The sequence below is a fragment of the Prunus dulcis genome, chromosome 1 (assembly GCF_902201215.1).
Source record: "Prunus dulcis chromosome 1, ALMONDv2, whole genome shotgun sequence".
Classification (NCBI taxonomy): Eukaryota; Viridiplantae; Streptophyta; class Magnoliopsida; order Rosales; family Rosaceae; genus Prunus; species Prunus dulcis.
In genome coordinates this window covers 32,940,207-32,999,273 of record NC_047650.1, presented here as the reverse complement: position 1 = coordinate 32,999,273, position 59,067 = coordinate 32,940,207, and the positions used below count along the sequence as shown (strand labels likewise).

Below are 59,067 nucleotides of genomic sequence, written 5' to 3'. Positions count from 1 at the left end.
ATTTTTTAATCTGTGCAGCACATGAAGCCTACTTTGGATTTCTGGCACACTGAAAGGGAGGCAAGACAAGCCTCATCGGTTGGCATTAATTCATATAAATATGCAGGTTAAGGCTTCAAACGCAGAAGAGAACGTGTGCATGTTAGCCTCCACTTATAATTTGCTCTGTATTTACTGATGAAAGCCAAACCCCATCGAAAACGGCCAACTAAGAAAACGTCCAAGAATGCTAACTAAGAAAACTGCCCTGAAATATTCCTCTCACAAAATCTATTTGCGTCTGAATATTTTATCCAAAACGCCATGTTCTAGGAACAAAAGAATCATGTGACAACTAAAGTATAATACAAAAGCGTACTGATGATTCTCACAATAGAATAAGTTGGGATTATACATACACTTCCTTTCTTTTATTAAACAACTATCGTCCATAAAATTTAAATTCGAAATCTCGTCCCATAAAGTATATATACACTGTGTAAACTTAACACGTACTGATATACATTACACTGTAAATTTAACATTTCTTAAATTGACGATTTAATAACATAACACGTAGGAATGTTTATAATTTAATTAACCCACCACCACCTTTGTCGCCTGCGTATTCCATACGACATCGGCGCAACCTGTCGGCTAAGCTTTCAGTTTCAGATAATTAGCTGTTTGTTTATTCATTTTTGTTTGATTCTTCGTGGTTAAGCTAAAGCTGATCTTGTATGTTGGAGCCCACCATCTCTCTCAGTCTCAGCAAAGCAGTCCAAACTTCACACCCCACCACACTCCATTCCACCACCTTTACACAAAAGTTGTGCTCGTAATGGCACTACACCAACCCAAAAATATTATTCTTAAAACAACAAATAATTAAATAAAAGTTAATCAATTAAAGACGCTGTTTTTTGTTAATTTATATTTTTCATGGACAATAATGCCCTCGCTAATCCAAAAACTTTTGCTTGTGGTGGATCCCACGTGTCCCTCCCCTACAACGATAAATACTCAGCCCCTCCACTTCGTTCCTTCCCTTTTCTCCTCCTTTCCTCCCTACGCTACACTCAAATGATCATGAGTTCCTCAGCCATGCTCTTCAACCACGAACCGGTCCACTTTAACCGGTTTGAGTGCCCGGTTCAAGAAACCGGACTCACAACATCCGAAATCCAGGAACTGCTGTCCCTGCTCCAAGAGGGAAACTCGGCCTCTCCAAACTCCGGTTCAGAGGATTCGAACCGAGCAGTTTACTCGGTGGACGAGAAAAAGCTTAGGCGCAAGAAGTCGAACCGTGAGTCAGCCCGGCGGTCCAGATGGAGAAAGAAGAGGCAAGTAGAGGACCTGAGCAACGATGTGAACCGGTTGAAAGTAGAGAACCGGGAGCTGAAGAACAGGTTGGCCGTGGTTTCCCAAAAGTGTCACGTAACATGGAGAGAAAATGACCGGTTGACGTCCGAGCTCCTAGCCCTAAGGGCCAGACTTTCGGATTTACACTGGAATTTTGTTGCCATGCAGATGCAGTCACAATAATATATAAAATCCCAAGAGTAATTAACAAAATGATCATCATCATCATTTATATTAATAAGCTCTAATTAACTGGTGATTAATTAGAGCAAGATTAAAGAGTAGAGTAGGTAGCATATGGTTGGTCTGGTCGGGGTACATTTGGCTGCCTGAAAATGATGGGTTTTTTTTCTTCTTCTTATTTGCTAGTTCAGGTCGAAAATGTGGTGGGGATTTGGGCTAGGCATTTAGCTGGCTAGATATCGCCATGCATGCATATGTAAATATTTTGGAGGATTATAATGAAAGTGGAGGCTCTTGTTTACCTTTTTCCATTATCTGCGCTGCGCTCACGAAAAGGAATGTTTGTTTCACGTTGTTGGTCTATACTCTTATGTAAAGATTCGAGAGTCAGTTTGTAGCTTTTTGGTTTTGCATGTTTCTTTTTTTCTCCAAAATAATATAATTTTCTGTATGTTGCATGAAAATTGATGCTTGCTAGCTACAATTCCGTAACATATATATATATATATATATATATATATATAATATGCGCAAATTTGAAAAACACCAACACCTAAGAATACGTTGGACCCACAAATGACCAACACCTAAAAAATTCATGCTAATACATATGGCTATAGCCTTTACCTAAACGATTCGTGTGTTTCTACTTTGTGTGATATATACAAATATAAACTAACGTAATTAACATGGGCGTTTCCGTTTTATGTTTACATTTTGGGTGTAAAACGAACCAAATCGGACCGTGTTTATCCCTAATTTCACGCAACTGTTAAGGGTGTGTAAGGGTATACACCTATGAGTTTGTTGCATAAGGTAATATCACAAATTTTGTTGAAGAATATTGAAGTTCCATATCGAAAACTTAAAAGAAATTAAATACCTCATATAATGAATAGTTCCACTACTAATAACATCGAGACTTTGTATATAAAATTTCACACTTGCTAAATAGATAATTAAATTAGAGACAATATCAATATTGCTAGTAATAGGCCATAAATTCACCTCTCTAAAATTTAACAAATCTTAATACACAATATACATCGATGTTCACGATTATTGAAACTTGTTCCTAAACCAAAGTATTTGCATATGCATATTCAAATATTGAATCTGTCATATGCTTCAGTGCAAACACTGAAAAAGCTGATACCATTGTATCTTATTTCTTGAATTTAGTTTAGATATATTTAACATGAAAGGGGTTAGTACTTAAGTGTGATTAGATATGAATTTAGATTAATTATCATGCGATTTATACCTACCCATAACTTTTTTAATTGGTATTTTGCATCACATGTGCGCAGCATTACCTTCCTTCCACTAACCAGACAAAGCCATCTTATGTTTACCTAAAAACTGTACGAGAGAGACGAAACAACAAAAGTTGGCATCTAGATTAGGCAACATGCGACACATGGACTTACCAGATAGAGTGATAGAAAAAAAAAAAGGAAAGAAATTAAAGCAACAAATCAAGACCAGATAATTAAATTTGTATTGTCATCATCAATCAAGCACATATTAAATTTGTATTGTCATCATCATCAATCAAGCACATAAACAAAAATTATTTATGCTTCTTTTTTATTGGATTAGGGGAAAATATTAAGGATATAATTAAGAGACTGGAATTAAAGGCTATATATATGAAAATTAATTTTTGATCTTCTCCTTTACAGCTAGCTGGAGCTTTTTCAGAAGTAATGCTTAGTTCATATTCAACCATTACAATTGGTATTAGAACCAACCACCAAATCTAATTAAGATTATTTGTGTATGGTAGCATGCATATGTTTCGGTTTAATAGGCTTCAACTTTTGACGAGTCCATTCAGAGAAAAAGCAACCCAACATTTTATAATGGAAGATTCTCAATTCATCCTTAGCACAAGCTAACGTACATATCCATCCATTGACGCTATTTTTCATTGGTTGGGTTGAATTAATTTGGAGAACGATGATCAAGTAAACAACCAAAAGTAGTAACTAATAATTATCAACCTCTTTTTTATTTTTTTATTTTTTAGCGATTATGGAAGGGGGTTTAACTAATATTTATTTTGAGAGTGATTCTCTCCAGATTGTTACGGCACTTGGATGCTCATCTTTGGATAGATCCTTTATTGGCCTTATCTTAAAGGACTCCAAGTTTTTGTTGTTACAGATCATTGGAGAAGGCTTTGCCCATGTCCGCCAGACTGCAAATGAGGCTGCTCACCGCATTGCTTGCTTTGCTTTACACCTTGGAACACCCGTCTCTTGGTTCGAGGAATCTCCAGACTTTCTAGTTGATGCTTTATTTGAGGATTGTAATAAGTAGTTTTTACAGGTATGATCCTAGGGGGACTGGGGGGGTACTCTACATGTGGTTAGGTTCTTGCTCCTGCTTGCAGTTGAGCCAGTAAGGCTATTTAGTTAGACAGACGACCGAGCCCATATGTGTAGAGAAACTTGCCTAATTTCTGACGACATTGCCCGGTTTTTGTACTAGTTATGTTTTGCTATCAATAAAATCCTATCGCTATTCTCTATAATATATATATATATATATATTCATTGAGTGCATGAGAATTTCGAACCTTTATCCACATGAGTGGAGGTGGAAGAGCTCCACTGACTAAAGCTATACTCGACTGGGCTTTCAACCTCTTAATTATGTAGCCTTAATTGTATTTATATGTTTAATGTATTTTGAAGAGTTATTCTTGGCCGTGCTTAATGGATATTGGACAAAGAAAGGGTGCATTGACTATATAACTTATACTTCCACCTTGCAATACAATTAGACAATTAATCTTGTCGTGGAATGGATTATGGATGGGGCATTTTCAATCCAGATGCAAGGAATGGATTTGATTCTTGGATTTGTAGCCCCCATCAAATCGCCAAAGCGATATATAATTAAAAGGATCAAAATAGTAAAGCAAAAGAAAAAAGACTTACAGGCCAAGACCCATTTCAATATTAATTCAACCTCTAATAACTAATATAGAAAAGAAAAAGGAGAAAACTATCATTCATTCATGCATTAATTTACTCCATTAAACACAACTTCCGTTCCGTGACCTAATCCTCCAAACTCTTGACCATGCTAGAAGAAACTGTTTCTATGAAAAAAGGAGCAAACTTTCATTCATTCATCCATTAGGCCTCTTTCTCGACAGTTTCTTCATTTGCAAGTTCATCACAACTAACCCACGCGTCAAAGAAAGGCACACTTTTTAGATCAAATATGTTACCACGTGCTTAAATTGTTGGTAATAATTTAAACAAAAGTACTGATAAAGTAAAAAAAAGTTGGTAAAAGTAAATTTCTTTTTGACTTCTTCGTCTTCCTATGTTCATGCATGGCTTGGATTTTGGATTTTGCATTTGTGGGTCAAGTGATCATCAAGAGAATCATCACCCGAAAAAAAAAAGGGTAACAAAGTTAGGGCAGGTATATGTCATGTCATTAGTTTTTTGCAATCTCAGTCACTTTCCTTCTCCCTTCTTTCTTCCTATCTTTCGCAGTCAATCTTACACTTTCTTATTTCTAGTGGCTTTCAAAATCACGTTACTGCAGCTTGCTCGAGATTATCTCTAATTAAAACTGGAGTGTTCACTGTTTGTACCATCACTTACCATTCGTTCGACCGTTCTGAGCACGACCCAAATATAGAGGGTCTCGCTCTTTTGTGAGAGTGGTCAAACGAGCGACATAGTCCAACCGTTTGACTTCAGACTTTCTTCTTTAATAAAAATGGACATGAATTCTATACCGATATTGGATCAAATTGGTTAGTTTGATTCAACGGTTAAGAGATAAAATCTCATCTAAATTCCTCACCATAAAATTACTCTAGAGATGGACTCCACAAATTTGGGCCGTACTGCACTAGTTCAAAATGTGGGAGATAGGCCCATTGGGGAACAAAGAGATCACTATTTGGGCTTCCACAGATTGAGCCCATTTGTTTACGTGTCTCCTGGATTTGGCACCCAAATTTTCAGGGCCGACGCGCTAAAATTCAAATTTAAAATTTTTGGGCCGTTACCCTGAACCGTTCGAATCTGGACTGAAAATATCATAACAAACAAAGAGAAGGGCATTTCCGTAAAGCGAACAAATTCAAATCAGAACTTGTTCGAAGTGTTAGCCCGCCTGCGGTTTGAATGGGTGAGAAAGTTTAAGCAGCCGTAGTAAACCAGAGACTCAGTAAAGGATTCAATGGAGAAGATCTGCGTGGCGGTTCGAGTGAGACCTCCTGTATCTCAAGATGTCTCCAATGGAGGAACTTTCTGGAAGGTCGACGACAACCGCATCTCTCTTCACAAGCCTCATGGCACCCCCATATCCGGAGTCTCTTACGCTTTTGGTAAGGACCTATACATTCACACTTGTACATTTATTTCAGTATTCGTATTTGTTTTTGTTTCCGAGAGATTTACTTGTAAGAAATGTGATTTTGTTGTTATAGATCATGTGTTCGATGAAGGCTGTACGAATTCTAGGGTTTACGAGCTTCTTACCAAGGACATTATTCATGCTGCAGTCGAAGGATTCAATGGTATTTGAGAAAATTTTCAAAGTTTCAGTTCCGTTTTAAATTAATTGATTTGATGGAATTTGTATTTAATTTGATATTTTGATGTGTAAAATTTTCAGGAACTGCATTCGCGTATGGGCAGACCAGCAGTGGCAAGACTTTCACCATGAATGGTTCTGAAAAAGACCCAGGAATCATTCATCGAGCAGTTAGAGATGTATTTGACAGAATCCAGATGGTAATGAGCTTTATAATTTTTGTTTTGAATTTTGATGCCTACTGTATTGATTCTGATGCTACTTTGCATTCTCAGATTTCGCACCGCGAGTTTCTGATTCGAGTTTCCTATATGGAAATCTATAACGAGGAAATTAACGACCTTTTTGCAGTAGAGAACCAGAAATTGCAGATTCATGAGAGTTTGGAGGTTGGTTACTGACCCTTTTGACAATTTTAGATAGCTTCTTTAAGTGAATTGGAATGACTGATTTTCTCGTGTTCAGCGTGGTATATTTGTTGCTGGCCTCAGGGAGGAAATTGTCAGTAATGCTGAACAGGTTTTAAAGCTCATTGAGTCTGGAGAAGGTTCGCACTTTGTAACCAAAACTTGAGTAACAGGGTTTTATGTTTTTGTATGCGCTCTTACTTGAATATTCGTTCTTAATATGTGTGTGGTGAAATGTTTCTTGCAGTTAATAGGCACTTTGGAGAAACAAATATGAATGCTCGGAGTAGTAGATCTCACACTATATTCAGAATGGTATGTCCATATTATATTTTGTTATATGATAACCACAAACCATTCTGTGATAAAAGAAGTATCCCTCAGTGCACTTTCAGCTGCTTTCTTTAGGTCTGTCCAATTATGTATTGGATTTACTCCTAATTAGTGGTATATGTCTTGTGAGTTTAGGTAATTGAAAGCAACGCAAAGGACACTAGTTCAAGTATTGATGCAATTCGTGTGTCTGTCTTGGTGCGTATTCTTTTGCCATTCTGTGTCTATGTTGACAAACTGTTCCAGATATTTGTTCTCTCATGTTTTAATATATCTGAATTATTTACTTTCTGATTCTGTGATTATTAGTCTTTAAATTTTAATTCGTGCATGCAGAATTTGGTAGATTTAGCCGGGTCTGAACGGATTGCTAAAACTGGAGCTGGCGGAGTACGTCTTAAAGAAGGAAAGTACATAAACAAGAGCTTGATGATTCTTGGTAATGTAATTAACAAACTTAGTGATGGTGCAAAAAACAGGTATTTGTTTCTCTTTTAGTAAATCAATTCTAGCTGAATGTAAAATATTTTTTTTTCTTTCTAATGATAACTTTTATGCAGGGGTCATATTCCTTATCGCGATAGTAAGCTTACCCGTATACTTCAACCTGCCCTTGGTGGCAATGCCAAAACTTCAATTATATGTACTATAGCACCAGAAGAGGTAGCATATCATTTGCTCCTATGGTATTATATTTATTTATTTTAGCATCATACGCCAACTGTATGGTTTATAATTATAATAAAAATTATGGATGCATTTAGGTACACATTGAGGAAACAAAGGGAACCCTTCAATTTGCTAGCAGAGCTAAGCGCATCACTAATTGTGCTCAAGTGAATGAGGTTTGTATCTTCTTGTGTATTATATTTGACACTATGCTGTGCTAGCTTGGGATTATAACATCTTCAGAAACTTCTAATTAGGATGTTGATGACTTTGTTACTGCTACACATTCGTCTTTTCTTTTGTTTTTTGGTTCATTGCAGTAGGAAAGTTCGAGTATCATATAAATTTTTGGGTATGAAGAGAGTGGTGTTTCATGGGAATGAATTCTTAAAAGTTCAAAAGTTATTGGAACATGGTTTCAATCCATAACTTGCCTCAACCACTTTTTGAACTTGTAAACCATCCTTTTTCTGTTTCATTAGTTTTTTGTTTTTATAAAGCTTCTGTATCTTTTCAGTCTGTTTATCTATTCCTCTCCGTTTAACTTAACAGTGGAGTTTAATAACGGTTGAATCTTTCACAGATTTTGACAGACGCCGCCTTACTGAAGCGGCAAAAACAAGAGATAGAAGAGCTTCGTAAGAAACTTCAGGTAGGAATCATCACATGTCATTTTACACAAAAATTAAGGCACAAGCTAACATAACTTTCTTTGGTTGAAAATCAGGGATCCCATGCCGGGGTGCTGGAGCAAGAGGTATTAAAATTGCGAAACGACTTGCTTCAGGTATGTTGTTTTTGCCCCCAATTTGCGGAATATAGAGTATCATCTTCATCATCAAGTATAACTTGTGTACATTCTTCGTTTTATGCACTTAGCTGCTAACTTTCCATTGTTCAGTATGAACTAGAGCGGGAGAAGCTGGAAATGGAACTGGAAGAGCAGAGGAAATCACATAAACAACGCGAACAATGCATCAGGGATCAGCAGATCCAAATTGACAATCTCGGTAGTCTTTCTACTACTTCAGACCTCGACAGAAGTTCTAGTCAGGTATAACCTATATGCCTTGTTATGTGTACAAATTTTGAGTCATATCTATTCAAAATTTCATGTTTTATGTTGTTTTAGGGTCTTCAGGTTATTTCTTTGATGTTCTGATATTGTTAAATCTGTTTATAGGCACAAGATTCTGGTAGACAAAGCCTTAAGGAAGACGGTGATGACAGCTATAGTAAATCTCAAGGAGATCTCTTTAGGACCCCTTCTTTGAAGGCAGTTCCCCATTCCTTTGTTGTCAAGCGATCAAATTATTCACCAGTGCCCGATTTTAGCCCTCTTCCAGATTCTTTTAGCAACGTGGTTGATGAAGACATGTGGTTTAAAATGAACAAAGGTTTTGTAGCTGACCTTGATTCCCTTCAAATGACTCCTTCAAGAACAGTTCAATCCTTTCCGCCAAGTGATGAAACTGCTGTGAGTCTAATTTTAATCCACTTTTTCTTCACTCTCCTGAAATTTTCATTATTTTTCTGTTTGTTACATCGAAGGAAAGGGAGAAGCAATGATCCTCATCCTATTTTATCGTGTTGCATTTTGCTTGTTCGCTTGATGTATTTTCACTGTGTTTAAATTGTGATTAAGTTTGTCATGGTTGTGTAAGTTAAGTTAGAGATTGGTATTTTCTTTTGCAACTTGCCAGTATCTTTTAAGTGTTGTTGGAACTGCATTTGCAGCTTATATCTCATTTACAGCACATCTTAAAATTTAGATGCAACTAACTTTCCTGTGATATATGATATGACTAATGGACTACTGCAGTAACACTCACCATTTTGTAAGATTTCCAAAAAAATTGGGACATGATTTTTAAGAGTTGTTTTCATTTGTCTCATCAAATTTTTTCAGGGTTCAAAGGAGAATTACAAGCAGGAGGTCCAGAATTTGAAGAGACAACTAGAACTTGCCATTGAAGAGAGAGATGATCTTATGGTTAGTATATCTCATAAATTTTACTTGTTCTTCTTTGATACAGTAGAATCTAAAAATGAATTATACTCCTGCCCACATTCATGGATTTCCGTATTGATGCTTATATGTGTAGAGGAAACATGCCGAACAAGTTGTATTGAATGATCGATTAGTTTCAGAGATATCTGAACTGCAAAATGAAGCACAGCTAATTCGAGAAATCCCTCGAAGGCTTTCTGAATGTGCGGCAACTTGCAAAGATATTTATGTCGATGTTTTATCAAAGACTCAGGTAATAGTGCTTTTTCATGTTGGGCTCTCCCAACCTTTATTTGGTGCTATACAATGTACTAACACTAGGGTTATCTGGACAGAGCTTTTTATCCGATGAGAAAACTTCTGCGGCAAAATTGGTCTCAAGCATAAGTGAAATTGGCACAAGCCTTTTTACGACTATAGAAACCCATTTCTCAGTGGCATTTGGTGAAGGCCAAAGATCATTTTCCGAGACTAGTTCTCTGATCCAAGAACAGCGAGAAGTGCTCTCTGAGAGGTTGAACAGCACAATTAAATTATTGGTATCATCAGAAAGACCAAGGATTGAAAATGAACAAGTAAGGACTTCACTATGCAGCTGTGAACACAAGGTAGCTGCCTGGTCACAATTATCAAGATATTATCCATTAGTTATGATTTTATTCTCTTCCCTGTTGTTAAGGATATCCTATATGTTTTTAAATAATTTTGATACATAAGTATCAGTTACACTCAACAACAGTTCTTTAAATAAAAATAAAAATTCTACTCAAATTTTGCAAACCCTTGGGGCTAGGTCAAGCTGGGAGGAGGTGAGAAAATATGTTAGGATTAGGATAGGTCGAGGGTTTCATTTCTTCCAGTGTAACTAAAAGAAGAGTCAAAATGTTGTCATGCACATAGTAAACATACAATAGGAATGATTGAAGCTGTTATCATTACTTATTATGTTCCATAAATATGTTATTTCCAGAGTCTTCTTCCTTGCAATTTACTTGTACTTTCAGCAGATTAAATTTCTTGTTTGTCCTGTGCTTTTCGTATATCTGCAGAAGCATGTAAATCAATTTTTTTCTAATGATGTGCAAATGATTCCATTTATCTTGGTATTTCTGGTCCGGCCTTTTAAGTTAGCTGATCCTGCGGACATTATGAAACAACCAAATTTAGTTGGGAGATTGGGTGGGGAAAAGAGAGTAATTTAGGCTGGTTTTGTTTTGTCTTTAAGATTTAGTTTTTGTGATAAAGGGATGTGCAACCGGAGGAGAAAATGCATGTTGGAAGGAAAAACTAAGCAATGAACTCATCACTATCAAGGAAAGATACCATGGCCTGGAGGAAGAATTAGATTCCAACAACCAGCTTCTGGAGAAATCAAAACAAAGATATGATGCCTTGGAAGCTGAGTTTCAGCTTTTGAAAGAAGAAAGAGATTCTTTGCACAAAATCGTCTCTGAATCATCTCAAACACTTGCTCTGGCTACTGACCAAAAGGAAAATGTTCTCAAGGATCTGAATAATGAGGTACTCAGAAGGAAAGATCTTGAAGAGAAAATTAAAGAGTTTAGTGTCGCTTTTGGCTGTAGGAAGACATTGCTCATGTCTTTCCACAGTGAATTTAAGTCTAAAATTGAGAGTTTGAGAGCCAAAAATCCAGCTTCAGTGCCCAAATCTGTTGGATGTTAAAGATATCAAACAAGTGTAGGCTGTAATGTTTGTTATCTTGTATGTTCAGAATGACTCTTTTGAATGCTTCTTATTATGTATTTATGAAATGAAAAACTCTCGATTGGTAGATTTTTTTCGATCAGTTGACATATTTTTCCAATTTTCCTTCTGGCCCTTATTGTTGTAGCATTTTTGAACGGGACTTGTAACTAAAGTGATAAAGAGTACTAAAGTGATAGATATAAGGCAAACCAATAATGTTATGGGGTTCCAAGAATTTCATCTTACTTTTCCCTCTTCCCTGATCGAAAAGCAAAACAAAAATGCCCAAGGGCTATTCAAAATTACATCACATAACATGGTGGCCTGAAACACGCGAAAGGTGTTACCCTCAGAAAGAAAGTGAAGGAAATTAATGCTTTTCTTCTCTTGAGTTGATTAGCGATTTTTATTGTAAGATCAGATTTTGGTGGAAATTGAGGCCCACAAACCATCGCATCACGATGGAGAAATCCGCACTCTAAAGCCCCACAAGAAACAAAATAAATATAAAAGAATCCATCATCTATATTTTCCTGGAAAGGAAATCTGTCACAACATTTAATATTTGAGGATGTCCCGTTACTGTTAGGTGCAACAAATTCCCAATCCGTGATTTTAGCGTAAATCATGGAACCAGAAGACTAATCAGATTAGGGTTACGTTATTATATCATGTGTAATTTTGGGGACATTTTTGGTCCCATTGACATTACATACGTGACACGTGTTGCATGATTCTAATCAAACCTAATGATTTTAATAACAGAATTTCTCTCATCTAATCCAATAATTGTCGTTTATGAGAATTAAATTCATAATGTCCTTAAATCTAATGATACCATGTCCTTAATAGCTGATTTTTGTTTCGTTTTTCTAATCCAACAGTTTTCATATATTTTTCTATAGAGAAAATCAAGAATTGTATTCATAAATCCACAAGAACAAATACAAATACCCGCAAGAACAAATACATATATTCACAAAGAGATAATACAAATATAAAAATATAATAACCACACAAAATCAATTCATATGCAAGTCATATAAAGCCAAAAAAAAAATTAACATAAAAGCTGCATGCCTGAAATTGTATTCATTTACGTATATCTTGGTTTTATACAAAAATATGAGAGAATTTTTACTTTTTGGATGGAGAGAGAGAGAGTGGGAGAAGGTTGGTCAACTATCTCTGGGCCACAATCTGTAATTAGATTTTGAACTTTCCTTTTTTTGGCCAGTACATCACTGGAAATACTTTTACTTGCGATCCCCAACATTTCCATGTCGATGACATCTCTGTTTTTCTCGTTACATCATTAGTAATACTTTTGTTTTGTTTTCCTTTTTTCTGAAACTGCAGAACTGGTAATACTTTTCCTCGTGATCCCTAAACTTTCCTTGTCGATGATAATGTCTGTATTCGCTTGCATGATCGGTAAGCAAACTATTTTTCTACTTTTCTGGTTGGAACAAAAACTAATCGAGGAAAGATGGACATGGCCAAGTAAAAGGGACAAAACATAGAAATTAGAATATTTCACATGACGCATTCATAACATATGTTCACACACACACAAGTCAGCATGTGTGAGCTTAAGACAGCATTTCAAATATGGACATCTTATGACGCATACAAATACAATACATAAACAAATGTTAGGATATTTCTCTTTCTAAATGGCATCAAGTATTCGTGTTCACAATCGGACAACGTAACATTTTAGATTATGGAAGATCTTTGGACTTTCATTTTAGATTATTGGTAAGGAAATACAAGTATGGGAGTTGAGTTCTGAGGCTGAAGTCCATGCAGAACTCTATTCAATTTGCCTCTGTTCCATCAAAAGCAGGTTATGGTCATTGGTCACCACCACCGAGCACAAGTAAGACAGAAAAATTCTGGGACCATTTATCAATTCTATATATTGCATAGAGATAAAATTCAGGAAGAAGAAGTGAGGGCTCAATCAAAGACAGCTAATGAATCAACAGAAATTTATTTACCAAAACTACATTGAAATAAGAGACTGGATTAAAAACACACCTATAAGACCTAACTGGCAAGTTGCAACCAACCAACCAACCCTGGTGCTCATAGGTCATAAAGGTACTTTAAACAGTTAAATAGATACAACCTAGAAATTGCTTGCAGCTCTCTCTCTGACATTAATAAATACCCAATATTTCTTCTCTGTTCTGCTTCTGTTCAGCCCCAAGCTGATAGATATGATTTTTCTGTCTAAATTAACTCACCAGAACCCCTTCATCACCATCATCTCTCCTTTGCCAGCTTTTCTAGTTTGCACCCCAACTCTTCCATCTCAGCCTCTCCAACACAGAATTTTCTAATGGCTTCCACAATACAGAAGCCAGTAAAACAACTCGCAGAGCTCCTCCAGGAGCAACAAGAACCCTTTGTCCTAGAGGTTTACCTATTTGAAAGAGGGTATCTGAGAAAGAGCTTGAGTTCAAATAGAGAGGGTGGCTCTAGTTTCTGCAAGACTTTTAACAGATCATGCAGTTGGGGCCTAAGCAAGAGCAAGGGTGCTCTCCGCTGTTCCAAAGTACTGAGATCTGTGTATAACAAGCTTTTTTCAAGAAACAGTGGGCCAAGCAATAAGAGTTCTGAAAACAAAGAAGCAGAACTCAATGCCGACACCGAAATGCGCAGAAAGAACAAAGAAATTGTGGATTCAGGTAGATTTTCCTCTGCTAGCAGTGGGACACAGTATGATTCATGCTCGGAGGGTGAGAAGGATGAAGCCTCAGTTTCTTTGCAAAATGATCATAAGGCCTCCCTTGCAGCCGACACTTCTCAAGTTTCAAAACCCTGCAATATGATCAAAGAGAGAAAGGTAGAAACACCACTTTCCGAATAACCCTCCTAATCTTTTCATGTAAAAACACGATAACTACCGGTTGAAAACAAAAAGACTTTCGATCTCTGGAATATATATATATATATATATATATATATATAGTATGATTTGGTTGCTAACAAAGCCAACAGGTTGCTACAGATAGAACAGTTCAATGGAGGTTCATTGAAGAGTCACCGTAAGCAACAAAACCCCGTTTCAGCACTAAAAGATACACCACCTTCCCATGCAGATGCAGGTTCATCTCTTCATACTCTCATATTACAATAAATTATTTAAGCTTTTTTTATGTAGTTTTCTTTTGTCTTTTATTTAGATTATTTATTCTTGGTCAATTTTCTATTTTGGCGAAACAGTGCAAGAACTCCCGGCCATGTCAAGAAAAAAGGAAAGTCCATGTCCATCTACTTGTAATTTCAAGATAGCCGACGACTCAATAGTATCAGCTTCTCTGTGGGAGCTGCTTTTCCAGCCAGCATTAGAGAAGCCAAGAGGGTCTGGAGTTTCAGAAAAGCTAGAGCCAGTCAGGTCTAATATTAATCCTTCGCCTCACTTCGCGAAATCCAAGAGGGTGTTGCAGCAAACAAGGCAGCTTCTGTTTGATTGCGTGAGAGAGATGACAGAAACTCATGCAAAGAAAGAGAGAGAAAAGCAGCGAAACTGCAAAGGGTTCCTGGGAGCCGAAGAGATTGGAAACCTGCTTTATGAGAAATTAGGGACATGGGGCAATCAGGCTGGACATGAAGCCAACATAAATTTTGTTTTGGAGTTGGACTTGTTGGGTTCAGCTGAAGAATGGAGTAACAATTACCAAGAAAGAAGGGAAATCGGGAACGAAATCGGCGACACCATTTTAGAAGAGATCATCGAAGAAATTGTTGCTGAAAAGTGATAAAATAATTGTCTGATACCAAAGTTAGTTGAGCTAATTGAATTCTAATGATAGCAAACTCATGTCAACTTTGCTGTTTTCTCCCCATCATCACCATTAAGTTCCGGTACTTAATTAACCAAAAAAAAAAAAGAAAAAAAAAAGAAAAGCTTATTTACTAAAGAGAACACAAAATGTAAAACAAAGAGATCATACTCTTTATTTTTTAGGCAGACATATTCATTATTCTTAAGCGACAGGAGAATAAAAACCTCGGCATTACTGCATGAAGCAAAAAGCATTTTACCAGGCCATGATAAATTGGTTGATGTAGATATTTGAACAACCGGCATAGAAAGATTAGATTAGAGTGCCAAAATATCCCTCTCTGCATTTAATGTGAAAGTCAGTCTCACTCCAAAGGGGCCATATGCAGCCATCATATGGTCCCAATCAGCTTCCAAGATAACATGAGAGATAATATCATCCTGTGATGCAGTTGGCCAACTATCTTGCAATCAACCAGAAATTTATATGGCACAAGAAAACTCGAAATTAGGGTAGGATCTAATGCACATTTCAAAAGAAAGCAACTTGTCAATCCCGTGGTCCATAGACATTAATCTTATCCCCGTCCCATAAATTCTACTGCTCTGTACATTTTACTGGTTAGCTATAGTTCATTTACATGTAATACTAGTACTACTGCCTTCCAGCCACCGTTGGATCGTGCACCGCATTCGATTAAAATTTACTGCGATGAAAGTATTCGATCCTCATAACTTTTACACACAGCACATCCCTTTGGCATAGAAATCAAATATACTTTGCATACATAATGCCTTAAAGAAGAAACTCTTAACGCATTAATTATTCCTTCATAATTAACAGAAGCATCATGTGATCTATCAAATTTCCAGTGTATAACCATAAGAACTCCTAAAAAGAATTGGTTATATTTGGAATGTTTAAACCATAATATGCTTACATCTCGCAGAGCCACAAAATTCACAGCACTGTAAAACTAGAACAGCAAGGCTACTGAATTTCCCCATCTTCACCAACCTCCCCATCTTCAAGTTCCCCATATCCACCATTTCGACGTGAACCATCCTGATGCTCTCTCTTGTGTCTTCTATGCCGACTTTCACTGTCAGATTCAGGTGTATGCTACCATAAAACACCAGGAAAATATCATACATTTTCCATTCATAAATAGCTTAAAAGTTTCGACCAAAGATATTAGAAAACAAGTTCACATACTTTTCTTGATCTTTTGCGGTCACTACTATGTCTGCGTTTCTTAGACTCTTCTTTCTCCTCCTTATCAGAACCTACATCATCCATGGAACTTTGATGCCGCTTCCGGTGCTTTCTATCTTTGTCTTTCTCCCTTTTCTTATCTTCTTTATGACCATGACTATCAGTTACGTCTACATTTTCACTATCTGTTTCATCCTTCTTAGACCGTTCTTTTCCCTTTTCTTTTTCACGTTCTCTCTCCTTCTCCTTCCTCTCTTTATCCTTACGCTTCTCTTTCTCCTCTCTCTCTCTCTCTTTTTTAGCCTGCAAAGAAATAAATCAGTACAAAAATTCCAAATTCAAGCATGAAAACATGTACCAAAACTAAATTAACCAAGTTATGATTCACGGAATCAATTTTGAGGCAGCACAGATAAAATAACGAGTCGTCCAGAAAATTGTACAAATAATTGAATATCCAAACCAGAAATGCTTTTACTCAATATTTTAATGCACAAATTTTCAAATGGCATGTAATATGAGATCTATCTTGGTCTTTTAGGAATAAAAGACAAACCAACTTATACATAGCAATAAAATCCATACCTTTTCCTCCTCTCGCTTGCGTTCTTTCTCTTTAGCCTTCTCCTGTAAGTTTGTAATATATTCCTCAAAAACTTCCCTACTAAAGTTCTCTTCCCCAATTGATCTGAAAATAAGCAAGAAAACATTTACAAACAGCAATATCAAACATTCAGAGGGAAAAAAACATGTTAAAATGTTTTCAATAGTAAGTTATCATTAGAAAAACCTGTATTCTTGGGTTTCTTCGAAAAGGTGTTTGCAATCTTCCCAATTAGAAGAAGCGGTTATTTCCTACAAGGCACAGAACATGGAAGGTCAATGCAATCTCTAACGTAACACTTAATTTAATCCACAAGAGTGACCCCACACCTTGAATGTGTGCAATAGCTTATTGAAGTCGTCACCTAGTCGTTGACGCTTCTTTGCTTCTTTCTCCTCCTTCTCCTTCGCTCTCTCTAATAATTCCTCATATACAAGCTTCAAAATAAGTAAAAGTATTAGCAGACTCTCAAATACACACACCATGTACATGTAAATATGAATACGCTTAACAGTCATATCAATGGTTTGAAGAGAAACCAAATCAAAGTTGTTGCTGATTTAGAAACCAAAACAAAGTTGATCCTTGCATCAGTGAACTGAGTGTTACAGATGACGGCATTACAGTGTATTCATTGTGCCAAATCAGATGGAGATTGTGGTGACACTTCAATAAATTACTGGCTGTCATTTTGAAACCCTTCAGCTTTAATAAGTGAAGAAGCACTCACTTATGTAAGAAAACCAAGAAGAGTATCGCTTTTTTATTTCGTCTTTTTTGACAAATGTGCATGTATTTGTTAGAAGAATATACAAGAAACATGAAATTGCTACAAACATGTGAGCCCTATAAGTCTAAATTTGAAGGGTACCATTTGTAGTGAACTAGACAATACAAATAGCCACTTCAATATTTCCAGGCACAAACAAATTTTATTTGGTTAATCAGGGGGAAAAATGCCAGCAACCAATGAAATAACACAATTAACTCGAATTCTACGGACCTTTATATTCCAAGTATGCAAATGAACAATTTTCAGTTGTAGGAAAGGGACGGCAAATATCAAAAAGAAAGGACAAAGAAGTGAAAGGGGTTACCTTAAAGTTAATGTCTGATATTGATGGGAAACCAATATCTTCCAAAATAGCAACCTTAAATTCTTCAAATGTCAGTGTAGAAGCCAGGGTAACCTAAGGGAAACATTGATTAATATTTGACAAGTTTTCAAAAACTTCACGCAAGTTTATAAAATCATACCTTCCCCAACTTCATTGCATCCTTTATCCGAGCTTTATCTTCATGATACTGTCCATAAGCAAAAGAACAATGTCAGACATACAGAGTCATCTGCATTGCAGGTTACATTGTGTTGAGCAATCAAACTCCATTACTAAAATTGTATTGTTAATGTATACATGCATACAACCCATTATAAATTGGCAATGGGCAAGGAGGCCCACGATAATATATACTTTTATGCATGGCAATTAATTCCAGATGTCAGATTCTATACTCAACAACTCAGCCCTCACGTATGGCATGACTGAGCCAAACACGTGGATGAATTATATTGGGTGCGAGGAGCACATGACTGTTATCCTGACATGTGAATTGTCCGCTCTGATACTTACGTAGAAGCTAAAGCATCTAATCCAAAACCAGTGGGCTGGTGGAGAGGTCTAAGATTTATATATTGTTATGCAAGGCCAATAATTCTCGATGTCGGATTCTATTCTCAACATTAGCTAAAATACAGATAATTAATGGATCAAGACATGATGGTATAAGATGCTAGGTAACACACCTGTTTCTCTAATTCTTCAGCAACATCCTCAAACAATTCTTTTGGTGTTGAACCAGAGGTATTAGATGCAACAGCTTCGTACGAAAACAGGTCCTTAACCTACAATCCAAAGACAACACTTATCAAAAGAGCTTCAGATGCAGAAGCAATCAAACATTTGTCTTTTAATTTACTATGCAGCTCTTCTTCATATATTATCTCCACAACAATTAGAGTTGAGCACCTTCATGCAGTAATCGCGCCAGTAAGTTTTAGCTGTAAGAGTACCGTCGGCAACATGTTCTTCCATCAGCTTTCGAAACTCATCGCGGTTTTTCCTCTCAACCCGCCTCAATTGTTCCTTAAATTTAGCAAAACACAACGATAAGAACACTGAACTAGAAGAAAGATAAATTATCATTTATATGGATTATACCTTCTGTATCTTCTTTTGCTCCTCTTCTTCCTTCTCAAGGTCGCGAATATAGTCCTGCAACAACAACAAAAAACATCATATAGTTCTGGTACATGAACACAACCAATCTTCTCACACATGATTGAACATAGATTATGTGATCTACCTGGAAAATGAGCAACCTGTCAAGTTTTTCAAGACGCAAGCATCTCTCATCATCTTCTAAGCGATCTTGAACTTTCCGCCACTGGCTGTTCACCTGCAAATGAATGATGATCATGAAAAAAGGTAATAGATAAAATCAGTCACAATAAAATACACGTACACATTCCTTTTACAAGGCTTACCTTGATAAAATCACAAGATTCCAGGAATTTTCTATACTCTGCAATATTCTGCTTATGATCTTCAGCCGCCTTTTCTTTTTCCTGCATATAAGAATCGAAACCTAGGCAGTAAGAATAGGCATCTTCTGTGACATATGAGACCACTAATTTTAATCTGCCCACTCCAAACGAGAATGACAATGGAATACTAATACATGGCAATCAATTCACTCTAAAAGATAAATGTATCTCAGTAGTTTTTTATTGCTTTTGTTTGAGAAAAGAAATCAAAATTGTATTCTTTTCTGTCAGTTTATATTCCCTACAATCTAGGAAGTGTCAACATCTATATGTAAGTAACATGAGCACCCCATGGAGTTTTGTACACCTAAAGGGCAATGAAAATGAGGATACCATTTAAGGCGGTTTTACCAAAGCAAATTCAACAGTTGGAAAATGCAAATTTAATCAAATCCACAAAGTGAAGGGAGTTAGAACAAGTGGAGAACTGGACAATAAGTGGGACAACAAGCCAATTTGTGATTCAACATAATTCATGCTTAAAGCATGTAGAGCCAATTCTCAATCCTATCTACTCGATACCAAAAATCTTTTAGACTAACATCAGGAGTCAAATATAAGGCCCTAATTTACAATATGATATCTACAAATGGTGCATAGCATAAGTCAGAAAATGAAAAATGAAAGGCAAATTGTTACCTTCCTCTCCAATTCTACAATGTAGCTCTCATAAAGATCTTCCCGGTCCCTCGCTCGTTCTACAGCCTTGAATCGTTCATCATTTTCAAACATACTGACAGCTTTGCTGATCAGGCCAATACATCAGTCAGAACATCTAAAACATTTTGCATGCTTCCCAGTCATAAAATACATATGAAAAGACTAAACTCAAAATCACACTATTCATATAACAGAGAGGAGTAAACCTCCATCTGGTTGCTGACGTAAGTTCCTTGGACTCCTTCAGAAAAATATCAAAATACAAACATTTTTGTTAAGATCAAGGCATGATGTATTATAAAATTATTAAAGAAAAAAGCAGTCACCAATTATGACTAGAAAGCAACATACTTCCAACATTTTTGAAAATTCTTCCCGAGCTTTTTTCTGCCTCATGCGCCTCTCTTCATTCTCGAGTTTTTTCCTTTGACCCAAGTACTAAATTAATAAATCTCATTAGTTTTAGGTCAGAAAATGATGCGAAATATTCTTGATAAAAATCATGAATATTAATCAAGGGGACAGTCATTGAGCAGTGCACAATTCTAATGAAATAAAAGTAGTCTTGAATATGTGCAAATAAACAAAAGAACGACAAACACTCTAAAGCAGTTAAGAAATCATTACTAAGATTACCTCATTAAATGCTTGCTTCCTCTCGCCTAGAGTTTTTAAAGCACCATATCTTTTGTCATTAATGATCTCTCTCATTGTCTGGTATAACATTTCAAAAACTGTTAGAAGACTCTTCAACAACAAAAGATGGTGATAATAAGAAAGGAATAGCCAAGCTACCTGCTCCCAAGTCCAATCGGAGTGTACATTTGCAGATTCCAGAAGTGCTTTAAATGCATTTTTTGCCTCCTAAAAGAGAACATAATTATACACACATTATTCTTTGAACATGCACAACAATGAAAAATTGGACAAAGACATAAAATCTAATATGCGTACCTGCTTATTGGCATACACCAATGGTTCTTCATCAACTGTTTTCTCCTCTGACGGAGTCACATTGACTTTTCCAGCAACTGCCATTCCTCTTTTCGCTTCCTGCCAGAGAGAAATCTCAGAAAAAGAAAATGAAGCATTCGCAAAATTGTCTCAGGTAATTGTGTTCCTCACAGGTAGGTGCCTTTTGCAATAGGGACTAGCTAAAATTAAACCTTTCTTTAAAAAGAACTGCTGTGAAATCATCTTAGATTTCAACATGCTGTCAAGAAAAGGCGAAATTAATGTACTTTTATCTATATTGTGCAACCATAATTTTGTAGGACTTGACTGGAAACTTCCAGCTCAGTTTAGGACATTTGCAATAGCCATTAAGAATCAAACCTTACCTCGATATCTTGAGTAAAAGCTCCATCATCTGCACTTCCAATATCTTGAGATGTTACATTTTCAAAGGTACTCCTGTAATTTTTCAGAACATATAAAACCAATTTGAACTAGAACACATAATGTGAATCATAAAAATATTAACAGAACGTGGAAAATAAAGCACCGAAAAAAAAAAATTTCATACACTGATTTTGTAATGGCGTTGACCAAAGTAGGAGGAACTCCAGTACTCCCTGAAACAGAAGCAGGCGGTGGAGTAAGAGTCACCACAGGAGGCTGAATGCCAACGCCACCTGTTATGGAAGACTGTGCACCAGAAGCAACTGATGATCCAGTAGGCGCAATGGGGGAAGGATTAGAAAAGGAAGACACAGGTATAACTGCAACTGGGCTCGATACCATCCCAGGTAGGGCTGAAGAAGTGCTGGGGCCAACTGAACTAGATCCCATAGGTGTTTCAGCTGAAGCAACAGCAGGAGGGGCATGAGAAGTCAAATTCATTTCTGAACGTGTTCCCTGGGCAAGTTCTCTTTGAGCCTGTTCACGAGCCAACTGGAAGCACGTAGTTCAGAGTGAGAATATTATTAATAAAAAAAGAAGGCTGAAGACGAAAAAAACTAACAGGAAATGGTAAGAAACCTTTAACTCCTCTGGAATTGTCCACTTAGATTCCCTTGTAACTTTGTTGTAATAATACCTGCAACAGCCACCCACAAATTAATAGTTAACAACAGGCCCCAACAATTTTATAAACAATGCATATTGAGAAAACAAAAGCAGTAACTAGAAAAGCAAATAGAAATATAAGGATATGACGCACTTTTTCCCATCTGAAGACGTATATTCCTTCCAAACAGTTGATGCATCGGCTCTCTATCATAGTGACAAAAATTATTAAGTGAAAATAGTCTCAATAAAGTCATTTGAGAAAGAATACTAAAGGTCATGGTTATAAGTTTATAACTATGAGCATAATCAGTCATGGATACAAAGTTCACTAGAAAAAGATAACAGTACGCGAGTTTCTACGGTAGAACCCAACTAGAAAATAGGTTTTTAAACAAATAGTAACAGGGCACAAAAGAAAACACAACCTTGATCAGATGATAACAGAAATTAGAAGGAAATTTAAAGCAGAGACAATGAGAAATAAACATGCCGTCAACCTGAGATCCATACATGTCTATAAATGAATATGTCTGCCCTGCTGAGGTCAATTACACACCCAACAGGTGTACCAGAAATAAAATAGATGAAGATTGAACGAAATCCTTGTAACAGGTGAAAAATGAAAAAGAAGAGTGAAGAATAATCCTAGTCAAATTCCACATATGTGTAGACTTTTATAGGACTCTGGTTCCTTGCCTTCTGTGGCAAAGCAACAGCGAGAGAACTCCAAATAACTTATTAACCAGCAGAACAGAAATAACTGTACCCACAAGAAGTTCTAAATATCCTTGATATCTTCCATTTTATGCTAGTCGAATTAAACATACTGTTAGACCTTCTTGGCATTCAATGAAACCATGACAGATAAAACTAGGACACATACAAATAATATTCAAAGACCCAATAATTGTTAAAGTGGGAACCCCCAATCCCAGTGACATGACATTTCATACCTCTAAAAGTAGCACAAGAGTTCCTGTTGAAAAAGCCTTTATAAACCATAGACAGCAAAAATGTCATATACAAACAAACAAGCACATGCAGAGATAACTTTTCAAGAAAATTATTTAAAAAACCAATGATGTATGGTTATCCTCGTACTAACTTAAAATTTATATTTAAAAAAGTTATTAAATAGCCAAGCAGCATCAAAGTGGGAGTTTGGGTGCACCTCTGTGTCTGTGTGTGTGTGTATGTGCACTTGAGTGTATGTGCACTTGAGTGTATGTACATGTCAATCTATGAGACGGCTGGGTGTGCTTATAAGAATCATATATAAATGAATAATATTTTCCTAATAAGATACTAAAACAAAAACAACCCACAGAAGTCATAAATTGCCTCAATAAGTAGGCAAAAGCAAGCCCATCTTAAAACTCCAGCAAGGAGGATGGATGAGATGAGGGAAGGCAACAATTACTGCTTGGCATTCATTAACCACATCCAACTACAAGATAAATAAGATGTAAATAACAATTATTGCCTGCCTTGTGAAACTGAAACCCCGTCTTCAAAGTGAGCTTACAGAGCAGTCGTAAAATATCTCCAGACTTGCCATGACATCTACAAACCAGTTGAAGCACATGCAAATAAAAGGATAATTCGCATAAACAATTTCAATCAATTTAAGCATGGCTACAACCTAAAATTGTCAAACATCCACAAATGGCAACAAAATTTATAGTGCAAATTCAAAAAAAACATTTCAAGGGCATGTTCAACAGGTAATTGGAGATGAAATATAAAAGTTCTAGCTACTGGTAACCAGTCAGCAATATGACTCACCTCCATCGGTGTCATCAATTCTAAAGGCTTCTCCCAACTAGATTGTTTTGTTCTTCTGTTGAAATAATATCTGAAAAAATGAATCCATCAGAAAACAGAAATAAAAAACACACAAGGTCAGGAAGGACTTCGGAATAACTAAAAGAAAATCAGAAAGTAACTCTCAAAATAATGAACCAAACTGTTTCATATTGAAAAATAAATACATAATGGACCATTAGCAGCCTAAAATATTTAAATTTTACCAGTATAAATTGAACATTTCATCAACTTCGAGGAGAAAAGTAGAGAAAACATGAGCTGCAGAGAAATCATGAATTACCTTCTTCCATCACCCGACGTATGCTCTTGCCAATCAGAAGAAGACTGCTGTGTTTGGCTAGGAACATTTACAGCCTGAAATTTAGAAAACTATAATTTACACCAACAAAAAAAACATTCATTTGCCATGTGACAGTAATGTGCTCGATGTCTAAATCAGGATTAAAATAAAATTATCAGTGTCGTGTCTGAGAACTTAGTAGACAACTACCACAAAGTTCCTGATTGCTTGCATTGCTTTTCAAGTCTTCTATTTGCACCTAAGTGTGCATCTTGTTTCATAGGGGATGTATGACAATTGTAATAACATGACCAGTGTGATAAAAATGACAATTTAGATGATGCAATAATTAGAAATTCACTCAGATGATAGTTCTTTTGGCATCTGTAAAACCAGATGGCTTTAACAATTAGTGTCAAAATCAGATATCAAAACAGGTTGCATGAACAAAAGTCATGACATTGGTATCCTTTAATGGGGTTGAAGGTAATTGAATTGAATGAAATACAATAAATAAAGTACTTACAGAATCTGTGAAAGTAGTGCTTGAAGGTTGTTGACTGGACTGCGGTACCGGTGTAGGAACTGCTGCACCCTGATTACCAGAGGACACCCAAGGATGTCCTGTGACAGATACATGTGCTTGCACTAGAGAAATTGGCTGAAACTGGGACGAAGAACTGACATTATTTTGTGGCTGGGCATATGAAGGTGGTGCGAACTGAAACAATTCAGGTGCATGTAAGTATATGAAAAAATCTGCTCAATAAAATCAAGGAAAACAAACACATATACAGAGATAACATCGTGTGAGCTTACCATATATGATGAAGAATAAGGCATTCCGCCGCCAGCTAAGCCAGGCATCTGATTATTAAAAGGTAGGGCAGGTTGCTGAGACTGTGATGGGGCAGACGTAATTGGCCTCGTCTGCATGTATTGCATAGGCAAAGCCTGTGACGAAGGTGTAGCATGACCAGGCTGACTTGGCCTGAGAGGATACGGTTGCATTGGTTGAGAAAATTGTAATTGCTGACTTTGACTAGCAGGCATCCCAACATTTGAAGAAGGAATACCTTGTCCCACAGGCTGAAACTGTTGGGAGGCTGATTGAATAAACTGTTGCCCTTGCTGTGTTGGAACCACTGGTCGATACTGCATCAAAGAGATTTGTACATACACCACTTATTAATAATCGACCAGAAAATAGAGACGACAAAAGTCACCGAAGATAAGCAGGAGAAGAAATTACTTGAAGAGATGGGGATGAACCAAAACTTTGAGGACCCAAGGAAGCAACTGGAGGAGGCCGAAATGGCTGACCGATAGAGGGAGGGAGAGATTAAAGAAAAAAGACAAAAATTAAAAGTAAGTAAATAGTGTATTCCTATAAGGAAGGAATTACATAATAAAAATATTACTGAACCACATTGTTTAAACACTTAGAATGGTTAAAGTAAGTACTGACAGAACGAAGTTTATATGACCCCTAGAAAGACAACATGTATATGTAATTCCACTATCCAAATCATAAACCATAATTAAAAGTGAATTACATTACGGGACAAAAATAAACTCATAATGACTGCTTAGCAATGATGAGGTTAGAAGTTAGATACCTGCGCAGCTGAGGACTGAGGGTTATTAGCCATTTCAGCGCATATGCAATTAGGCAACCTGCAAAAATCAACAAACAAATATTTTCAATCAAATCAACAAGCTAACGCTATTTGGAGACCCAAAAGCAGGAACTGTGACTGCAAGTGCATCAAACCAGGTAAAGAATTGATTCCAATATGAGACTAGTTGAAAACGAACACTCAAATGCACCTAAACTCATCTATGCACAGCTTCTATTTAGACTTCCCATCCGCAATTACTAAAATGAATTCGACCACGGACCATTTGTATATAAAAAATAATAAGCCTGTAATTTAATCTAACTGGACTCTGCACTTGAAACGTAGGGCAAATGTTGAGGAAAGGAAGAAGAAGACGAAGAAGAAAGGGATGGGCAACCGTTCTGAGTTTTGAGAGGACAGAGGAGAAGAAGCACTTACAGGTGGGAAAAGGAGTGGGCAATCAGTGGTGCGAGAACTTGTTCTTGCTGACGAACGATAGAGCTAGATGATCTCGCTGACCGTCTCCACCCAGGTGCTAGGGTTTAAGAAATCAGAGGGATTTGTTTACAGAGAAAGAGGGCTCAAGAAATCAGAAGACAGTTGTACTAACGTTTACCGACTTCCAATAATTACCCTGTGTTCCGCGGAATTTACACGCAGTCACAGTTAAAGCGTTTTTACTTGTGCATTGTGGTTCGGGTCACTTTGAGCGGGTCGGATGTACCCACCCGCACCCTTTTTTTCTATGTCTTCTTCTTTTTACTTTTTTTTTTTCCTTTAACGAAATCCCACGAATGCCAAATATGAGAGATCCGACGACCAGTCAATGCAATGGCCCTTTCATGCTGTTTTTCTGCATTACTGGTCTTTCAAAGCAGAGTAGAAGTAATTTTTAAAAAAAAAATAACAGCAATTTCAAACTAGTCCTTAAAATGAAGCATATATCATGTATCATGTTTACTATGTTTATTAATCCGTAATGACTCAAAAATTATACGAATTACACATTAAAATTCATAATACAATACTTGAAAATCATAAATTAAATTGATTAATCTAACTAATTTCCTCACTCAAATTAGTCATGATTTCCCCTTTTTATTTAAGGTACTTCAATTTGAACTTTACCTACCAAAGTGTATGTAAATTTTTTTTCTAAATATCTTTTGTTGCTTAATTCAGAAAATAAAATTCAAAATTTACCATATTAACTAAGCTTCAAATGTCAATTATACGACAAAGCAAATCACTCATTCAAAGGGGGGTCAAGAGCTGGTGTTTTCAATATCAAGTTTATTTATTATGAACCAAAGTCCTTGTTGAGGATTCCGCAAATTCATCAATAATAACTGTACTCCCATTATATCACAAATTAATGGTTTGTCTCCTTTTTGGCAAGTTCGTATTGTAGCTCTAAGTGATTAAAGTATTTACTCTTACTCATGATGAGGTCATGAGTACGATTAATTTCCTTCTGCGAATATCTTTTTTCATGAACACACTAGAGATTATAAGTACTTTCTGATATACCAAACTCATGAAAACATGATAAAATTCCAAACCAAATATTGCAACATCATTTTCTTAAAAATGATCACCATGAAGATCGTTATCCCTAGCCCTAGCTAGGGCCAAATCCACATACTAATTGGAAATGAACAAAGTCTAAAGTGTTCTGTCTCTATGATAGGGAACCCGAGACACCCTGACCAAACTATCATCCCTTACACTGCTCGACCGTTTACACGACAAGCCAAACCCAAACCAACTCCCCAGTCCAGATCGAAACCGATATTTATTCGACGACGTCGTCTTGTCCTTTGCCCTCCCCTCGTGGGGCTTGGTGCACTCTTGGAAGGCTACTAGAAAAGGGTCTTCATGTTTTCTAAGAGCCTTTGTGGAGGAGCTTCTTGAGAGGGGCTGAAAGGTGCAGGGAGGCAAAGGCAGATGAAAATCTTGGAGAGATTTTAGGAGAAGCCTCACCACAAGGGCAAGGTGGGGGTGGCAGCTCTCTGTAGGGGTGTGGTGGTTGTGTGGCTTTGGAGACACCAGGGATGTTTTCCCATGAGAAGGCACCTTGCCTAGGGAATGTTGGACACTGCTCATACTTGGGTTTCTTCTATTGTTATGAAATTTGTGGAGAAAATGAGAATATATATAGTGTGCTAGCTACATATGCTTTGTGGGGTTTTTTTTTTTCTTCTTATTTATTTTGTTAGCGGCAGAGTTCGATAGGGCTAAGCAAATAAAACGTGAAGGGGATCTGAGAATGGGGTTTTTTTCAGTCACTAGTTGATGCGGACAAGTTATGTGTTTGCTCTTTCACTTCACAAAAAGCAATAAATCCACAGAATACATATTTGTTTGATGACATAGGAAGAAAACTATATCTTGAAAAGTAAGTAAATACATACGAAACGTAAAGAAAATTTTTTTTGAATTGAATTAGTCCCAGATAGCCTATATATTTATATTATTTTTTCCATTATTTTTTTTACTTCATTGCATTGAAACAACAAGACAGAAGCCAAGTAACTTTTTCTTATTTTGCTTAACATTGCAAAGCCAAAATGTATTATGATGTTACCAGTAGAGAAAATTACAAACAAATATATTTAACTAGTGTGGTGCACATGTACCATATTAATTAATTTATTTCATATTTGATAATAAGTCCGATCGAATCTTTTACCTCGATAAAAATGTGAAGATAAAACAAGAGGTCGATGGATTTCCAAAAAGCACTGTGATATTTTCTTCATTTTTAAACAAAAGTACGGAGAGGAAATTATGGATGGGATATTGTAAAATTAAATATAATAGTAGAAAAAGTCAATAGACTTTCGATTCTAAAAAAATTATCATGAAGGGGGCTTTTTACAATTCTAAAACAGAGATGGGAAAAACCAGATAACATAAAATGAAAATATAATAATTCAAAAAAGTTTTGGTGTCCGGCATGTTAATTTTTATATAGGTATGAGTGAAAGATTGAAGGGAAAAGATAATAAACGGGTGATAAAAGAAAGATTACTGAGTTATCATGGGCCTGGCTGACAACGTTATATCATTGAATTTGTTGTAAAATGGATGAAGCCCACATTGCAAACTAACATTCAAGTTCAACACATGCTCTAACATTCAACACCAAATCAAACCACACACCCATCAAACCAAACCACATACCTACCAAACCAAATCACACACCCACCAAACCAAATCACACACCCACCAAACCAAATCACACACCCACCAAACCAAATCACACACCCACCAAACCAAGCCATTTGCTTTGCCTATAAATAGGCATTCTATTTGCTTGTAATGTGAGATGAAATGAGAGAAGATGAAGGGAAGGAAGAAAGAGGGTGAGTGTGTGAAGAGAAAGAGAGCAAAGAGAAATTCTCCTAGAGAGAAAATTAGGTGAGCATACATATTGTAAACACTAGAGTTGTAACCATATTATGTTATGAATGAAAGGTTACTGTTGCTGCTCTTCGAGGACGTAGGCATAGCCGAACCTCGTTAAATGCTGTGTCTCATCTACTTTACGTGCAGCTCAATATTGGCACATATCCCAGTTCATTTTATAACACGTTATCAGCACGAGAAGCTCTCAGGTATAATTTTTGTGCTGCACTATTATCTATACTACTAACCATTATGTTGATGTAAGGAAGAAAAGTAGTGGAGGAGTTGTGGTCTGCTAGAGATATATACAAGCAAACCAACTGGAAGGATAAGCTCCCTGACTCTTACCTTTTCTATTATTTTATTATTTCTCCACACAATTTATTAACCATACAACATTATCTATTTAAAAGGGTGGTGCGGGTTTATCGTCCATGCTTTTACTTTTATTTAAATGTATGGAGCAGAATTAGTGCCCATACAAGCACGTTTACTTTATCGCAAATTTACTTTTACTTGAAGTATGATGAGGAATTAACCCTCATACTTTATGAATTTACTTTACCGCACATTTAATTTTATTTAAGGTATGGTGCGGGATTAACGTCCATACAGCAATTTAATTTATGAATTTACTTTACCGCACATTTAATTTTATTTAAAGTATGGTGCGGTTTTATCGTCCATACCAGTAATTTATTTACTAGCAATTTATTTTATGGATTAATTGTGCTGTATGATGAGTTTTTTTACAGTATGCAGATCAGGACCAGAAGTTCCTTGATCCTCATCATACAATTACATCAGGACTTGAAGATCCTTGATGATGATATTGATATGAGAGCTGGCAGTCTCTCCGGTACTATACATGTAAACAAAAGATCGGACTTGAAGATCCTTGATCCTTGACATGTAAATAAGGACCTAGAGTTCCTTGATGATGAAACAGTACCGTATTGGTTAAAAGTGCCGTACACATGAATAATAACTGTACTGGCAAATGTACTGCACATATGAATAGATATGTATTCATGACTTGATGAATAGTACTATTCACATGAATAGTGACGTATTCATAAATATTAACCATTTTGGGTAAACCGTCACTATATACAAAAGGGAACCTGCAGTTCCTTAAACTCATGGATGAGCAATTAAATGAGATGGCAGAAGTTCCTCAAAATATGGACAATTATGTAAGGGCTTGAAGTCCCGAAATATGTATAGAAAATTGTAAAAATGTCCATACCATGAGAATATGTGATTTTGGCCTGAAGTTCAAAATCTAACAGTGTTGAGAACCTAAAGTTCCAACAATTAAATGGACAACCCTTGAGGTATTATTGCAAATTGTGGTACACCACATATTTCTTTGGCATAAGAGAATGATGAATTTAATAAAGTTCGATTTTGTTATAATCGACACCTCAAGGAAGAAATATATTTTGTGAATTTCGGTTGTTAAAAATACACCGTGAAATGGATAACATCAGTATAAACCTCAAATAATGAATTGAGGCTCCCCACATATTTTGTTATATCTGGGCCGGAAGCCCATGGATCCAAATATATGAGAGATCCTAAAACTTGAAGTTGTGGGTATATAGTAGTTAATGTTCTTCACTACTATATTGAGATATTATCGTGGCTTTTACTCAATTCATATTTCATGTCCATTTGAAAATGGCAAATAAATTATGAGTTTGGGTTTAACCCAGACCAAAAGTTCTGGGCTCACATGCATGGAAATATGAGAGATTTGATGTGGTTATTTGAACCTATAAGGCACAAGGTTCCAAACCGTCATTTTGAAAAGACGTAAAAACCACAGGTGCAAGTTTAAGAACGTGCGCAATTATTATAAAAGGAAATGAGCATACAACAGATAGATTTTTACACCTGCAATGAATGTGCAGGCCCTGTAAAATCTATAAAATTACATTATGTTCTAGAAGCCTCTGAAGGAAGAGGACGGCGCCTCTTAAGCTTAGCCATGAGCCTCTCATGGTCTCCCAAAATTCTTTCATTAGAGACCTGCAGCATGTCTAGCTTTCTCAGTGTATCAGCAGAGTACGAACTCACCAGTTTCAACAAGGAATTATTCTATCCTTTGAGTTTCTCAACCTCTTTTTGAGACTCATGAAGCATTCTTTGAAGAGAATAATTTTCAGTTGTTAGCTTCTGAACCTCGTTTGCTCTAACACGCAAACGATCAGCCAAGTTAGAAACAGAAGCAGCACTCTGAATGCTAAAAGCCATTGAGTCATCAATAGCCTCTTCCTCAGACCTCCCTGTCAACAACATTTCATCCATTGGAATAATGAAATTCCTAGCTACTTTGACAGCAGTAGCATCATTCATCATCACAGAATCATTAACTGTGAGATGACGATTTTGGGATACAAAGGATGGACGCCAAACTTTGGCGTCACTAGTTGTTGCGGGAGCATCATTTAAATTGAAATTATTTGGGAAGGAAGAAGAGGAAGCCATTTTAAGAAGGTTTCAAAGAAAGTCTTACAAAAACTAAAGTTTCAGAAAATGAAGGAAGTTGAGTTGAAACGCAGTTGCTCCAATCAAGTTTTGCAAAGGCAATATCTATAGGCGAAAATGTGGCAACATTTCCAGGATCCCAATATCTTCTCGAATCCCCATATTATCTTTTTCTTTCCCAGAGTCCAAAACTTCACGTGGCCTCTAATAATGTCTGTCGGCACTTTCGGCGTTTTCAAGTATTATTTTCGTCAAAGCCGATCTTGCTTTACGGATTTCACGGAGCTACTTTTTCAAAAGTATCCCGAGAATCTCGCAATTTTCCTATGGTTAATTTGAAATTCACTGGTTCTACCTATTCCTCTTATTTGTGTATAAATGTGTTACTAACGAAATTTTCTTTGCAGAAGACATCCAGTTTTTCCCATACAAAATGATGTTATATCTACTTGTTTTTCTTATCATTAAGCACTTAATATGCCTGAGAAGCAAGACTATCTCTGATCATCCATTCAGGAAGCAAGACTATCCCTGATCATGTTTCTGCAAGATCGGGGAATTGTGAAGGCGGCTTTGTGCTCTAATCTCCTGAGGTCCTTCTAGACTAGGAGAATTGAGAGCTTGTTTTCAGCTCCCACCGGCCTCCTTCCTTGATTGATGAGCTGCTTGTCTGCTCCCACCAGCTCCCTTCCCTGATTGCTTACCTTATCTTGCAATCAATATCACAATTTTTTTTGCATTTTTTCTCTTTTTGTAACTCTCTGTTCATAAGAGATTTTATTTCTTTAGAATGAACATCTGAAGAAAGAATCCATGAAGTGATCCTAACTCTGAGAGTTATTTGTTTTTGACAGAGAAAAGAATTGTGATTTTGCTCTTGCAGGATATAACTAGATCATCAGGCGCTACATTATATTTACTGGGGCGATACAAGCATGAATGATACTTGAGAAAAGTTTCTCCCACCTAAGGATGTAAGCAATACTTGTGTTATTTTATGCTTATATACTTATTTGATATTTTATCTTGAAAGGTATCCAAATGGGGAGATAAGTCCGTTCCAAAAGAATGGCTTGTATGTATCCATGAATTATTAATGCAAATTTTACAAATTGCAAGTTGGATACATTGATAATACACTGCACAGATTAAAGTCCCATAAGAACAAAATATGGGTATAGCAGTGATCAATATGATGCATGCCTGTTGCGTAGCAAATGATGTGGATTGAAGTCCCGAAAGGACAATCCTTTGACATGTCAATATTGATATTGTGCACGCCTAATGCGTAGCAAATTGTATGGGTTAAAGTCCCAGAAATTAATTGACATGTATATATTAATCTGTAGCATGCCTGCAGCATGCCAGATATATGGTTCTAAATGTTCCAACTCCCTAAATGGAGATTATCCACGCCCTACTATAAAATAACGCTCCATTGGAGGTTATAATCCACATTCTCACATAATAAAAGCCCCCCTGTAGTGGCTTGGGTACCCAAAAGCAAAGAAATGCTTATAATTGATGCATGCGCATGCACATGAGAATGGTGGGATCATGAATTGATGAATGACAAATTTTGATTTTTGAGTAGCTACTCAAATCATCAATGGGCTGTGTTGATTGGAACCACGTTCAATTATTAAATGTCGACAATATCATTGGCCAAAATGGAATGAGGCAATTCCATTATAGATGAGAATGAACGTGAAAGAACAAACCCACAGTACGAACCCCAAAAGATGTTAATATTAAAAGTTATACTTGGGTGTTCGGAATAAAAGGGAATATACCTACTTTGTATGACACAATGTTTTTGGCATAAACAAGGAATGTTGGGTTTTCTCCATATTTATAGATTCAATTGTGCCCCTTTATTGCACATTTACGGAGACCAACATGTTATCTTTAAGGGTTATTAAATGCACGGAGCATATCACCAGAAGCGATTCCCTAAAGATGTATAAATAGCTGGGTTAAAGCTATATAATGTGTCATAAAGTTTAATCCCTTTAAACAAAATCCTTGAAAGGATTGAAATTGCATGAAGCAAGTCCCTGAATGACATGTACCTGAAGTACAAAATCCGTACTCAATACTAATATGCATAAATTGCCTCAGTGAGTACATTAATATGTTTGCAAACACATTAAAGCTTCTCAAGAGTTTCAGAAATATTTGTCTCGACTGAAAGATCGAGCATTATGCCAACGAGATTATTGCTTATACTAAGAAAGTATTGAAGCATTTTTATGAGGATTATCCGTTGGACACTTGAAGGATTTTCCGGAAGTATATTGGACCGGACATCGTATTTTCCAGATAGAGCTCAACTCCATCATTTTGGGATGATGTGAGGTATATTTGATGCTATTTCCGCATAACACTATGTATGGGCATATTCTTTCAAGTGAACTTACAAATAGCCCAAGTTTTGTTGGAAACGCGGACTCTGAAATTTTTTTATGATTTACATAGAGATAGCTCACTGGAAATATATTTACTTACTCAACTACGAGAATTATTAATGGCTACATCCTCCACTCACTCCGAAAGATTCTCACTCCAAAAGATAGTCATGAAGACATCAAGGGGAGATATTAATCAGGGGGAGCATCCAGAAGTATGCTATACAGATTGTTGTACTCTTCTTTCTTCCTTCCATCAGTTTTCTACCTCACTAGGTTTTCTCCAAGCAAGGTTTTAATGAGGCAACCAATCTAGGGACATGTGGTCTCCAAGGGGGAGTGTTGTAAAATGGGTGAAGCCCACATTGCAAACTAACATTCAAGTTCAACACATGCTCTAACATTCAACACCAAATCAAACCACACACCCATCAAACCAAACCACATACCTACCAAACCAAATCACACACCCACCAAACCAAATCACACACCCACCAAACCAAATCATTTGCTTTGCCTATAAATAGGCATTCTATTTGCTTGTAATGTGAGATGAAATGAGAGAAGATGAAGGGAAGGAAGAAAGAGGGTGAGTGTGAAGAGAAAGAGAGCAAAGAGAAATTCTCCTAGAGAGAAAATTAGGTGAGTGTTGTGCCATATTATGTTATGAATGAAAGGTTACTGTTGCTGCTCTCCGAGGACGTAGGCATAGCCGAACCTCGTTAAATGCTGTGTCTCATCTACTTTACGTGCAGCTCAATATTTGCACATATTCCAGTTCGTTTTATAACAGAATTAAAATTTTTGGTGGGGAAATGAAGTTGAAGGAGCCATGAGACAAACTTGGATGATGTTTGACTGAATTCATATTTAACTTCTTTACATGTACAAAAGACAAGCCCCATAGACTTTTCTGTCACATTTAAAAACCAAAGTTGAAAACTTCTCTTTTCTCTTGCCAAGGGACACACAATTAGTGTTACCAACAAGTCTCTTTTTTTTTTTTTTTCTTTTTTTGGGGTCTCTCTATTCATTTTAACATTTGATGTAGCTAGGTGTGAGTTAATGAATTAAACTTGAATACTAAAGACACATGGTATGCACGTGAAAAGAAAATTACTGTATGAAAAAAAAAGAAAAAGAAAAAAAAAGAGAACAATGAACTTGACGATTTATTTGTTTCCTTTAATGTAATATGTAAGTAATGATATAGACGAGTTTAAGTAAGGAACAATGGGGCTACATATTTCATGTACCTATCGTTACCATCTTTGAGTACAAATTTGCAAGTCAAAACTCAAAAGGAAACTTGACTTTTTTGTAAATGAAAGTTACAAGAAATAAAATCTTATTAAGTTTGATAATGAGAGAGTAACAATATTCCCACATCATGATGATACATCGATTTATAAACAAATGATAGGGGGGCTAAGGCCTTTATGTGAAGAAGAAGAAAGGAGAAAAAAACGACAAAATGAAACACCAAACTTGGTAATCGAAAACTACACAAATAGACCACGTTCATATTTCTTCCTCTATATCTCTCTCTCTCTATTTGGGAATATAAAAAACGACACACCGTAGGCCCTTTAGGTAATGTGAAAAATTGAAAAACCGACAAATAAAACACTGTTTGGTTGCCATCAAATGTGGTATCTCTCTATTTAGGAGACTGAGGCATTTTAATTATACTGTCCTCCCTAACACCACAAGAATACTTGCATGAGAAACTAAACATGGTCTTAACTTTCTTCTCACCATAATTTCCAGCTGGACTATTAGGGTTCTTGGCTCTGCATTTCATCAAAGCAGCCAAAAATGGGTCTTCTTCCTTTTTAACACCTCCACCTAACAATCTAAACGAGTTTAACCTAAGCGAAGGTTGAATAGAACACAGAGGAAGACGGGTTTGCCGATCAACCACCATAAACCTAGCACTCCTACCTGGAGATGTCGATAGACAAGGAGGCGGCCTCAGCTTCAACGTTAAGTGCTCCATGTTCAAATGCTCTGATAATACTTTATGATCGCGATGATCATGTACAACCGTTACAACCTTGGACATCCCAGGCTCATTCTCCCAAGAAAACGGTATACTAGCCCGAGATGGCCGTGGCATAACAGCCTCGCTGTCACTTGATCTTCTCCGGTGCATGGTGTTCAAGTAATGCAATGATAAATGCTTTGGTTTATGGTTGCGATTATGTGCTAATCGTTTGCCTTTAAATGGGTAGCTAAATTTTGTTTCTGTGTTAGGGATGCAGAAATGAATAATGGGAAAAAAGATGGCAAGCTCCTTTTCAGTTCACGTCATTGATCAATAACGTAGAAAAGTTGTGAGGAATATATAGTTTGGCTTTAGCTATAGGGTTCTCTAACAAACTTGGATTTGATTTGGTGGCTAATGTTTCTGAACACCCGAATTGATTTTCAGACCGGTTACAAATAAATGAGGCGTGAGTATGAATCACAATTAGGGTATTTTCTTTTCATTAATGTTAGGTATACCTTGTTTTTTCCTTTCCTTTTTAAGTACATGTACTTATCACTTGAACGTCCTCTCACTCTCTCTCTCTCCATGGACAATGATTATTCATCCATATATCCATCTATCTGTACGCTTCAAATTGAAAATAATAAATTGGGTATCAATCAAATTATGATCATATAAGAAATGAAACTAAGAATTCCTTTCTTTTTAATAATGTATTAAAATATTATGTTGTGGTGAATCGTGGAGCGATCAAGACCTTACAATCAAAATTGATGAATTTAACCAACTAAACAATTTGGGTGATGATACTTCGCTTCAAAATGATGGAATACATACGTAATTCAAGTTTCTATCCCTCGTTCATACATATCAAAAGAGAAACGATCAACTCATATCCTATCGATGGAAACAAGTTAAGATATATTAATTTGTACGGATTGGAATATCTTGACTTCATATGGAAGCTATATAGTATTTTAGTTTAGGTATGACCGTATGAAAAATGAGGACAAATATTATGTAGTTTTTAATCTTGTAGTTTGAAGTTGAAGCTACAATATATTTTGTTTTGCAACAGAAAACCGGGCCTCTGTCTTCAATTTTAGCTCCAAGCTCGTCGGCCCAATTGTTCACTTCTTTCAAGGCCCAATATATAATACATCAGCGTCGTTTTTAATGTGATGACACGACACCGTTTTCACTCCGGTTGATGCGGGCGCGCTAGGGTTTTAGGGCTTCCCCTCCCCGTTCTCTATAAAAATATGAAAAAACTGGTTGAGAAAGCAGCAACCACAGCGGCCTTCAGTTTCCTCTTCGTTTTCTTTCAGCTGGTTTCAAACCCAGAACTCAAAATCCTAGGATTTTGAGGTTTTAGGGCTCTGGGTAAACACCATATGTTTTCAAAATCTATAGATATATTTTCGATGATTTAATTTGTGAAGTTCCATTTCCTGCGATTTGTGAATTTATGAAGGGTTGGTTGCGATGATTATAAAAATTCCTCGTTCTGAATGCTATAGCCATGGCATGACAGACACCTATACACCCATAGAATATGAGCACCAACCCACCCATTTCAATTCTGTAAAATTTAAATTTTGTTATGTTTTTGTTCAAATCGGCTGATTTTTCTTTCATCCACGAGCTTGAATTTTAAATTTGGTATTAGGGTTAATTTGATTGTTCTTCCCCTTCATTAATTTGATAATATTTGTTGGTTCTGGATCGAAATAGGAGTTGATTTTCGTATCCACAGAGCATTTTGCTATAGTGCTTTGTGTTTAGACATCTCCTGAAAGTAATCATGGTGGTGTTTAAAGCCCTAGTTGACAGAACTAAAAAATGAATATGGGGTTACGCACAGCTCCACATTATCTTCAAGTAATATCTGTAAAACCCTAGAAGTTAAACCATCATGCTTATCCAGATGGCTTTGTGTTTGGAAGAATCAAAACTGGATCATCATTTTAGGTTTTGTTCAAGTGGACGTTACTTTCTGAGCCAGATGAATTGACATTTGAAAGGACACAACGTAGCAGTGATGAGCAGCTAACACGTAAGAAAGTCCCAACTTTTGTAGTTGGGATTTTCAATGAAATTCTCTTGTTACGCTTGGCTTCTGAGCTATCCTTTTTTTAGCTAATATATATAGTTAAATCCCAAAAGAAAAGGTTTGGGTCATAAAATATTTTCGAAATTGTAGAGAAATTGGTGTAAAGGTAGGAAATCTTGGTTCTCAATTAGTATGTAGGGCAAAGTCATCCTATGAGACCTTACCCTAAAAAAAAAGAAAAACAGCAGAAAATCAACCTTTTTAAGAAAATAGAATCAAAAGGTAAAGGCAAGTATGGACGGTTACTTTCACTTGAATAGTATATGCATTTTTTTTCTTTGTCAACGTCAATACTCTTATGCAGTAGCTCTAGCTAATCTTGCCCCTCGGGGCTGCATAGTCTTGGTGGAGCCTAATACTCTTATGCAGTAGCTCTAGCTAATCTTGCCCTCGGGGCTGCATAGTCTTGGTGGAGCCTACCTCTGGATTTGCTTGGTTGGACGTGTTTAGCCAGCCAAGGTGGCCTTTTGCCATGACAAATGGAACCGCTGGAAGTGCTGTGAGAGACAAAGAGACTGTAATGAGGGGTTCTAACAAGGAGTTGCCAAGTCTTGGACTCAATGTATAATGTAATTATGCTACCATAAAACCCACATATTTCACATCTGAAGCTTAATATATAGTTGGACAAGCCTCCTGTCACACTTTCTCCATTATTACTGTTGATGATCAACCCATTTCCAACAAGTTTAAGTCTGGCCGGTAAATTGTACATCCTAATAGTTCAGATGGAATTGGTGCGAATTTTTCAATTTGTTATAAAAGGAACATGAAGCAATTACAAATCAATATCACCTACCAGCCTCTGGTTATTGTCTACGTGAGTTTTGGGCCAATCATGGCCCACCTATCAATTTGGTAAGGCTAAAACTAAACTTTGGCAGCCCAAATTATGAATTGACTGAAGGCACCTTACCCTTTCACAAGTATAATTGAGGGAACCAACAACCACAATAGGAACACATACTGAAATTGAAGAAAATAAGTGAACAAGACTAGATATTTTTAAAAAAGGTTCCAAATTAACTCTGAATAATTATGCTTGGTACTAAAGATAAAAACCGAATCTTGTTCCTTCACCTAATGGCCTCATAGTTTGTGAAATGATTACAAGGCAGGCAAGGAGGAAGAGTCCAAGAAACTGGAACCAAGGAGGTTGTTATTCTCTGCTCTTGGGCTACTCCCTGCACTGCTATTTGAGAGAGACCCGAATGCTGTCTTCTGTAAGACCCCAGTAGGAGATGACCCTAATGAAGAAGGGCTGTTCTTGTCCCATCCCTCTGTCATAAGATTAAGCACTGAAGAGTTCTTGCATTCTGCTGCAGTGTTGTTATTGGTATGGTGCAAAACCTCCCCCAAAGGGCCACCAAGTGAAGTCTCCCAACTGATTGGGATCCAATTTGCTTGCTTATTGTTTTGTGCATTGAGGGCACTGCCTACTCCCAAACCCATTGGCTTGGGGTTTAGTTCACGTGAAAGCCGGAGGGGGGACAGAGTTAGCTTCTCATTGTTTGTAGAGGAAGTGGATGGTATGAAGTCTGAGGAAGCAATGGGGATTGAAATTGACAACTGGGTTCTGTCTGATTGCATGTCAAATTGGTCAGGCCAAGAAATAGCTGGGCGATTGGATTGGTTTTTCGGCCAATCGTCGATGAAGTGGCGAAGGGAATGCTGTTGTGAGTTGGTTTCTGCAGGGTCAGTCAGGTTCTGTGATGAACCATAGTTTCTGCAGCTCATTAGAGAAGACCCTTTCTGTGATGGGTTGAGGAGGGAGTCAGAGGGGACAAGCCCAAACTCTGTTCTTGAGGATTCTTCATATCCCATTTGCTGTTTCTGGATCAAGAATGGGTTCTCTTTGGACAACATGGAGGGGCCTGGTGTTTGATGCATTCTTTCACCCACATTCTCTTTGTTCATGAACATCCTACAAACAAAGAGAAACCAAAATTAAATTTTTTTTAATGAAAAACAGAAAGAAAGAGAATATGTGTTTAATGGGGAAAGCAACCTTTTTGCAAAATAAAAATTGAGCTAGGACCACCAATACAATCAACATTGTGCAAAATAAAGCAGATTGAAGTAATTTCAGATAGTAAAATAGACCAGTCACCATCAGCACTGAAAAGATGATGATATAATTGATTCCACAATTCTTTAGATAGTAAAAGTAATGAATGTGGTACTACTCCACAATGCCAATTTTAGATGTCCAGAATGAAGCCTGAAAAACGAATCCATGCTGAAAAGATACGAAATTGAATCTGCTTTACCTGTTCATCTGAGTGGCTGCAGAAGAATTAGATGCAGCAGGCTGCAAGCTCTTGAGCTGTTGGTTGGCAATGCTGAGGCTGCTTGAACCACCGCCAGCAGGAATGGACACCGAGGATGCTGATGAAGAAGCCGAAGACATAAGCTGCTTTGAGGTGGTGGTGGTGGTGGTGGCGGCGGTGGTTCCAGCGACGGGTTCCACAGGCTTTCTTGAACGGTGGCGGCCTCTGTTCATGTGCCGCTCACAATATTTTTGGTCAGGAACGGCATCTCTCCAGCACCGCCATTTCTTCCCATCAGTCCTACGACACCTTCCTGGCTCAGGATCAGTGTTGTTGGAGAATCCCAAATGGATAGAACCCCATCCCACTGCACATATGCACACACCCAAAAATGAAAAAATTAGAATGCAAGAAAGGAATGAAGAAATAAAAACCCCAATCTTGGTTTGGATGCAGAAATTTGACTTGTGGACTAAGTTATGTTCATTGTCAGGCACAAACATGATACTAAAATTTACAGGATAACATGTGGAATATAGATACAAGAAATGTTATTGGATTAGTACTTAACAGTTGAACATTTTACTCTGTACATATAAATAGCATTTTCTAATTTTCCTGAGGAACAGAGAAGGATGAAGTTACATACATGTATTGGGCCTCGGAAGTCCATTTGGAAAGGCAGAATCAAGGGCCTTCTTTATTGGGATGAGCAGATTAGATGGTATAGGCACATTTGCAGTAATGTATTTGTAGATCAAGGCCTGGTGTTCTAACTCCATCCATTGAGATGGAGTGAATGGCCCTCTAACCCCTGCTATATCCCAGTGCATGGCAGCACCATTGAAGCTCCCAGGATTGTGGCCTGCAACAGAACCAGGTAAAGAAAAGACCAGACAGAAAAGCCAAAACTTTAAGAAACCATTTCTTGACTGTCTGATAAATTTTTTTAAAAAGGGGTTAATTATTTATCAGTGTAGAATATAAAGTGTAAAAAAAAAAAAGGAGTTGGCAGTATACCCAAAAACTATACCTTGACTGTGCATTTATGGCTACAACAAGAAATTAACAATCATGAATTTCTTGTTTTTGCTAGAAGAAGATAAAATAAAGGGGAAAGAAGGGGAAAAAGAAAAGAAATCAGAACCAATCAAAAAGAATTGGTCTTTGTTAGCTAGTTCTTATTTCTCCTCCAATCTCGGCTTCATAAATTTTTCTTCTTTTGTGCCCAACTAATCCAAAGTACTGAAATTTTACCAAAGCCATCCCTTCCCACAAAACAAGCAGACAAAAGATTTTTAAGGAAGAGAAAAAATTTTTTTTTTTTTTTTTTAGCGCTTGACAAGACTCAAAACCAAGACCATGGATGTTCCATGAAAAGACCTTCCACCAGTCCTCTGCCTGGGGAACCAACCAAAGCCAACATCTTTACCAAAAGCCAAAGACCAACCTCATGAACCCAAAAGCTCCATGCAATGATGCAAGTGCCCATATGTTAATTAATATTAAACCCACATAATAAACAACAACCTTAATTAAACTGATGATTATGTACCTGCACTTCTACTGTAAGCAGATAATGGTTGGTGAAAGTAAGGCAATGAGGCATTCTGAGTGCTCTTGTCAACCAAAACAGCTTCCGAATTGGGAGAATTAGAGAAGCTCAGCAATTGCTGCCCATCAGAGAAATGAGTGCTGTTGTTAGGCATTGTCTTGGAAGCTGAAAGAAAATCATCAGTCTTGGGCAGTTTTGAGCTTCTCCAATCTTCTTCAACAGTGCCTGCAGATCTCTCCTGCTTGTGGAACCCAGATCCGTACCATTTGTGCTTGGTCTCCTGATCTGATGACGAACTAGCAAGAGAAGCAAAACCAGTTCCTGCTGCTGCACCCCCCAACCCATCAAAACCCACCACCCCAAAATCCATATAGAAAAAAAGCCCACCTTCGAAGAACTTATTTAAAGTCTTAACCCCCCCACTAGCTAGAGGCTTAAGATAAAATGCAACATTGGGTCATTGCCTAAAAAAGACACAAGCTTTAGGGGGTGGAGAGAGGCGCGTTTTAAGAGCTCCTCAGCTGAAACTGAAAAACCACGCTGGTTTTTGTTTAGCAAGTTGATATGTTGACTGAAATATTAAATAATTGAGAGAGAGAGAGAGGGAGAGAGAGAGAGAACTTGACCACACAAGAATTGTACTATGGTAGAAAAAAACGCTACCGTCACAAAAACACTCGATTATATGGCAATGGCATCTCCACAACGACAAGTATTGCATTGGGATTCAATCTAAGAACTTGTTTGACTCATTTTCCATGTATGTAACTCACAAACTTTCAGACCAAAAAAACAAAATTCTCAAACTTTCATTTCAGTTATCCCTTGAGCTTGTAAAATGTGCATGTCTTCTCTGCACTGTCTTTGTCTTCTTTAACTAAACAAATAATATTTTCTTACTTGTCAAGTTTGATAATTAAGTTAAATATTTGATTTAATTTAATACAATGTTCTGGAGAACAAATGATAGAAAAATCTGATGGCTTGTGGTAGGTAGTGTTTAGATTTTAGAGGGGCTGATTCTTGGTCAACTACTAGCAACATCGATATTTGTTCTTTACTTAACTACTTGTTTAGCATGTGTGGAGTTTTATACAAAAAGTCTTAATGTTATTTGGAGTGAAATTATTAATTATATGAGACTTTCTATTTTATTAAGTTTCTGATGTGCCACTATGTGTATTCTTCAATAAATAATTGAAGTACATAATAGATGATGGAAAAATCTGATGAACCGTTTTCATGATTTAGTTCCCCTTACACAAAATCTGGAACACTTACATTAAAAAATATTTTTTTTTTAAATCTCGGACATGCTCATAAAAACTCTCTTTTTTTTTTCTAAGGAGACTTTTAATTATTTAATAATTATTATTATTATAGAGCTATAGTTTTTTTTTTTTGGAGGTTCTTTTAGTATATAGTTAAAAGTGGGTTTTGCCTTGCAAAGTCCGATAGCGAATTTGAGGGGTTTGTGAGTCATAAAGGTAAAAGGTCCAACTAGTGGTGGGCTGCATGAACAAAGATGCATTGCCACGTGATACGAATGCGTCCAATATTCTGACCTCAATACCACATCTTCCATACTCTCACACCCCTCCATCTTTACTCCTACTCTCTCTAAATCACACCCTCGATTCGGTATGATCGGTAATTCAGCGTAAATGACAGCTCTCAACATAGAGAATTTGATATACACCCGTTGTAGGTAAGTTATTCCGCTAAATGAGAACACAAAATCAAACAACCCAACGATATATGTATACCTAGTATAACGCAAATATTAACTTACAATTCAAGATGTGAATATGTTTGTCTCATAAGAACATTTGAATTTACTTGGTATGTTGTTTGTCAATAATCTTAAATAAAATGGTTAATTCTATTTTAATACTCAGCTCTTACAATTATACTAGTAAACCATATTTATTCATACACTCTTAATTTTAACAATTAATTACCTTCATTTTTTCCGACACTTGGGTTTAGTAGCCTAAATGTAAGATAATCCTCACTAGGATAGCAATTCCGGCATATGCTATATTCTTGCATGTGGGTCACGTATGAAGGGGTGTTAAAATCGAATACAAGTCTTCAAGGAAGACATATGCTGTACTAATTCAAAATGGACAGATTAATTATATTCTATACTTGTGTTGAAAAAAGGCCCTTCGCGTTCGTGGGTGGTTAAGGAGAGGAGATGGTGGTCAAAGAGATTGAATTGATTGTGTTTGAATATTCCAATCCACCCATTTGGGCTATATTTCTTTCATTAATACCCTTTTATAATTTGTACATGTTCTGCATTACGTGTAATGAGGTATGCACAGATTATAAAAATATAGAAAATTCTATTCTCTACACAGCACATGATTTTCTTACTGTGAAAGACTGGGACCCAGTGATTCTTTCCTTCTGTGCGTAGCCACTTGGTCAAATCCTCTGCTTCTTCTTCTTCAACTTGTTTCTAAAAATTATTCTCTCTCTCTCTCTCTCTCTCTCTCTCTCTCTCAGCTGCGTGCGTGCACATGCTTCCCTTAAACAAAAATATGACCATCTGCGTACACTTGTGCAATGACTAAACCCCGCTATGTAGGTATTTTCGTCTGATCCTCTATTTACCCTCCTTTCGATTTTCGTCATAAAAATCAAAGAAGTGTATGCAGTTGGCTAGCTTGGCAGTCCAATTTTGCATTGACTGGCAAGGGCCCAGGCCCCAGGGTACTACGAAATAGGGTCACCGGGTCAGTTTGATGTTCGAAATTGAGAAGCTTTACTAAGATTCGCATTAATATTTGTACACATTCAAATGCAAAGTTAGTACAGCAGAAAATTACAGCATTAATTTGCATCTTTAATATATCTTTACTTGATATTCCCGAAAGGGGGAAAAACAACTTGTTACTTGTTGGCAAGGCATTGATATTTATTACATTCGTACGGTTGTTCGGGTCGCTTTATTGCTGCGGTGTAGGTCGTTCCTTCCAAATAAATACCACTATCCGTGCCCTAGATTTCTTGCATGTTGTTGGAATGGTACAATTTGATATGTGAAAGTGAAGTCTTTCTTCGTCGACTGAGAGGATTGGTTGTAAAAGTAAAATTAGGGTCAAATTTTGATTTTGTGCAATTACCATTTATAAACAAAAACTGTACCACATGATCCTGGTGAAAAAAATTGCAGCATTGGACAGATTCTCAGATATCAGTGAGATATTGTTCATGAATTTTTCGTAAATGTGCGTTTAAAAATACGTACAAGAAGAAGAGAGAGAGAAGGGAATTTTACTGTGGAATACAACTAAATCCAAGTAAAAAGCTTATATATATATATATATATATATATATTCTAATGGGAAGAATGTATGATTTTTTTGCTTTGGTTTTGGTCTTGTCGATTTACAGTGGCCGTACCAAAGTACTTGGGATGTTAAGATTAATATAATCTGGCAGGAAGGAGGCAGTGTCTCCCAACTGTGAAGCTTTGACAACAACATTGGCATATGCTGCATGCATGCAGAACCCAGATCAATTTTATTCCAGTAACTTACAGACACAAAAATATTGCATGCTCAAAACATTTAATTTTAATATTTCTTGAACTATATGTTACATTATTGTTACTACCGCCTTATAAGACAAACTCCTCTGTACGAAAAATATTTGTGGGAAACGAAAATACTACTGTTTTACTATTTTCGACAAATCACTCATTTTACAACAATGTTCAAGTTGGAAAGTAGGGCATTTTGAAAATATAAAAAATAGACAGAATAAAAAACAAGTGGAAAACGATGGTTTTGGAGAAGCATGCTTGATGTTTCCTTGTCAAAAGTGAAGGTAGGAAGACATATTGCAGGACAGTTATTCTCTCTACTACGGGAATGCTAGAGAGTAGAGATAGACCCCTCTACCTTATAATACATGCCAATTAATAATTAAAAGTAAATATTTTTCTTACCCCAAAGTACAAATTACTTCATCAACAGTTGCCTCCGCCACAATGATAATTGCAACAGTGTAAAATAATAATAGTACTGGTGCTGTAAATCGAAAAAAATAAATTATATATCTATATATGTATTGCTAAAGATAACATATTGGATAATATTTCTGGGCATTGGCAATTTGGCATGCATCTCATCTGGGGAATGACGCTATTCCTTTCCCTTCCTATCTCTTTGCCTCTTGCATCTTCTTTCTTGGCTTTCATTATTTTTATTTTTATTTTAAAATTTAGGAGAGAGAGAGTGAGAGTTGTTGTGGTTAGTGTAACGTTGACGTGTCAAGAGGGAGTGTGGTGATGAAAGTGACACGTGGAACCAAGACAATGTCTCCCTAGTCCCCGCCTACGTTGCTTGTCTTTATCTACAGAGACATCACCGCCCTATTGGAATGACAAGTGGCCATCACCAGAAATTAGAAAATAAAATGAAATTTATTTGCTAGGTTTCAAGTAAAAAGTGAGTTTCGGAAGCCAAGCTCGCCTCCTCTTTGCCGACAGCCATGGGCTGGGTGCATTGTCCCATTTACGTCATCCCATTCGTACATCTTTAAAAACGGGCCTTTTTCCCCCCACACCCCACTAAATGGGCCCACACACCCATCCCCTCATCTGATATTTTGTGGACGAGCTTCGCTATTCAGCGCTGGACCTCATCTCCTTACAGTACAGACTCTGTTGACTTTTCTTTCAAAACAGAAAAAAAAAAACGAAAAGTAATAATAAATTATTGTAAATTATAATTGCTGAGTCGGAAGTTTCCCAAAAAGTATCGTCTTCGTAATTTGATTTGACACTAAGAAAGCCTCAAATTAAGCAGTAACTCATATATTTTTACCAATAACAATATAACACGTGTGTAAAAAATTTTATTTGTGTGTTTTTGATGAATTATTTTTTACACATGCATTAAATTGTGATTTGCAAGAAAAATCACATTCCAGATAAAGAAGCAAGCAATATCCTCAAATTAATACAACTTTGTGCAGGCATCTTAACTCACAATCGACTGGGTGACATTTATTTTCTCAAAAGTCCAACAAAAAGAGTAATGCTATTTGGACACACAACATTGATTATTTTAACTGACCACTTTATGTGGTAACTGTTGTGTCATATCATGTCAATTAATGAATTCTGCCATGAGGCCACTCACTAGGAATGCTAGGGTTTTTTAATTGACATAGCAATATTTATTAATTGATATGGCATGACACATCAGTTGTCACATAAGGTGGTAAGTTAAGATGATCAATATTGTGTATCTAAATAACATTATTATTATAAAAAATAACAAAATTTTGGATAAAGTTGATGACATAGGATAAGTAAGTTATTTTAAATTTGATAAAGTAATATGAGATTTGACTGTAATTTCAAAAACATTAATATAAATAAGCCTATTGTATAAGCGCGATGTAAATTGAGAAGACTAAAAACAGTAAAACCAAACATAATAATTATTGGGTCCCAGAATATCACATTATATAATTCACATGGGGCCCAATTTGAGCTCATGATGGTCATGTGACAAACTTTGCTTCTTCTTTTTTCGTTCTTGAAATTTTGGAAAATACTTCATACTTGATAATTATACGAAAAATAAATGTATTATTCGGACATGAAACACGTATGTATAAAATATTCACAAAGTATCTGTGTGAAAATCTCTCTGTTTTCTGAGCTCTGAGTTCGAGGAAGAAACTACTGGGGGTTTCCAAGGCATGGAATAATACAATGGCATTGGGAACTTACATTATATTATAATAAAATATTAGGGTGAGTTTGTTAGGGTTTTGGTTCGCGGAATAGTGGGTTACAAATGTCTTGCATAGGGAAAGCTGTTTCACATTATTATTATTATTATTATTATTCATTGGGTCTTGAGAAAAAAACAATGATAATAACCTGCGGGTTTCGATGTGGAGAGCATAAAAAACAAGACCCTAATTTTTTCTAGGGCCTGCAAAATCCAGAGGGGTGTGTAATCCCAAAGGCATGTCTTATCGCCTTTTGTTTTTTGGTCAAACTCAAAATAAACAAATGGGTTTATAATCTTCTTTCTTCAAGGAGCCACCATGCCTCTCCTCTCCTAGACTAGATTGATTGGGTTCCAAGGTTTTCCGTTTTCAAGGTTGTCTTTCTTCATTTCAAACACAATCTTTGTGCTTTTTTTCTTGTTGTCACCGGCACATAATGTTGGTAATTTAAATAGTAACATTTGATTTATAATAGCTGATGAAACAAGTTAATAATGAATCTGAAACAAAAACAAGTAAAACACTATCATATAAGTTGATATCCAAAAATAAATATTTTAGGATATGACTCAATCGATACGTAATGCTACTAATTCTAAAACAATAAGTTTTATATTACTCTCGTCCAAATCAAATTGCCCTCCAAATTTTACATGCATGCCAATGCCATGTTCTTCGCTTGATGGCCACATGGCTCAAGATGATGCCGTTTTCCATATAATATAAAGCTAAACTATGCAACCCTTGGATCAAACTCCAACAAGTTGATGCATATAGCACTTGGAGTAGGTTTTTACTTACTTGGAAGTTGGGTTCCCACTCATGGCCTCCACTAGCATGGCCATTGCGCCATTTTGACGACCCAGAACCCGAAGATATAATTTACATAAAGAAATGCTGGCTTTTTATGAGCAACGAGCTTTGGGTATTATATGCCATGGTTTTGGCAACGAGAAGATGACAAAGATAATAAGCTGTATGCAAATGCATGAGAGACTGCTAAACCTCGTTTAATTCTTAAAGCACAAAACACCAAAGATGCTTCTCATGTCATCATTTTGTTTGGTTCACTAAATTAATCCCTTTTGCCCTGCATACGCAAAGCTTCGGAGTTTGATTTGATTATGGTGAGTAGTATTATTGTCAATTAACAAAATATGTACGCATTCGATTTTACGAATTCATACCATTCAAATTAAGGATTGGGATAATATTTTAATTAATTAAATGATTATATCAAACTGTTCATTATATTCAAATAAAAGTTCTTATATACTATCGATTCATATTAACAATATAACAACACATATTTAATTAGACCGTATAACGTATAAAAATTCTTTGCGAATAAATTATTGAACCTAATAATTTTATCAGGGGCATTGTCTCTGAGTCCATGTCTCATCAAACAACATGACTTTGTTCAAACCTTATAGCTAGCCACATGCGAAGAAATAAAAAAAAATGGGGAAGAGATTGATTAGATAAATGATTAACGTGGATTCTTAATTTCTTATCCTTGAAATTAAAATTTGTACACGATTTTCGAATATTCGCACGCAAACGAACTCAAGGATTATATTAGTTTTTTTTTTTTTTTTTTGGGGGTAACATTATATTAGTAATTAGCTGCCTCTTGCTTTAGCATGTGAGAAGATCTTGGGATTGAATCCTCCTGCAAACAACCAACTCACCAACCTCGGTTTATTTTATTTTTTAATTTTCCACATATTATAGTCCGATTAGAACAGATTCACAATCTTACCTAATGTGAATTTTGGATCATTATACTCTTAATTTTGTTTTGATTATTATCATGTTGTATATTTCATGTTCATTAATGTGGCATAAAATGGTACGAGTAGAATTAAAAACATATTCTTTTTTCCTCCATTTGAAAAGTATACTATTTCATTTTATTTACCCCATATATTTTTATATATTTCTTGAGAATTGTAACTAATGTACAAGGAGAGAGATCGAACTCAAGTACAAAACAACGGACAAACTGTCTTAGTGAAATGACCTAACCCACGTCAGCATTTTTTGTGTTCTTCTTAATTTTGTGGCATAACTGAAAAGCCCAAAATAAGAACATTCTACAGCTAGCCCAAAAAAATAGCAGAGGGTCCAATTCCTGAAGCAAATATGTTTAGAGCTGAGATGTTGGGCCATCAAACAACCAAGCCCATTTCCAAAAATTGATACGAAGAGGTTCGACGCTGCGTTTAGTCTTCCACATGTATAAGGAAGTCATAGTGTCGTACATCTCTCAGATCCTGGGCCATGGATTATAGATAATCAATCAAATCGAGGTAGACTTTTGTTGACTTGTTTCGTTCGTCGTAGATTGGTAGCTAAGCTCACGAGTCACTGCAACTCGGTAGGTCAACTTGTGAGTTTTGGGCTGGTTAATAATTTAACAACTTTCTTGACCAAAAGCTTTTACTTTTTATTTTTATCTTATTTGTTTTTATTTATTAATTTTAATTTGCGTGTAGCTCGTTCTGTTTCTAGGGATTTTGGCGTAATTTAGGGTTTTAGGGTTTCTGTGCAGCTACAGCTAGGGTTTTTGGGCTGAATTCTCCATGGACTCTGATCAAGCAAAGCTGTTCGTGGGGGGCATCTCTCGGGAGACAAGTGAAGAGACACTGAAATACCATTTTCGGAGCTACGGCACCGTTGTGGGCTCGGTCATCGCCAAGGACCGCGGCACCAACAACCCTAGAGGCTTCGGCTTCGTCTGGTTCTCTGACTCGTCTTCAGCTGATAAAGCCCTAGAAGATCCCCATGTGATTCTGGGGAGAAGGGTAAGATTTCTCTTGGTCCTATCTGCTTACATGCTTTGTTTAATTGTTCTGTTTGGTTGCTGAGAAAATGTAAGCTGTGAGAAAAAAAAAAGGGGAATTTTTTTTAGTGAGAAAGTATTATAATTTCCCCCTAATTTACTTGTATAAGTCGGATAAACGGAATTAAAAATGCAAACTTCAGAATTATAGTTTCCTTTCTTGCATTGCATTTTGCAGCAAAACCAAAACAGATATTTAATTTATGGATTGCATAATTAATTATCAATTTTGTTTATAGGTAGATGTAAAGAAAGCAATTCCCAGAAACGAACATCAAAGTACTTGGTTGAGTAGGAGTAGTAGTAGAAGCTTTGAGAATAGCAACAATCAGTTTAGAACAAGGAAGATATTTGTTGGGGGTTTATCAGCGAATCTGACTGAGGAGGGGTTTAAGGATTATTTTGAGAAGTTTGGGAGTGTAACGGATGTAGTGGTGATGTATGACAACACAACCCGGCGACCTAGGGGGTTTGGTTTTGTTACCTTTGCTTCGGAGGATGCTGTTGAGAATGTTATGCAGCAAAGCTTTCATGAGTTGAATGGTAGGTTTGTGGAGGTCAAGAAGGCTGTGCCAAAGGAGGAGAATAACAGTAACGACAGTGGTTATGCACCGGTCAATTACCCTCCTTATGCTTATAGTCCTACTCCTACATATGGGATTCTTCCTAGTCCTACACCTTATAATGGGTTTGGGCCATTTATGTATGGAACCAGTGTTCATGGCGGTTGGTACCCTACCGGAGGATCTGGTGGGATTCCTTATGGCATTGCTCCAATTGCTCCTCAGGCCTGGATGTTTCCTTATGGCAACTCTTTATATCCGAGCTACATGCGTGGTGGGGGCTTGGTGGCAGGTGGGTATAGTGGGATTCTGGGGCATGGTGCTGTCGGTGGCATATCGAATCAGGTTGTTTTTGGCAATGGGCAGGCACCAGCTTCTGTGAAGTCATCTTGGGTTGAAGCGGAGAAACTAGACGTGGATTCTGGAAGCAACAGTGCTGGTTTGAAGAAAAGAAATTCAAAGAGGTCTTGATGGATACTTCACCATCTATCTATTCTACACAGGACTGTGACCTCTGTAATTCATAATTCAGGTAGTTAGTTTGGAACTGAAAGCATTTGCGTGATTGGAGTTAATTTGTACAAATCATTAGTCACATTGGGCATTGATTTCCTGTTGGAAATTGTAAATACATTTTAATTTAACCTGTTTCTGTTGTAATCCATTGGCAATTATGAGGTGGCCCGTAGTTCTTTGCATTCAAAGAGAAGGCCAATCCTTGATGGGTGTTGCTGGATTCTTTGTTTGATCCTTTCCTTAACATGATTTCCCTCTACTTCAAATTGCGAAGAAAATTCACTCATCTCTCACTCTTTTACATTATAAATAAAATAAGAAGTAATGGGGGCGTTCATCCAAAGTCTCTTGTTAATTAATTAACCTAATCAAATTGGATATGCACATCAAGTTTATGTATATGGATGACTTTGTTGGAAAATAAAATTTAAATATAGTATATATACCAAAACACCCCCTCCCGATCTATAGTTTAGATTATCGCTTGTTTTAAAAAATTGTCATTGACTGAAGTTTAGAAATATAAAGAAAATTTAACGAAACTGTGTGGGTAACGAAAACGATGGCGTTTCGTCTACTTGTGCTGCACTGAAACTTGTGGTGTTGTTAAAGCGAAACAACCGGGGGAGCTGAAGAAACAACAAAACCGAGAGCGCAAAAATGCTAGTGCTCGGCCAAGCTCCAAGCGGAGCCTTATCGGCCAGACGCTGTTCTCTCTCGTCCCCCCCCAAATTCACAAATCCAAATCCACCTCTCTTCTCTAACCGCAAACCCAGGTTCGCTTCCAAAGCAAACCCTTCGAAATCCCTCAATATCACGCTTGCGAAGGCCGATGGAGGAATCGATTCGACTTCAGCCGCAACCAAACAGGCCTTTTCTAGCTCACCAGCTCCTCCGCCTCCTCCTTCTTTGGACAATGACCAATCAGTTGTCGTGGGTCAGGAGAACATACCCTTGGAAGGTGTCATTCAGTTCGAGAAGCCCAGTTCGTCTTCTCGTTTACGCAAATGGGGGTAATTTGAACAATTTTGGAAAGAAAAAATTACTTGAATTTTGAAATTTTTGTTTATTGATTTCAGTTTGTGGGTTGTGTTTCAGTCGAGTGGCATTGCTTGCTGGTGGGGATGTTTTGGCTTTGCTTACGTTTGCTGCAATTGGAAGATTCAGTCATGGGTTCTCTGTTTTCGAATTTGAAACCCTGCGCACAGCTGACCCTTTTATCGCCGGTATGCTTGTTCATTGTTAAGCTTGTTTTGAGATTGAAAGAAAGCATGGCCTTGGGTCTTTGTTTTAACCAAAAAGCCAAATTTGGTTGAACAGGGTGGTTTTTGAGTGCTTATTTCCTTGGAGGCTATGGGAAGGATGGACGTGGAGTCAATGGTCAGTCAAAGGCTCTTACTGCTACAGCTAAGTCATGGGCCCTGGGGATTCCAGTAAGTTAATATGTTTGGAGCTTTAAGTATTTGGTTTCGATTTCCATAGTTTCAGCGGTATTGCTTCTTGTAGCTTGAGAGGCAGCAATTAAGTTTATTATGCAAGGCTTTCATTTATAAAATTATCTTATCTCTATTATTGTTTCTTCAAGTTTTGTCTTTTGATTTGCATGATCTGTTAATTTGAAACATTTTGCATTAGAGCATAGCTGTTTTACCGAGTGATGCTTTCCATTCTATTGGTGTGCACTAAGTTTACTAGACACCTGATGTCACTCCGTCCTCCATTTTACTTTTTTGGCAGCTTGGGATAATCATAAGGGCATCAACAGCAGGCCACCTTCCACCATACAAATTTATACTTGTAACAATGGGGAGCACTGCTGTTTTACTTCTTGGATGGAGAGCACTTTTGTATAAATTTCTTCCTGGTGATAAGAGCAAGAAGAGTGATGTATATCGGCGTGGCAGTCCATTTGAATTGTTTGAGGTACAAAAATATTATTGGCATAAGCTGTCATTTGGAATTTCTTAATGTCATAGTTATAGTATTTTGCCTTTACAAATGCAAGTTTTCCTGGATAATATTGTTTCCCGTACTGGTACGAACGAATTAATCTCAGTGTATATGACGAGAATAGGTTCCTTGCACTCGATCTCATGGTAGGGAGTAGTTTGCTTGTTTTAGAAAATGGTTCAGTGTGAAAGTTCTTGCATATTGTGCTTGGAATTTGAAGCATGTAGAGTGGCCATATGTAAGCCAGAACCCATGTCCTAAAGGCTGCTCATTTTTGACATGAGTTCCTTCATGTGAGTTGTTTGTATACAGCACAGGGGAAAAGGTGTAATTGATATTGTGCCTACAATCATTCCAAGTTCAGATCTTAATTAGTTTGTTAATTTTACACTTCCCAGAAACTGCCCTGTTCATTTGAAATAACAAGACTTTGAAATGATAAAATTTAAAATTTTGCCCTTAGTCTTGTTGTTAACAAGAAGAGATAGATCAAGATCTTCCTTTAGTATGGGAATAGCTGCAATGCCTATCACACTGGAGAATAGTAGATTGTTATTAATTTAGACCTTTTTTTAAAATCTTATAGTTAAAATTTACAATGTATTTTATACTGGACAGAGCCCACATTTTGTTTTGTTTTGTTTTGTTTTTTTCCATATCTGTCTTTCAACACTTCAACACTTTAGGGAATTTCGACATACTGTTGCTAACAGTTACTGTTTAAAATTTGTTGCAGTTGCTCACATCATTAGTACGAAGGTGGTGATGATGCCGGTTAATTCAATCTATTTGTACCATACTGTTATTACCAATCCTGACATCAGTTCATTTCAGTTCTTCTCATACTTATAAGCCCTTTGGATAGTTTCCTTTGACGTACATTGTGAAACATAAAGAATATAAGATAAGAAACGAGATTGATTTATAAAGAGAATACTTGTTTGTTTGACCAACTTTCCACCAGTTTATTTATATTTATTCTTCCTATCCCATTTAATCTGGGTGAGAAGGTGGCTTTGGGTAAGAATCTTTTGTTGGCCGCATGGTTACAGGATAAGCTATAGCAATAATGGAAGTCGAAATTGTTGGTTTGTACTGCTTGACTAGTTCTTTTGAATTCTGTGATGAAGCGTCTCCTTTGTCTAAGTCCTGTCACCGTTTTTGAGTTCGTATTTAGCCATTCTTGAACAAGCTTTAATTGACCAAAAAATATACAGAGTATACAGTGGAAGTGAAAAAGAATGGATCAATATTAAAATGGCAATGAAAAATCCATCCCGAAACATGCTATTAGCTTCTCGGGGTGGTTCAATTTTTTGTCGTGGACAGGGGACATGGGGGCTATAATGAGGACTTATAGCGAGGGGTTATAATGATGGGTTCCTTAATAGCCGAAAGGGAATGGGAAAGCCAATGGAAATGGGCCAGCCTTATGGATAGACTTTCTTAGATTGGTTATTGGAAAAAGCCCATTGGGCCTGTACGTGCAGAAAGTTAAATTTCTTGGACATCTCCACGTCTTTCATGCTTTATTAATCTCGCCATCCCTTAGTTGCTAACCAAATCCGTTGTAGTCTAGTTGGTCAGGATACTCGGCTCTCACCCGAGAGACCCGGGTTCAAGTCCCGGCAACGGAATTTTATTCTTCCTTTTTTTTTTTTTTTTCTCACTCTCTTCCTTCTCCTTAAATAGAACAATAATGAAAGAAGAAAAAGAAGATTTGACATATCTGTCTGCATAGTAACTAGGCTTTAATGCGGCTATAGCTGAAATTCTAGATTATGCTAGCCTAGAGGTAGCCCTGTAGCCGTCACCATGGGCTGCTCAACATGTCCCATCTGCCAGAATATGGCTAGGAAGGGCAAGAACCCTACTTTTTTCAAACCCAGTTGTTAAAATTATTTCCTCAGTCAGACACAGTTGTTTCTGTCATGGTTCGCCAGTACCATTGACCTTTGATAGATCATGTGATCCTGATTTTATGATAATCTGAGAAGAATCTGATTTGGCTTGGTGGGATAATGGGATTCTGTAATCATTTTTCACAAGCAGATTAATAAGTTGATAAATAATAGCATTTTTCTTTTTCTTTTTTGCTTGTACAAGTTCAAAAAAAATTCCTTTATATGTGACAGACGAGAGTGTCACGTGAAGAGACTGAGGGTTTAGGGTTGATGATGCATATGTATGTAATATGTATATAGAAAGAGGTGTGTGGTGTGGGGGGTGGGGGGAAGGGGGGAGGCTATATGACTTTCTTTTTCACCACATTCCTGTCATGCGGTCAGAACATGTTTAGGCCTAAAAACCCACAATACTAAAAAAAGAAACATCTTTCATCCACTTCTTCCATTTAATCAAGCAAAAAGGAAACCCCAAATGAATGAATGAATGAATGAATACATTTGAAAAAGCTACGTGCCTGCCTGCCTGCCTACCTTCCTGTGCAATGCTACACTGCTACTAGCTAATAGCTATGCTATACAGCATCAGGCATTAAAAGCACGTCTCAATCGTATCTTAGAGACCGGTGATCATCAATTGAATCAATATTAATTAGATTTCAAAATGAAACCCTCTCCTATATAAGTAATAGGTGTGGTCTGTTCCAACTTGTTTTGATTTGCTTAAGGAAAGTTAAGTGCTCAAATTTGTAATCAAGGTACTTTTTTTAGGCTTATGTTTCACAGATGACAGAAGAAAACTGGGGGTTTTTTCTTTCTATTTTCTTATATCAGAGCTAATCACCTAGCAGTACTCCTTATCCGTTTAATTAGAAGAGAATTAAAGGAGGCACTCTTAAAGAAATGTGAGAGAGAGAGAATCTAAGGTGATTGTGACATGACAGATAGGCTTAGATTTTGACATGTCATCTCGGGCTGAGGCTCTGAGAGAGAGAGAGAGAGAGAGAGAGGGGCAGTGACAGATAGAAATTGGTAATGTGAGGGGCTCTGGGCTTGGCATGCAAGGTAGGCTTAATAAATGGGGAGAGAGAGAGAGAGAGTGAAATAAAGCAAAATTTCAATTTGAACAGAGAAACACAACAGTTGAGGGAGAGGGAGGCATGCATTGCACATAACAACAGCAGAGGGAGGAGAGTCCACAGCCAAATAAACCTACAGTTGTCCTTGTCTGAGTTGGGCTGGCGGGGGTTGGGTTGGGTTGGGTAGCCATCATCCAGGCTCCCTCCAGTGATCTCATAATCCACTTTTTTTATTTCTTCATATTGGCTTATGTGCTGAACTGATCTTTCCTTAGATTTTGTTTGGATTTTGTGTTCCTCACGTGATTGTCTTAACTCCTCTCCCCTCATTTAATCCCTCTCTGACTCTCACTCCCTATCTATCTATCTATATACACCATTTACACCTTGCAACAATTCCAACAAATATATATAATTTAGGGTTATATATATATATCTGGAACTGGAAGTACCCAAATAACTGAGATGGCTGGAAACTATCTGTACCCCATCTTTTCTATTTGGCAGGTAATTATGTTTAGGTTTATTTATGTTTCTTTCTTGTAGTTGTTTGTAGAAAGGCACTGTTTGTGAATAATACCATAGACAAGATTGTTTTCGCCGCCAGAAAAAAATTATTGTACACTACCGGGATTCTGTGAAGCACCTGCAGCAGCTTCATTTATCTGCAAATTTGTATTGACTTTGGCACCTCCACCACCACCACAACATGCTGTTTGATATTGATTAAGGAGATAAACATGTCTTCAATCAGTGCCTTAATTTCATATTAATTTAGTTAAAAGTAATCCTCTTTTTATCTCTTAATTATATTAAACAATATATATGGAGTTCAGTGGCCCGATGATGAAGAAATTAATTAGGGGGTTTTCCACCCACACAACTAAGATGTCATGTGAATTCGAACTTGAGATTTCTAATCTGCAAATCATGACCATTTTTCACTGGATTAGACCTAATTGACATCATAATCTTTTTAAAGTAATGTAATTATTTACTGATTAGGTCTTTTCTTTTAAAAAAAATTGAAGAAGTTTGTGTATGCTGGCATTTAACTGTTTTCTACTGTTTGACATGCTCAATCGTGTGTGCAATTCTCTGGCTTTTTTTTTTTTCTACCCAAGTAAGGTCCACAAGTCTGACTATTTGAATACTACAAAAATACCAATTACAAGCTAAGACAAATATTGTCTCTTTTGTGCTTCTGGCATCCCCCTTTTCCCGCCATCTTCTGTAACCCATTTAGTAAATGATGTGATTAAACACTAATTAATTAATCAGGTTTGGTTTTTCAGGTTCAATGCTTGGCCATTTTGATGCAATTAGTAGGGCCCCGAAACTTGATTTAAAACAAAAGAAGCACTACGCATCAAAGTTTGGTGAAAATTATAGTATATATATATATATATATGAAACTGAGATTAGAAGGGCATGCACAAATTAATTAAAAATAAGTGAATCTTAGTGGTTTCTTTGATCATTACCATATCATCATAAAAGAAGGCCTCTAAGCACACACATTACACACTCAGTGTCTTTTTTTTTTTTTTTTCCTCTGGTATTTCTTTTCCAATTAATTCCCTCCAAAACTCAGTCAATATTTCAAGGTTCAAACCAAAATCATTCACATTTGAAAATCTGTCCCCATGAAAACTTTCATGCACAAACAGCTCCATGTAGCACTGATCCCACTCAAAAAAAGAAGAGGAAAGCCTCATCAACCAGCAGACACCAAAGGGCAAACACTGAAAAAGTTATTTGAACAACTTCCTGCCATTTTCAGCAAAAAAGAAAGGGAAAATTGGGGAATATATTGACAAAAAATGATTACATAAGAATGTAATGCTTCAAATATTTCTTTAAAAAATCCAAGTCATTTCCTTTAAATCCACGTGTTTATATACCAGTATTAAACAATTCCCTGAAACACTATGTAATAAAATACTATTGCTTGTTTGGTCAAAAACAATTCTCAGAAACACATGAGATGAAACAGCAGCAGCAGTAGGAATATGCAGAATAAGAAAATGGCAGGAGGACATTTTTAATCAAAGTATCAAACCAAAAAGATGAAAATAGGATGAGAAATAAAATGCATTTTGCACAAAAAGCTCGTCTTTATGGGGGGCCTTTGCTCATCATTCCTGGAATATTTCTAGCATATCACAAGACCCACGTCCTACTTTTTGTCTGGAAGCAGGTGTTGACTTAAACACTCAGCAGCTCCCTACTTAAATCCAAATTAAGCCACATTTTCTAGCCAGGTTTAAATTATTTCCTCCAAATTAACACATATTTAAGATAAATAAATAATAAAAACAACATTTAATTTACTAAATTCGTTATTTTCCAACAGCG

General features: G+C 36.7%; 7 protein-coding genes and 3 non-coding genes across 13 annotated transcripts; 8 read left to right on the top strand and 2 right to left on the bottom strand.

The window, feature by feature from the left end:
* The first annotated feature begins 1,044 nt into the window (after positions 1-1,044).
* Positions 1,045-1,808, top strand: LOC117615586 (basic leucine zipper 4). The gene has a single exon (XM_034344687.1). It carries the CDS (start codon positions 1,063-1,065, stop codon positions 1,522-1,524), a length of 462 nt encoding a protein of 153 aa, XP_034200578.1. The 5' UTR covers positions 1,045-1,062; the 3' UTR covers positions 1,525-1,808.
* Positions 1,809-5,652: 3,844 nt separating this feature from the next.
* Positions 5,653-11,318, top strand: LOC117616536 (kinesin-like protein KIN-7N). 2 transcript variants are annotated; one of them, XM_034345876.1, is made up of 18 exons: positions 5,653-5,887; positions 5,990-6,079; positions 6,178-6,296; positions 6,372-6,485; positions 6,562-6,643; positions 6,751-6,818; positions 6,972-7,034; positions 7,173-7,315; positions 7,397-7,499; positions 7,601-7,681; positions 8,089-8,157; positions 8,233-8,292; positions 8,407-8,559; positions 8,689-8,982; positions 9,415-9,498; positions 9,611-9,769; positions 9,852-10,124; positions 10,762-11,318. In XM_034345876.1, exons 1-18 carry the CDS (start codon positions 5,740-5,742, stop codon positions 11,197-11,199), a joined length of 2,541 nt encoding a protein of 846 aa, XP_034201767.1. In that variant the 5' UTR covers positions 5,653-5,739; the 3' UTR covers positions 11,200-11,318. The 2 variants fall into 2 exon arrangements, with proteins under 2 accessions (XP_034201767.1, XP_034201768.1); XM_034345877.1 differs by lacking the exon at positions 6,972-7,034.
* A 2,003-nt stretch (positions 11,319-13,321) lies between these two features.
* LOC117614608 lies at positions 13,322-15,061 on the top strand. Its single transcript, XM_034343478.1, has 3 exons — positions 13,322-14,077; positions 14,243-14,339; positions 14,458-15,061. Exons 1-3 carry the CDS (start codon positions 13,571-13,573, stop codon positions 14,991-14,993), a joined length of 1,140 nt encoding a protein of 379 aa, XP_034199369.1. The 5' UTR covers positions 13,322-13,570; the 3' UTR covers positions 14,994-15,061.
* A 723-nt stretch (positions 15,062-15,784) lies between these two features.
* LOC117633346 (pre-mRNA-processing protein 40A) lies at positions 15,785-26,422 on the bottom strand. Its single transcript, XM_034367023.1, has 29 exons — positions 26,282-26,422; positions 25,841-25,898; positions 25,474-25,539; positions 25,041-25,376; positions 24,748-24,942; positions 24,222-24,295; positions 23,900-23,969; positions 22,266-22,318; positions 22,085-22,142; positions 21,630-21,997; positions 21,445-21,517; positions 21,059-21,157; positions 20,900-20,968; positions 20,741-20,818; positions 20,456-20,542; positions 20,311-20,345; positions 20,084-20,189; positions 19,385-19,465; positions 19,204-19,296; positions 19,059-19,112; positions 18,867-18,983; positions 18,644-18,742; positions 18,097-18,144; positions 17,937-18,029; positions 17,169-17,276; positions 17,026-17,090; positions 16,821-16,923; positions 16,236-16,538; positions 15,785-16,142 (listed from the first exon to the last, which is right to left on the bottom strand). The coding sequence occupies exons 2-29, from the start codon at positions 25,871-25,873 to the stop codon at positions 16,011-16,013; spliced, it is 3,096 nt and encodes a 1,031-aa protein (XP_034222914.1). The 5' UTR covers positions 25,874-25,898; positions 26,282-26,422; the 3' UTR covers positions 15,785-16,010.
* An 11,202-nt stretch (positions 26,423-37,624) lies between these two features.
* On the top strand, positions 37,625-37,712 carry LOC117616915. The gene has a single exon (XR_004584257.1). It is a non-coding gene; the product is annotated as a small nucleolar RNA snoR8a (small nucleolar RNA).
* Positions 37,713-38,180: 468 nt separating this feature from the next.
* LOC117616887 lies at positions 38,181-38,276 on the top strand. The gene has a single exon (XR_004584231.1). It is a non-coding gene; the product is annotated as a small nucleolar RNA R24 (small nucleolar RNA).
* An 882-nt stretch (positions 38,277-39,158) lies between these two features.
* LOC117616733 (growth-regulating factor 6-like) lies at positions 39,159-42,779 on the bottom strand. Its single transcript, XM_034346131.1, has 4 exons — positions 42,087-42,779; positions 41,181-41,396; positions 40,532-40,898; positions 39,159-40,185 (listed from the first exon to the last, which is right to left on the bottom strand). Exons 1-4 carry the CDS (start codon positions 42,454-42,456, stop codon positions 39,369-39,371), a joined length of 1,770 nt encoding a protein of 589 aa, XP_034202022.1. The 5' UTR covers positions 42,457-42,779; the 3' UTR covers positions 39,159-39,368.
* Positions 42,780-50,113: 7,334 nt separating this feature from the next.
* On the top strand, positions 50,114-51,998 carry LOC117613844 (RNA-binding protein 1-like). 3 transcript variants are annotated; one of them, XM_034342451.1, is made up of 3 exons: positions 50,114-50,232; positions 50,407-50,659; positions 50,937-51,998. In XM_034342451.1, the coding sequence occupies exons 2-3, from the start codon at positions 50,438-50,440 to the stop codon at positions 51,729-51,731; spliced, it is 1,017 nt and encodes a 338-aa protein (XP_034198342.1). In that variant the 5' UTR covers positions 50,114-50,232; positions 50,407-50,437; the 3' UTR covers positions 51,732-51,998. The 3 variants fall into 3 exon arrangements, with proteins under 3 accessions (XP_034198342.1, XP_034198334.1, XP_034198349.1); XM_034342443.1 differs by having other exon boundaries at positions 50,394-50,659; XM_034342458.1 differs by having other exon boundaries at positions 50,147-50,244.
* Positions 51,999-52,392: 394 nt separating this feature from the next.
* LOC117613918 lies at positions 52,393-54,679 on the top strand. The gene is made up of 5 exons (XM_034342534.1): positions 52,393-52,789; positions 52,875-53,002; positions 53,097-53,209; positions 53,514-53,699; positions 54,463-54,679. The coding sequence occupies exons 1-5, from the start codon at positions 52,437-52,439 to the stop codon at positions 54,490-54,492; spliced, it is 810 nt and encodes a 269-aa protein (XP_034198425.1). The 5' UTR covers positions 52,393-52,436; the 3' UTR covers positions 54,493-54,679.
* Positions 54,680-55,290: 611 nt separating this feature from the next.
* Positions 55,291-55,363, top strand: TRNAE-CUC. Its single transcript has one exon. It is a non-coding gene; the product is annotated as a tRNA-Glu (tRNA).
* The last annotated feature ends 3,704 nt before the right edge of the window (positions 55,364-59,067 follow it).

Bases quoted from the DNA above. Each gene is read 5' to 3' on its own strand.
- LOC117615586 (XM_034344687.1), top strand. From the start codon at position 1,063: ATGATCATGAGTTCCTCAGCCATGCTCTTCAACCACGAACCGGTCCAC.
- LOC117616536 (XM_034345876.1), top strand. From the start codon at position 5,740: ATGGAGAAGATCTGCGTGGCGGTTCGAGTGAGACCTCCTGTATCTCAA. The intron at 6,486-6,561 runs GTTGGTTACTGA...TCTCGTGTTCAG, and splicing joins AGATTCATGAGAGTTTGGAG to CGTGGTATATTTGTTGCTGG. The intron at 7,682-8,088 runs GTTTGTATCTTC...AATCTTTCACAG, and splicing joins ATTGTGCTCAAGTGAATGAG to ATTTTGACAGACGCCGCCTT.
- LOC117614608 (XM_034343478.1), top strand. From the start codon at position 13,571: ATGGCTTCCACAATACAGAAGCCAGTAAAACAACTCGCAGAGCTCCTC. The intron at 14,078-14,242 runs GTAGAAACACCA...AGGTTGCTACAG, and splicing joins ATATGATCAAAGAGAGAAAG to ATAGAACAGTTCAATGGAGG. The intron at 14,340-14,457 runs GTTCATCTCTTC...TTGGCGAAACAG, and splicing joins ACCTTCCCATGCAGATGCAG to TGCAAGAACTCCCGGCCATG.
- LOC117633346 (XM_034367023.1), bottom strand. From the start codon at position 25,873: ATGGCTAATAACCCTCAGTCCTCAGCTGCGCAG. The intron at 24,943-25,040 runs GTAAGCTCACAC...GAATTGTTTCAG, and splicing joins CTTATTCTTCATCATATATG to TTCGCACCACCTTCATATGC. The intron at 17,091-17,168 runs GTGTGGGGTCAC...TGTGCCTTGTAG, and splicing joins AGCTATTGCACACATTCAAG to GAAATAACCGCTTCTTCTAA.
- LOC117616733 (XM_034346131.1), bottom strand. From the start codon at position 42,456: ATGGATTTTGGGGTGGTGGGTTTTGATGGGTTGGGGGGTGCAGCAGCA. The intron at 40,899-41,180 runs GTATGTAACTTC...GCATATGTGCAG, and splicing joins ACTTCCGAGGCCCAATACAT to TGGGATGGGGTTCTATCCAT. The intron at 40,186-40,531 runs GTAAAGCAGATT...CTTTGTTTGTAG, and splicing joins GCAGCCACTCAGATGAACAG to GATGTTCATGAACAAAGAGA.
- LOC117613844 (XM_034342451.1), top strand. From the start codon at position 50,438: ATGGACTCTGATCAAGCAAAGCTGTTCGTGGGGGGCATCTCTCGGGAG. The intron at 50,660-50,936 runs GTAAGATTTCTC...TTTTGTTTATAG, and splicing joins ATGTGATTCTGGGGAGAAGG to GTAGATGTAAAGAAAGCAAT.
- LOC117613918 (XM_034342534.1), top strand. From the start codon at position 52,437: ATGCTAGTGCTCGGCCAAGCTCCAAGCGGAGCCTTATCGGCCAGACGC. The intron at 52,790-52,874 runs GTAATTTGAACA...GTTGTGTTTCAG, and splicing joins TCTCGTTTACGCAAATGGGG to TCGAGTGGCATTGCTTGCTG. The intron at 53,003-53,096 runs GTATGCTTGTTC...TTGGTTGAACAG, and splicing joins AGCTGACCCTTTTATCGCCG to GGTGGTTTTTGAGTGCTTAT.